Source organism: Patiria miniata, unplaced genomic scaffold (genome assembly GCF_015706575.1).
Source record: "Patiria miniata isolate m_02_andy unplaced genomic scaffold, ASM1570657v1 HiC_scaffold_24, whole genome shotgun sequence".
Taxonomy (NCBI): Eukaryota; Metazoa; Echinodermata; class Asteroidea; order Valvatida; family Asterinidae; genus Patiria; species Patiria miniata.
The window spans coordinates 4,466,105-4,537,391 of NW_024037063.1; the positions used below are offsets into that span (position 1 = coordinate 4,466,105).

Below are 71,287 nucleotides of genomic sequence, written 5' to 3' on the forward strand. Positions count from 1 at the left end.
TGTGCATGCACATGCTCATGTAACATGAAATGCGGCAGCATAGCACAGCACTTGAGTAGAATTCTCAAAGTCGAGCTAGTTTGCTGCCTTGAAAATGCATCAAAACAGCCAGAAAATCGGGTTTGCCAGTAACAGCCTCTGCACTCAGTAAGACAACTGGTAGTTGGCAGCATGGAGCAAGGCATCTTATTCATATAAAACCTGTAGTAAAGGTGAGATTTAGAATTATTTTCCGAATCATGAAAAGCAAAGGAATCATAAGGAAAGGTAAGGCTTAAGTATGGTGAAACTCGTTGCAGTGAAGCCAGGTTCAGACCTTCGTCGACTGTGTTGCTGGACCCCACATCGTTTCAAACTAAGGTGAGTTCATGAGTTTTTTTTATAATTTCTATAAAAAAAAAACTTGGGCCTGCAAATCCCAAATGGCCGGATTCAAACCCTGCTCAACATTTCTCGTACCACGAAATCGAAGACTTCAAAGTTGGGAAGGTCATGTGGGGTGATTCGTGGTGGATGGATAGGCACCACGCATCGTACCCCGCACACAGGCCCACGAGAATAGTCTGAAATACTTGAAGAAGGGATCAACAGATAAGACCACGCTGGACGAGCATGTGAACGGGTATTGGCGGGATGACCGCATGGCTTCACCGCATGCATGCGTGGCACCGAGCAAGGTAGCCCGACTGCGTCTGGCCGTACAGTACTATCGCAAGCTCTGTAGTACGGCCAGACGCTGAATGCTTCCAAAAAGACTGAATTTTTTTGGCCGCTGATGTAGCGAGTTTGCTACATCTTTTGATCGAGATTATCTTTTCATCCAGGACAAACATTTCCACAGTTAAGGTTCTTAGTCGTAGAGCAACTCATACCTTTTCGAAAAAACGTTCTTTGGTCTCAATATTTTCATCCATCTGGCCAAAAGACGACTTTCAGTCATCATCTTCCACAAATATCGTCCCAAAAATGCTCCCCCATGCGATTTCAAAATGGCGGCCGCGCTGTAGCTCATGAATATGCATAAAGAGTCTGTGACGTATGACCTCGTGTTTTTGGACGTGCGTGCGGCGGCGCCGTACGTACATGTACGTACATGTACATTACTTGTAGACAACAGCCCAGTACGTGCATGCACACGTACGTCCGCGCGGCGGTGTGCATGCACGTACTGGGCTGTTGTCTACAAGTAATGTACATGTACATATGTACGTACGGCGCCGCCGCACGCACGTCCAAAAACACGAGGTCATACGTCACAGACTGTGTATGCATATTCATGAGTTACAGCGCGGCCGCCATTTTGAAATCGCATGGGGGAGCATTTTCGGGACGATATTTGTGGAAGATGATGACTGAAAGTCGTCTTTTGGCCAGATGGATGAAAGTATTGAGACCAAAGAACGTTTTTTCGAAAAGGTATGAGTTGCTCTAACGACTAAGAACCTTAACTGTGGAAATGTTTGTCCTGGATGAAAAGATAATCTCGATCAAAAGATGTAGCAAAATCGCTACATCAGCGGCCAAAAAAATTCAGTCTTTTTGGAAGCATTCAGCGTCTGGCCGTACTACAGAGCTTGCGATAGTACTGTACGGCCAGACGCAGTCGGGCTACGAGCAAGGCCGCCCCGGGATCGCCGTGCTCTCCCCGACGACTCGCGACGAGGCTGAACGAGCCAAGCACGGCTCGATCACCAGCAGTACCGGGCCGAATGTGCCGGTGGCCTTGAGCCAGCAAGGAATAGAATCACAATCCCGAAACTGCACAATATGCAGTGCAACAGCAAAATGTGGTCATGTATGACTATGCATATGATTAAATGAAAGGAAATAATGACACTGAACTGAGACGAAGCACAAGTGAAATGTGCCTATTCAACAATGAGGATTGAGGAGCCTATTTTGAGCATTCAGAGCAATATGAAAACCTAACATTGTAAGGTGAGTTTCATGTACATGTGTTGTACAGTGTGCAACATGTACATGGGCGTCGCCGGGATTTTTTCTAGAGTGGGGCAAACAAAATGTTTGCCAAAAAATGCTTGTATTTCTCAATACATTCTCGATTTATCAGTTTTAGAGGGGGGCAGGGACATTTTTGCCCTCCCCCCCCCCAACTCATTAAATTTACACCACTTTGTCTTCGCGCCTTTTTGTTTTGTTTTGTTTTTTTCTTTTCGGGGGGGGGGGCAAGTGCCCCCCCCCCCCCCCCCCTCGCGACGCCCATGATCATGTACATGTAGATGGACATTTTTAAAAGCGCATTTTGGAGTCGAGTGGTGCCTGTGCTGTGCTGGGGTTCTCACAGTCACAGTTCCCATTCAAAAAGAAGGAGCCAGTCCAATTACCATTTATAATTGGGGTGATTAAGAAGGACCATCACTCATATAAAGGAAGCTTCCAAGCTGAGTGATGTTCCTGTAGGAGCTTATCCGCTATGTCAATCAAGATCAAGACCCCAAAGCTGACAATGGTTGCTAGGGAACTCTTTATAAAGCACATATGTAAAGCACTGTTTAATCATTGAGCAATGATGCCCTTATCATGGAGAAATGAACACTCTTTTTCAGTGGGTCGTTAAGTAAACCTATACTACATAACAATACATAAATGAACAATGCAGAGTGGAGCTAAAGCCGGGATGATTGATTCCCCCACCATGAGAGTCTAAATGATCAGGGACCAGAACCTTTCAATAAGCCCAGATGAAGCATCCCCTGATTAGGCTAGGAGGATTTATTTCTGTGGGTGGTGAAGCACAAAAGGTATTGCATCATGCATGAACAAAATGCGGTGCATTGGAGCTGGATTGCCATCACTGTCGAAAAGGTCAGGGACCAAAACTAATTTCTATGTAATTCATTAATTATCACAATCACATAGACAAAGTATTCCCTGATATTATGAGGATTTATTTGTGAGGGGTGGCCAAGCTACAATCCCGGCCATAATGGTTGAGACACTTCTGAGCCTGCCACGGTCACCCGCTCCCCCACTCCCCTGGTCAATGTTGGTCTTTCCAGCTGATGGAGCACACACCGTGCAATGAGAGACAACATTGAAGGGGGGGGGGCAGCGAGATTTGGCCAGGATTGTAGTAAACAGATACATTGTACAGTACATACATTGTACAGTACATGTACATGAGCAATGTGGTGCACTGGAGCTAGACCAGAACCATTCCATGTACATGTACATGTAGGCACTATGCACATGTAGGCACTATGCACATGTAGACATTATGTACATGTACATGTATATAATTAATCATCACAGTGAATGTGCAGCTTTGTGATCTCCATGTATTTACTGGGCACTCTCTGTTGTCGGCCATAATGTATACAGGTACCAGGAGCAATCAATACATGTACATGTACTGGCAACAATGGGACGTACAACAGCAAAAGGTGGCATGAATATTTAACATATACATGTACACTATTTTGTACATAATGTAAAAGTACATGTACACATGTTAAAAAACATTTCATGAAGAGATGTCGTATGGTTTAACTGAAAACATGACAAAAACTCCCCATCAAAACATGAAGGGGGGGGGGAGACAGAATTAACTTGAAACAAGTTGATAAATTGACTCATGTGACATCGGAAGTGTCAGCTCAAAACTGGAAGAGTTAACATTCAACACTTGAAATTCCGGGAATCAACTTGAAACAAGTTGAAAAGTGAACTCATTTGTCACCAGAAGAGTCAGCTCAAAAAGTGAAAGAATTATTGATTAACTGGGAAAACTTTACTCAAAACTAAAAATGTATTGTCAAAAAGAAATGTTAAAAAGGACACACGTAAAAGGCTGCTGGTTAAAATATGTGCACTTGCTATAAAAAAAGGACACTAGTTTTCCAAAAAGGGCACTCTTTACAAATATAGGCCTACATTGGGGATGTTCATGTAAACGCTTGTGTACAAAGGGCGCTTATACAAAAGGGAAGTAATGTTTACAAAATGTTGGGTGGGTAATAACCACCTGGCCTCCCCCCCCCCCCCCCCCCCACACTCGCTTTTTTTTTCAAGATCATACCGTAACTGGCTAGTACGTACATGTACTTGGAAGTTGGGCGCTCAGTTGCAAAAATGTCTTTGTCCCATTTATTAACATTCCTATAGGTCACATTTTTTACCAAACACCTCAGTGCTATAAATACGTTCAGAGCTATATTCTTAGTCCAAGACTGAATAGGAATTTTTATTCCCCTATTTTGCAGCCAGTCCTGTCCGTTGCCAAAGTGCTGGAGGGCTCTATCATCAAGATGAATCAATCAATTTCACTTGCGCTCTGATAGGTACATTTGCATGTAAGGTACATGTATGCTTGGAGCTTCCTGAGTAGCGCTGCCAATATTGCCAAGACTGGGTTTGATTCATCTTGTTGATAGCGACCTCGCTTGTCACTTATCACGGACTGCTGTTAAAGGGGAATGAAATCAAAATCCAGGCTTGTGCCAGGACTAGTTCAGAACCTGTTGCTCCATAGAGCAAGGACCTTGCTCTATGGTTGCTCCAAGCTTGTTTTGTCTGGAAAGGTGACCTCGAGATTGATTTATCACAGTGGTCAACTATGAAATGCAAAAAGAAGCCTACATGTATTAAACAATGTAGGCCAGTACAAAACAATATGTTCATTGGTGGTAATGGTCTTGGAAAAATAAGCTGGAAAGATAAAAGCCTGGGTTGAATAATTTTTCGCCAAAGCATGACGCATGTTTTCAGTTTTCATTATAGTGAATGTTTTGTCTGGATATTTTTATGAGGTTGCACACTCTCATTAAAATGCCATTATGTTGTTTGTACTGCCCTATGTAAAAAAAAAATTGAACTACAATTGTACGTGTACATGGGATGAAATGGATGAAGAAAATTGTACAAATGAGGAATGGAACTACATGGGGGCCCAAGGGAATGTATTGGCTATCTCCCTTCAAAGTGCACATGGAAGTCTGGTTAATTTTGTTTTTACCAATTTGGGACTGTACATTTATAAAAACGTACATGTACATCCCCCTACAAAATAGTGATTGTGTTCTACAATGTGAAAGTCAGAATGCATATAATATACATGTCTTTTGCTCTTTATCTATAGCTGTAAAAAGTCGAGCAAGATGGATCAGAAAACTGGATCCGAGGAACGCTTCAATACATATGCTTCAAGAAGATTCGCCATTCCAAAGGTCCAGAGGTGTCCAAGTCAAGGTATATATTTCCTTTCCGCATTATGGGTACTGTGAAAGCATGTTAATCTAGAAATTCAAAATTGAGCAAGCATTATTTAGCTTGATTTTATCAAATAGTTGCCTGCAATTCTTGCGCTAAGGCTGCTTTTGTCTTTTTTTTCTGGTAGAAAGTGAGGAATCTGCACAAATGAAGTACGTTGATATACATGTATATTTAATTTGTCAATTTTTCCTCCTCAGGATGCAGACATGTTCTAGAACCAGGGTCAAGACAAGCCAAGGACATCCAGAGACTTGTCAACACACAAGTTCTTGATGAACAGTTAAAATTGGAGGAGAGGTGGTGCGTGGATAAGGTCTGCCTTGTCTTGAATGAGAAGCTGCAACAGGGCTTCTTCAGAAAGAAGCAAGAACTCAAACAAGAACTCACTAAGGAACCTTTAGAGTCCTTTGCGTTTGGGCTGACGCAGTGGGAGCATGAAGCTGATGCTGTTTGCGGCAGTGGAGACTTCAGCTGTCAGAGCTTGAATGTACCACTAGGCAGTGTTGACCAAGGGGTCAATGTGTTCTTGTACTCGGACGTTGTACTTCAGTGGGCTGAAAAGAAGGGCTTCAGGCATCCGTGCATGCTTATCTATAAGGTGTGTGAAACTTGATATTTCTTACTCTTCGTGGGAAGGCTCTTGCTGAATATGGGCTACATGTGCTAACGAGAGAGGGCGCTTTTTTAACACTTTTGAGAGACATGAACTTGTCAGATATCTTTCCACGAACAATTTAAATTCCTTCGTACCACACACGCATGCACTAAACAATAAAAGACTGTCCACTGTGAAATCACTCTCCGAAGTTTTCAGGGATGAATCAAGCTCCAGGAAGGTCCCATTTTCAACTATAGCTTGAAACTGAAACGACATGTACATGTATTTTTTGGCTGGAGGATCATCAATTATAAAAAATATATATATGGTACAACCTTTAAAACGTCATTGATAAGACATTCACTGTATTAATCAACCATTTGCAACACCTGTGAAAGCAGTTTTGTTTTGTTCTGCTTATGGTCTAGATACTAAAGGGACGGACTAAGACGGTGACCAAAAGGATGTCAACGAGAGAGCCCGCATTGGAGCCTACGCCTAATGCTGAATGCCATATCTCCAGCAGCAAACCCAGCACCAGTGAGCCAATCTTCAGACAGCTTAGTAAATCACAGGTAAAATGCAAAGGATTATGCACTGCTGGTATTGGACGATCCAGCATGACATTAAAGCTGCAAGAGATTTACCTGGTTGAAAACTTGAAATCATGCAACTTTGATTTTGCACTTGATAATCTATTTGTCCTTGTTTTTTATGGTGTCCATAACATGATGGACAACAGTGTTGTAGTCAAGTGCATCATAGTAGTCCTTTTCGTATGTCCAGTCACAAGTAACAGGATGAACAATAACAAAGGAATATGTCACAGTTCATTTGAATAGTTGGTGACTTGACTGAAAGACTTGTGATGGACCTGCAGGGACATGTTGGAACTTGTGATGGACTCGATTACAACACTGATGGAGAGTGAACTTCCGTTACATTGACAACTGGCCCATCAAGTATTTTCTTTCAATGAAGAATCATTAGATTACAGTTCCGTGTTGCAATCTGAAAGGAAAGTAATGGAATTAAACGTCAAGAAAAGTCATTGAATGAGTGCTTTTATATATTTCAGATTTTCCTGTTTGAGTATGATGAAGAGGCTCTTCCAAGCAAGCGCCCACGGCACTGTCTTCCGTATGCCACCATCACATTTGCATCAAGAGTTTCTGAGACCACCCAACCACTGAATGGAGATGCCTTCTCATGCACACGGACAGCTTCATCCGAAGGCTCATCAGAACAGGAAGGACATGCAGCTGTGCCGTCACATGTGAGAGAGACTGTAGTACCTGAACGACTGGAACGAAAAAGAAAAGCTGATGTGTCTGGATGTTCACCTCTTGCCAGACCACCAAGAACTAAGACTCATCTAGGATCCTTGGCATTGAATTCAGTTGACATTTGTGTCACATCAACAGGGGACAAAGATAAGATGTGCCAATCACATGCAAGGCCATTTGCCAAAAGTGTAGATGTAGGTGAAAAAGAAAACAAAGTTCGGAAAATGTCTGAGAACCCTGAGGAAAAACATAGGACTGAGATCCAGCCAACATGTGGCCGAATGAACTTATCGGATCGGTTTTCAAATTTCAAACCAAGTCAAACCAAATTAGATGACCCAAGGCTAGAGGAGATGAGACAAAAGCATCTCAAGGCCCTTGAGAAACTAAAGGCAGTAAGGACAGATCGGATCAACAATGCCCTGCTTGGATTTGGATCATCATCTGAAGATGAAACATTTGCGACCATTGAAAGTGAACAGTTAACTGACTTGCCTAAAATCACCCCACCGTCTCTCAAGTCCGCTCCTGTCACAAAGGATCCACCCCAAAGAAACGCACCGGAAAGGAACAGTAACGAGAGAAAATCGGTACATTCGGAGTCCAGTCAGAACACAACAGAGTCTAGTTTGGGAAGGTTGAAAATAACTGTCACTAACTCAAAAAAATCAATTGAAACTAGACGTATTGAAAAAACGGGAAATCCAACACCTCCGTCAAAGCAGGAGAAAGGAAAGGACAAATTACAAGGCAAACAGAGACAAAAAGGCCCCATCAGTAAACTATCGGTACCAGTGAGTTTACAAGATGACCGCGGATCAACTGCCAAATGCACCAAGAGTGACGCACATCATGTTCAAAGGGATCAGCGTCACATAAAGGGTTATAGGCCTTTTGATAGTAACCAGTCCAGGACAGGAGGAAGATCTCAATCACCAAAAATACCGGTACATGTACCAGTGTCACGTGAAACCTATGGAGATAATCGAAAATTGAGCAAGGCATCGCCTAGCCAATCAAAGACAGGAGGAAGATCTCAATCACCAAAAATACATGTACCAGTGTCACGTGAAACCTATGGAGATGATCGAAAATTGAGCAAGTCATCACCTAGCCAGGAGTTTGATTGCTGTCATTGTGATAGACGTTCTCCTGCCACTGAAAAGTCTCGAGATGGAGGTTATTTTCGAGAAAGAAAGTATTTCCCACGTGGGGGCTTTTCTCAAGATAAAGGCTATGGAAAAGAAAAAGCTTTTCTCCTGGTACGGCATTTTCTCGAGGTAGAGGATTTTCTGGCGGTAGAGGAGTTTCTCGTGGGAGAGGAGTTTCTCGTGGGAGAGGAGTTTCTCGTGGGAGAGGAGTTTCTCAGGGGAGAGGAGTTTCTCACGAGAGAGAAGTTTCTCACGGGAGAGGGGTTTCTCGTGGGAGAGAAGTTCCTCAAGGCAGAGGATTTCCTCGAGGCAGAGGATTTTCTCGTGGCAGAGGATTTTCCCGAGGCAGAGGATATTCTCGAGGTAGAGGAGTTTCTCGCGGGAGAGGATTTTCTCAAGGAAGAGCTAGAGGCAAGGTTCGATATCACTGTCCCAAATATTTTGAATCTGATGATACCTCTCATGTTTTTGAAGTAGAGGAAGAAATATACAAGGCAGCATCATCTAAGATGGAAGAACCAGGGCAGTTCAGAGATCACTCACCTGCTAAGAAGTATGCAGAAGGTGCTTCATCGTTAGGGAATTCGCCAAGCGGTGAAGGAATCCAAGAGAGTAGCAAATCACAGGAGTGCAGACAAGCACCTTACATACGGCTTCAAAGTAAAGAGTATGACCCCATAAAAGATAGGGACTATACCTCAAGTGCCTCATCTGAACAGACCTTTACAATTCCATCACCAGAGAATCTCATGATTGCTGCTGCACGTGATCCAGTCATTGATTTTGACTTGGCTGCCTTTCAAGAGACTATTAACAGTGATTTGACAGCGTACCGAAGTTCATTGGGTCTGGAAGAAATTTCTTCAAGTGATTCAGGTCCCAGTCCTGTAAAAGAGTCTGAAGTCGCTAGAGATAACTTGGAAGTGCAAGATATGGAAATTGATGAGTCGTCAAGAGAAACCTTGTACAGAGGGTCCTTATCACATTGGGAAGGTTCAGGTGCATGTGTCGGTCAAACCTGCAACATCCCTTTATCAGGAGCTGTAGAACAAACCAACAGGCCTCACAATGTAACAACTTTCGTGGGCATCAGCTCAGGTGGAATTCCTATCACTTACAGACCTCCATTGTATCAAAATGAAGGGATAAATGCTGCACACAACAGTGGAATGACATCAGTAATCACCTCTGCTCCTGTACAAGAAGCTATAAAGATACTCCAACAGCAAATATTGGAGGCATCGACTTCAGATCAAAGGAGAGTTCTTCAACTTGCTTTGGAGAACTTTGTCCAAAAGTGTACTTCTGAGAGAAATGAAAGTAACCCTGTTACTATTTTTGACCACAGAAACAGGGAAACCTTGTTAGTGCCTCAAGGACAGAGAAATGAAATGGTTTCAACATACATGAATGATGAGCACATTCTCGAAGGAGTGGCAGAGTGTCTCGATCACAATGAAGTAGGTCAGGAGCAGGCAACTCAAAGCTCTTGCCTTGCACAGGGATCATCAAATGAAGAAAGAGCTAATGCTACGGTCAAACAGAAAACAAAATCCAAGCAGCTGTTTTATGGTCGACCCCTGATAATGAAAGGAGAGCCGCACGAGATACTCATGGAAAACATGCCTGGTCAAAACAAACCAGTTGATCCAAGAGCTGCTTTGTCGGCCCAGTTTGGTAGGAAGTTTGAAGTAAATTTGAACACACTATCATGGAGTTGTGACTTTGAAAATTCAAAACCGTCTGTTGAGGATCCTGTGAATGTTAAAACTGAAAGTGGTCTGCTCAGAAAGAAAGAGGAAAGCACAGTGAGTAATAACGACCCAAGAGTCAAGAAGCAGAAGCTAGTAAGCCAGACAACAACTTGTTCAACCACCCTACCTCAGCCAGCTTGTTCAGACACCAAAAGGACATCGAAAGAGAATGAGGATGTTGTTAAGTTGAAGCAAGCTGTGAAAGCTGTTCAAGACGGCTCCAACAGTCCTACTACGCAGTTCTTACAAAAGCTGCAACATGTGAGCAACCTAAACATAGCTGCCACAAGACCAGACCCTTCAAGTGACACTTCTGTTTCAAAAGAATCTGCATCTTCCAGTGATGAAGCTTTAACAAAAGGACCGTGCAGCACAGGCCAAAGAGAATCAAAAGTACAAGACAACAAGGCTTTAATGGACACTAACTCAAAGCAAACATCTTTTTCAGGGACACAAGAAAAGTCTAGGAAGCCAAGTGGAGGAACATCCAGATCAAGAAGATACAGTAATAGCAGTAGCTGCAGTGTGAAATCCTCCACGAGTTGGTCCTCCAAGAGTAGCCGTGAATCGGAACCTTACAAAGGGTTATCACCTTTTGGAAGTGGAAGTGATATATCCCCAAATAGAAGTAGATCACAACAGAGAAGCCAGTCACATCGGAGCAGATCTCCACATAGCAGGAGATCCCCACAAAAGAAAACGCGGTCACCGTATAGGACTAGCCATTCACATTACAGTAGATCATCAAGGCACCGGCATAGCTCATCTCAACAGCGGAGTAGATCACGTTCATCAAGCCGTGGTAGAGGCTACCACCAAAAGACGTCCCCTAGAGATGATTATGATCAGCGTAAAAAATCTAACGAGGAATGTCGCTCTAGTTCAAAAATCACCAGTGAACCTTCTCATGGACTTGTTGATGACAATGCTGTTGATGATCTATTTGGTATCTCTTCAAAATTATCTGCTTTGCGTCACTCGGCCAATAAAGCCACGAGGAAAATGTCTCATTTTCAGATAGACAAAAAAACATTCAACCAAAGTTGTTTTTCTTTCCTGGTTCAGTATAACACCGTGTGGCACAAAGCAACAAAGACCTTGGCATTGTTGAGAGATGGCCAAAATTCAGCCCCCGATTCTCAAAAAAATTCATTTCAAAGTATCATCGAGAAATATGAGGACATTACTGCCAATGCTCACCTTCAGATGGAGTCACTGGCGCAACGTTTTTCTTCAGAGGATATTGATAAAGCTGGTATCGAGGACTGGAATTTCAGGCCTTTAAGTGGAGTTCCAGGATTGTCGGAAAGAGACCACTTCAGGGTTCTTCATAGGATCAAGGATATTTACAAGCGGCAAAACCAAACGGCTGACCTTTCCTGTCTCGTCCGCAAGAAGATGGACTTGCTTCAAAGGAAACTGAAGTCTGCCGCTAGCACTCGGCCCCAAACCCATCCTAGTGGTGGCCTCCCCCAACCTCCAGGAATGCACATGACCCAAACTCAAACATTGATTCCACCTGTAGTTCAACAGAGGCATTCGGATAATAATCCCAACAGAGGTCTACGTGATGTGAAGCCTGTACAGACTACGATTGTAGGCCATTCCCAGCAGTACCATTCCTTGCCAGACCAGTCGCCAGACATCAGAAGAGTTGTTCTCAGGAATGTTAAGGCTGAAACTGCTGTACATGTAGGTGTGGACCAACAGGGATTTGGTGCCTCAAACCCTGCTCCTCAAAATTCAGGTAAATACTATGCTTGACGGTATCCACTCTAGGGCTGTCCAGAATATACTGAATATTCAAATATTCGATCATCACTGAATATTCAAATATCTTTTTGCTGGTTTGAATATTCAAAAACAAAAGCACACAAGTGCGATGTTATTTTATCATAAAGTTGTAGCATGTTATTGTCAGGTGCCACGTTTTTGTTGACGGCAACTTTTGAAGACTCAATCAAACTTTTTCTCGATTCAAGCCCCAAAAATGCCCACTTGTTCAGGATTCAAAAGTGAACTCAGTTTAATTTAATGTAGAGTAGCTCATTCGTCATTTGTGCATTTTTATCGCTTGAACAAAAGTGCTCAAAATATACACTGGTGCTTAACGGCCAACCTGATAAAGTTTTAGCTTTGTCAATACTGTGCTGTGTATTCGGAGAATACAATATTCTAGGATCTCGGTTTCAATTCAAAAGTTGGCAAGGCATGTTTTGATTTGCACCCGAAATCAGCACGTTCTCAATCAGTCGATTGCAGCTACGCGATGTCACGCACTGAAATGTCGAATAATAACAACCACGCACTCATGCGCGTTGTGTCAACGTTTGCGCGCACCCATTCACGGATTCGCCGAATTACAAACCAACTACATGTACTAACAGATATTTCAAAAAAAATGTGTCACTTGACACATCTTTAGAAATGGCCTTCTTTTATTATTTTCTTCAAAATGACAGCAGGCGCGTATCCAGGGGGGGGGGGGGGGGGGGTCTAACCCCAGCTCTGACTCAATTTTTTTTCTTCCATAGATATATATTAAAAATAATGTGGCCTACCTTGCAATCCATCAGCAAAGTTCCAATGAATCAATGTTCCCAGCAAATCAGGCTCTCCCTCCCAAAAAATGTTGTATTACTATTATTAAATTGAAAATTTCTTCTTTTGTTAAAGGTACTTGTATCATGCAGCGAAACAGTTGACTAAGGTGAGCAACGCTTGTTCAGGTGGAACTTCTTACAGCAATAGAATGTTGCTGCCTTGACATGGACTAAGATGTCACTCTTCCAAAGCGGTACCTACTCCAAGATTCCAGGAGATCGTCACTCCAGGCTATCGGCAGCATCACATCTGTGACCACAGAAAAATGGCTTCCCTGTTGTCACTAAGAACAACAGTATGACATTTCTCATTCCCGGTCTTCGAACATCCCTCGTCTGCAGGGGGATGTGAACTTTGGACTTCCAATTTATTTCTCCCCATTTTGATTTATTCATTGTGCAGCTGTATTCAAAAACGTGTTTATTTTTTAGAAGATCAGAGATGTTTTATGGGAAAAAACTAAGTTTGAATTTTCAAGGTTTTGGATTTTTCCCCATGACATTCCAATTCAAGACTACAGTTTCTTGATTACAAAAAAAAAAAAATCAGGTTTACTCTTTTCCAAATAAGATTGAAAAAAAAACCCCAGAGTTTTAGCATTTTTTCAGAAAAGTGGGGTAAGTACATGTTTGTAAAAGTGTGTCTAATGTATTGCTGAGTAGAATAATTGGTCTTCCAAATGCTTTTCAGTTTGTTTCATTAGGATGTTTGGTTCAAAAGATACAGCACAATCTCACAACACGGGACTTGAAAAGCCACATAGGCCACTTTTTATTTATCAAAGTTACAGATGGAAGAGAATAAATTCTTTGTGTGTTCTCTTACTGGGCTTTCTCTTTTTCAAGGAAAGTGGCCCAAAACAATTTGTTAACTGCCATAGCATAATGAGGAATAACCCCCATCTTTGACTTTTCAGGTTAAGTACATCATGTTAAAGTACAAATCATGGGCTTTCCAATGATACCAAATTTATTTCTGTAGCTGAATTTATTCCAAAGATACGCCGTAGGAACGTCAACAACGTCTTGCCAACCTCATTTTGAGAAAAACGGCTTTGAAAAAAAAGTTGCACCTTGCGCCACCAACAGCATGGACAAAATGTTCTTCAGGTTTTCCACTTTTGGGGGTATTTTTTCCCCAACAAAAATGCATAGTATGAATCTTGGATACCCTGACTACTCAAAAATACAAAACAACCAATATAAATTTTAACTTGATTTTTCTACTAATGTATATCCGACTTGAGGCGTCGATTACTCAAAACAAGGTTTTGGGGGACATTCCTCATTTTGCCTCATTAGGTCACATTTTCAACCCTTGAGTTCGATAAAGCGTAGTAGCCTTTGTTCCAGTGCATCACTTTGAATGAAATAACGTTTGTATGGTAGATTAGTTATCTGACTTTAGGAGGTAATTTGAAAATATTCCAAGAGTCACATGCATACAAATGTAACTTTATTAATTGGTTTTTGACTGTTAAGAGTTTTTGTGGAACAACCTGTAAAAGCAGCCATGTTAGAATTGTTAGGTGATATTACAGTCCTGGAACAGATTGCTGATTCGACAAAATAAATCTGGCGCAAACACTTTTTTTTTTTCTATTTTGGCAGTAAAAGCAGAACTGCCTTCTGTTTTTCTTTCCACTTTTTAGAGCTAAAATGCATGGAATATCTACCCATGTTTTGTGGAAAAGTTTGCGCTGCACTTAAAAGCCCTTTACATTCAGCTGATTTACTTTCTTTTAAAAGAACCTTTTTTATATTATTTTTTTTTACTGATTTGACAATTTTGTACATGCATATTTTTTTAAGGCATGATGGAGGTACAGCAAAAAGTGATTATAAAACCACATTTCTTAAGGGGAGAACTAAAAGCGATATTTAAAAGACCTTTTTGAGATGTTACAACATGCCCTTTGCATTCGGGCCGTTTGAGGTTTTTATTTTTATTTACACATGTGCATCCGTTTTTGTTATAATCTACATGTTTTCAATTCAGTAATATTGTAGATAAGGTTTACACATGTATAACATGTGCAAACTACACCTCAAATATAACTGTCATGGAAAGAGAACATGTACACGTATACCTATTCTGTAAATAATTTTGTGAACAGGCGGAACAGCAAGTAAAGCTAGTAAACTCAGCTGAAACAGAGTGTAAATACGAAGCAGTTTTGGAAGTCTTGAAACTTTCCGCAGCAGGCATCCCAGACAGAAGTTCAAGCTTGTTCCACTTTAAGTTCACAAAATGGTTACAGTGTACATACTACTTGTACTTGCCGTGGACAAAAATTTTCCTTCATTTATGTTGCAGTACAAATGAGGCCTTCAACTTTAATGTGGAAAAAACACTGTAAGAGTATATTGTTTTGTACTTGTGATTTTAACTAAAAAGAAATGAGATACATGTACATAATTTATCAAGGATTTTAAGATTTGGTCAAATTATGTTGGTGTACTGAAGGTCTTATGTCAACATGTTATACTTAACATTGTACATGTAAAATTCCAAAATGTGATCACTTCAAATCAACACTTTGTAGTTTGTGATGGAAGGTATCTTAATCATTTTAAATAATACTTACGGAATACGCTGTTTCTTTGATTGCTTTGAGCCTACTTTAAGAGATCAAAAAAAAGAAACAATGTCAGACTTCAAGTACTATAAAATACTTTATTTTATTCCAGAAATATCCTCAAGGCTTCCATGTTTATGTGCTGGATAACCTGGTTACCCTTTCCAAACTAAAATGGCATCTGAAAGGGCCAAAAACCCTTAATCATTTTTGTTGAAAAAAAAAGTAATAAAAGGAAGCACTCAAATATTCTTGTTGATAGTAATTTTGTAAAAGACCACAATCTTTTGAATTTGTGTAACTATTTGAATTTAACAAACTCTCTAATGCTACCCCACCCCCAACTGACTGTTAGTTTCAAGCATCCAACTTTTCCTCAGATCAGCTTCACGCTTATTTCAAAAATAAAAGTTGAAAAACACTATACAAACTGTACTGAGACTTGTAAAGCTTTGAATTTCCTCTGATTTGTTTCTTCCCAGTTACACACCTGTGGTTTGGTAAACAAAAATTTCAAAGCTTCACTGCGACCTAATGATCCCAGCCTTAACTAGGGTCATAGCATCTGAATGTGAACTTAAATTTCTCAAGGTGTATTTGGAAGACGGCATTTTAGTTTATAAAATCCCACCCACTGGATGATCACTTTAAAACCTCACAGCTGCCTTTTTTCAGAGATCTGTGCATCTACATGTACAGTGATTCCCAGCTAAAATCCAAACGATAAAATAGTTAATCGGTACTCTGTTTAGTTGGCCTAAAATAAAAATGTTACGCCTAACAGAACATCGGTCAAAAACATTAGTTGGGACTTAAGTTGGACCACTTAAGTTGGGACTATGGTCTAGATTGGGCGTAATACAAATGCTTGAACAGCTGATATGGTGGTAACCTCTTCCCCAGGATAGTTGTACCGGAATTGATAATGTTGGAAACCCCTGAGGTTGAGGTTGCAGTGGCGGCCATATTTTCTACAGTTTTTACTCTGTAGTCATTCACTCTCCATCAAGCCTCTGGGACACAAGCCAGGGAGATTCTTCTGCACTGTGTGGACTAATGTGAGTAGCTTTCACATGTTTTATTACTTCAGTTATCACTTAACAGTTGTACCTTCAAACTAATGTTTCCACAAAACATTACTGGACAGAATCTTGAGTCTCTGGGGTGTGAACATACACTTTGGCCTTGGCACTTCTTAATTTACATGCAGGTCAGCAAACGATTGTCAACCAACTATATGGGCATTAATTTATTTAAACCAGTCTCTATGTATATTTTAAACCAACTAAGTTCTATGTATTCGCAAGGAACACCTCAGAAAAGGTAGCCCCATAAATGTTGCCAATTTACTGGACTTACGGACTACCTCCGTAAATAAAGGCCACACTTCCACCATGTACAAAAACATGTAGAACTTTGTCAAATTTGATTTTCACATTTAGGCTTAGTTTGTAGGGTTTTTTTGCTTTAGAAGCATACTCACCCTCTTTATAGGCTAATCAGAAAGTGCTGCCTTTTTCAGATGTCTATTTTTCGTGAAATTTCCAGATTCGTTTGCACACGTTTGCATATCAAACTTTCAACATGAAATTTCACGAAAATTAGACATCTGAAAAAGGCAGCACTTTCTGATTAGCCTATAAAGAGGGTGAGTATGCTTCTAAAGCAAAAATAAACTACAAACTAAGCCTAAATGTGAAAATCAAAATTTGACAAAGTTCCGTCGACATGTTTTTGTACATGGGGGAAGTGTGGCCTTTATTTACGGAGGTAGTCCGGTAAATTGGCCACATTTATGGGGCTACAGGAAAGGGTGCACATTGTACATGTAGCAGCTATCTTGTAAAATAACCACAAAGATTTAAAACGTCCCATATGTATGCCCTCGGACTCGATGTACATGTATGACATGGCAACACTGCTGGAAATTTGTCTTAAGACTCAAAATACTCTGCATAACCTTAACACTCAGATCAAAACCTCAAAATCTATTTTAGCAAAGATTAGTCATCCACATATGAATACATACATACATGTACTCATTTCTCAGGATGCATACAAGTATGTATTGCTTGAAATTTATCAAACTTTATCAACTTCTGGTGCTCAAAATGTTGGGAGCAATCGGTGGATCTGCACTGACACTCAATCGCGCAGAAAAGCAAGCGCGCAGAAAAGCACTTGCGCGATTGGTCCATTCTGTAGGAAATCTTAAGACTTTACTTCACTCATTCAAAACAATCTTCAAATGGTGATCGACTGCTGGCAGTGCGATAGGGAAACTGGCGGCACGATTGACCGATAATGAAACATGATCAACAGATTGCGTAGATCCACAGACTGCGCCCGATAAAAATTTAAAGACGTGATAAAATGAACTTGGGCACTTCCATAAAAATATACACCACCCATTCACACATCATAACCAAATTCATGTACACGTAGATGAACCTAAGAACTTTCCATTTTTGTTAAATTAAATTCTCAAATTTACAAAACCCCAAGTTAATTAGTCTACATTCTTGAAGCTCTGTACACGTATATAGAATAAGTTACTTCCTTAAATATCTTTATAAAAGTCTGAAAATGCTACTCTTCCGTACACTTTGACCTGTATTACCACCATGCCCTCTAATTACCCCTGCTCAGTATAAAATCAAAATCATATGCAAGGCCAAAAACAAAAAATAGTCGGTCTCTGGTCAGACCGAAGTTCCGGAATTGATGCTTTTTTGTGTCCTCATTATACATTGGTGTCCTCCATAATTTGCCTCGGTGCCCTTTTATCATTTGCCTTGGTGCAATTTCCCCATTCCTTGGTTCTCCTTGGTACAAAAATTTGAGAAGGCGCAGCAATAGAGGGCGCTGTCGTAGCTTCCGTGTTAATTTAAAGAGAAAAAAAAAGGTTGACGCGCATGATTAAAATTGACGCGTGCGCTGACCAGAGACCGAGTATTTTTTTTTTTTGCCTAATGTGGTGTCATTTCAATTGATGCCTGTACGGTAATTGAAATGACAGTAAAAAAAAAACCTAAACACTATTTTCTTTTTGTTGCTGAAAGAGGTCCCTCCTTCATTTTATTTGAAGTGTATCTTATAATAAACATAGGCTGGACTTCATTGTGTTTAAAAGAAATATAGATTGCCTGTGGCCTCAGCAACAGTTTTAACTTCCCAATTTTATTATGAAGCTATCAGCTTTCTTCTTTTTAAGGAAGTCGATGAACCATCAAATTCAGAGTTGTTAATGTAGTCAAGTCTGGATCTCAGCTTGAGGCAAAAAGATTGAAGTCTAGACTTGAATTTGGTTTGGTTTAGACTTCAGAACATGAGTCCTTGGTCAAATAAAGACTTGAATCTGGATTCCAAATCTCTTCTGTACGGACGTCATACACAAGTATAAGCCATTGATAGTGTTGGTCTGTCTTAAATGTCAAATGGAAGAAAATAACAAAATGGCCCTTATAACCCCTACTTGACTATTTGCGATTTTTTTTGAATGGACATATTCTTCAGCCTCAGTGAGGGACTTGTTACTTGGCCTTTTTGCTCTCGCCATCTTGGTCAACCTGTCCGACGTTCTGTTTGGCGCATTGCCTTGGAAACCAACCTCGGATTCTCGGCCCTGGGTTTTCCGCATCCTTATCAAACTGAACAACCTCTCCGTACATCCAGTATCTGAACAGGCACAAAAAACAAAGAATATCACATACAGAAATTTCAACGTGAACTCCTTTTATTAGGTAACTGAAAACTGTGGTGTTGACAGACCTAAGATATAATGGCGTCGCGCTTTGTTTACCTGTGCGCTTTCCTCTGGGAGCCAGGTGGGGATGATTGTCTGGCGCCCCCACCTGACTTCCATAGGAAAGCGCACATGTAAACAAAGCATGACGTCATTGCAGCTTAGGTCTATATTGTCTATACATTGCCCAACAATAATCAACAATATACAATAGCAAATGTTCATTTTTCAAGACGGCTTTAAATCTTGTGTTATCAAAAAAACTGACTACCGCACAATGTTTAGCTCCTCAAACGACTGTCGTTAATACAGAATCAGTAGGAGCTAGCCAAAGTGTTTGTTATATCAGAATTTTGTATTAAGTGGAGTGCTGGTCCCATTCATTGTGCACATAAATGCACAGTCGGGACCAAGGCTTTATGTTTGCTATAACCAAAATTTGTATTAACAGTGTTTGTAATAACGAGAGTCGAGTGTACATGTACAAGAAGTAGTATATGCACATCACAGAATTTCCTGCGTGACTTTTTTGATACCAGACAGCACATTGTTTGAAGTCGTAAATTGATCATGTGATGTATCACAGTGGATGCAGTGTTATGGTGGCATTAAAAAGTGCCGGTTACAGGTCATTTGAACGCGATGCCTCACAGGGTAGTCGAAAAGGTAGCAATTGAAGACTCACTTTTTCCATCTGCTGATCATGATGATGTCACCTTCGTCAATCTCGATACGTGACTCGTCCGTTAGTGGAATGCAGATGCAAGTACGACACCCTTTGGAGAGAGGAAACCACGATCCTTCGTAGTCCTCGGTAGCGATGTACTCGATCTATAACAGACACCAGCAAAAACGAATGTTACCTACAACTAACTACACACAATGGCAAACTGAGGACAATCATTGTTTAAGGATGGAACGGAGGCTGAACTCCTGCAACAAGTACTCCTTCAACGGCCAGAAAAGGAGAGTTGGGGGAGACCTAGACTGGTTCCCGTCCATCCACTGCATATTTCAAATGATCCAACATTATTCAGGACGGGGATTCGTCTGGGAGACCATCGCAAGTTAAATTTGAAAGTATTCGACGCCTGATGCTCAAGCGATCATAGCTTTTGCACATTCAGGAAGTCGTGCGTACTTCGCGCGTGAACCAGTATAGTACAGTACACACACACGCTGTGTGCCCCAAAAGTGGTATATACGCGCCCTCTTTTGTTGGCGCACGGAGCCCATACACCTCTAAAGATCTTGCAAGGAGCCCATAGTGAAGACGTCATGTTGCTTTTCATTGTCTTGATGACCAAAGGTCGAGGTGAAGATTGACGACAGTGATCTCATACTCACCATTCGCTCCTTTTTGAGTCGCTTCTGTAATATCTGCTCCATCTGAAAAATAACAAACAAAAACATACATTTGAACTGAATTTCATCCATACATCGGCGAAGAATAACACCCAATATCGAAATCTCATCCCTGTATTATCGCACATTTTAGGCAGATGTGCTACTCACTGTTAGTGTATACTGTGTGCAGCCGTCCACCACCGTCCATGTAAAGCCGTCTCCTTTCGGCATACCAGCCCATGTGAACACCTGTTGTAGGTTCCTCTTACGTCCTAGGTCGTACGGAAACACAAAGTCCTTCTCCAGGTTTCTGTGTCGATGTACCGCCTTTTTCAGCAAAAACAAACAAGAAAGATACTCCAGATGAAATTCATATGCAGACAAGCCAGTGCATGCATGCAATTTGTCTTGAGCGATCACGAAGTGTCAACTCACTGTTAACCCTTCTACCTGTAACTGTTAAATGTTAACTGTTATGCTTAGCTATTAACTGATGCTGTTAACTGTCAACTGTTAACTGTTAAATTCAGGCATGGAGTTTGTTTATGTTTTTTTCATTCAGTTGACAGACTCTATTGTCCTTTCAGCCATTGTTTATTTGTGCAAATTATTCATTGTTGATACAGTCGACTCTCGTTAGTACAAACTCTGTTAATACACAATTCTGGTTATAACAAACATAAAGCCTTGGTCCCGACTGTGCATTTATGTGCACAATGAATGAGACTGGTGTTCCTCTTGATACAAAATTCTGATATAACAAACAATTTGGCTAGGTCCGAACGAGTTTGTTATAATGAGACTCGACTGTAATTGGACAGTTACAATTTGCAGCATGTGATCTGCTCAATACTCACTTTTGCTACAATCCAGTTTTCTATACCGCTCTCATTTTTCAGTATGGCGCGAATCTGGTGAAAGAAAAGATGATTGAAAATGTAACAACAGCATGTGGGAGGACACAGCATCGCTAAAGGTAAGCGGAATGTTGGTGTGGAATTACAAAAACTTACGTTTACATTTTTAAACGCTCAAGCTTTTTTAATCAAACAAGGTAGTAACCAGACACAACTAAGGATGTGATTTTCCGTTACATTTTGTAAACATGTAGCAAATGTTTTAAATACTGTTTAAACGCAAAGGCTGACAAACGCACAATTATTTCTGCAGACACCGGCGTGATTGACATGATAAATCAACAGTGATTGACATAACAAATAGCGGGCAGTCACTGAAAAAGTTAAATCTTAACTGTGTGTACCCAGAATGTAATCAAGCAATGCGGTGCTTCTAAGGTTTTGTAAATTAAATGGGTTTGAAAACATCATTAAGTATATGGGCTCAAAGGAAGATCGGCCAAACGGAGATTCCTTTTTACATTTCAGGTTTTGTTTAAACGTTTGGGAAAAAGTGTAAACGGATTTAGAATTCGTTTTCGCTTTAACGTTTAAACGTGTACACGTCACATCCCTAGACACCAACTATCAAAATCCTACATCTGCATAATTTGCACTATTTCTGATGCGTTCGGCCATTTTACATGCTGCCTGAACTTTTCATGTAAAAACAGTTGCCACTGGCTTTCTTAACAGTGTTGGATTTTTGGGAATTCATGAAGCTTAAAATAAATCGTAGAGTTAGGAATAAACTGAAGAATTGGAAAAACAATAATATCATTTTACCTGAGTGTAAAATAAGAATGAGACGGCGAGAGCCACACCTAAGGCAAGACCCACCGCGATGAAAGACATGAAGAGCTGAGGCAAACCGTACTCCATGCCTAGGGGTGCCTGGCTGAGCTTACGGTACTGCTTGGGGTCGTACAGTTGCTGTCAACACAGAAATGTGACAATGTTAAGGACGTTATAAATCAAACCGCTACTTATTATATTCTCCTCATATAACTTCAAGTGAGATTTTGCCAATCAATGTCAAATATTTCATGAGAATTCAACAAGATGCAAAACTACTGGAGAATATAGACTGCTGAATCAAACGAGATCCAACAAGAGGAACAAAAGATCCTTGCGGCCCGTCTCAGTTCATATCTGGGACGAGTTCCGGACAAGTCGCTGGTAGAATCATTCACTTTGTCCAGAAGAAGCTCTGCGTTTGTCTCAGACATGTTCTTGGGAAATTTTCGTTAGCAACTGCTCGACTCACCAATAGTAATAACTTCATAGCAGGAAGATTGCGGGGAAGTTGTTCAGAATCCTACAACTTATACCCGATACAATGTCCCCAACTCGTCCACAACTCGTCCCAAATATGAACTGAGACGGGCCCTTACTGGACTCAAGCATGCAACTGGGAAGTCACAAAAACAAGGGGAAAAATTAACTAAAAAGAATCTCTGCAATTTTTCCAAGTTTTTCTGCTATTTAAATAAATGAGGAAATTAGCTGATCCAAGAAAAAGTTGCATGCCTGTCGACAACGCTCATCAACAATTCTGACGAAAATCCTTTGTCAGAATTTTGTAGAGTTAAGGAGCTCTCTGAAATTGATAAAATTCTAAATAGAGTTGGTCACATGAATCATTGCAATCATCCTAACCTTATAAATTTCATTGTAAATAGTCAGACAAATAACCACAGCCCCATGGAAACAGCCGATCGGGGCGAAGATAAGGAAGTAGGTGAAGTGGGCGTGGTTACGATGACCACAACAGGTGTTTATCCAGGGACAATGATGGTCCATCTTCATCACGCACCTAATACAAAATAATGAAAAACAAAATGCATACAAAATTAAATATTTAGAACCTTTACTAATTGCATTACATTGTATTTACTCCTTGATGAAGCGCTAAGACTACAGACACTAGCAGATCCAGGATCATGATTTGAACAATGGTCCCTGGCCAATCATGGTCTGATTTTTTTTTTTTTTTTTTATTTAACTGGCTGTCTCAGACCCATAAACCAATTATTTTGGTTCTTTTACCTCTTGCAGTATTTACAATGGTGAGATCGTGGCGCCTTGTATCCCTTGCAAACGTGACAGTACTGGAGATATTTTTCATCTTCTGGCTTCTCCTATGAAAAAAAGTAACACACACGATAAAACTTTAACGACAAATTACTACTGTATTATATATTTTTCATCTAACGAGTTAAAAGGCTCGACACAGAGGGAAAAGTGTCAGTAAGCATTGGTCAGAAAGACACAACTTGACTGTCCGGTTGTATCTCCCCACCCAGGAGTAAATCGGGTACCCATGAGGGCAGAGATGGTTATTGTGATTGATTTAAGCTGCTTTGCGCCAAAATGGCAGCTTCGATGAGCTGAGATGGCATTTGGAATATTTCATTAGCCCAATGAGCAGGGTAATAATGATGTAGCCCCTTCAGCACCAGTACTGATGGATATATGCACTTTATAAATACACACTATTATTATTTTCTATTATAGCAAATTCAAAGTGCCCTAATTCTTGAATCATGCATAGGAGGGTTATAATACTGTGATACTGAAAGTTGAACCATTTTATTAGTGTGGTAGTAATGTTTAAAAGCAATGTTTTGAAATAGAGCCTAGGTAATGAGTGTTTCTTTTAACACATTTCGCTTGAGTGGTGCCCACAAAGTTTTATGCACCAGTTTCTTTTCTTATTCTCCATGTTGTTTGGGGGACCCTCAATACAAAGTTTTGAAAGCCCAGAGTTTTCCAAGGGAATCTAAACTTACAGGTCTCCAACCGAGTGGTACAAAGCCAGGTCCGTAGAATACAGCATGGAAGTAATTGTACAAAATGAAGAAAATCCAGGACGACAGCACTACAAAATGCACAATGCTGGAAACGCTCTGCTTATGTGGTGGCCAGTAGAACAGGTCGCACATGACCGCAGTTCCCGTGATGTCGAACACCAGGAATAGCGTGATGTAGGGCCCCCAATGGCAGAGGCGCCGCAGTGGTCCAAAACACATGTTTGAGCAAAATTGGGGTCGGTCTCAGAACAGTGAGTAGACAGGTAGGGTTTGGTGAGAAATAGGAAATCTGTGCACGTTATTCCATGGAGAAACTGGTATCCTGTTGGCTTCGGCTCACCATTCAGTTCTGTATGTAATAGACGAAAATCACAAACTGCATTTTGTTATTACGGTACAACATATCAATCAATATGGGGAAGGCCTAATAAAAATTCATGCATAAAATGTGTAAAAGGGTTCACAAATCACGTTTTAAGTAGGTATAATCTAGCCGGCTTAATATAATAATATTATTTACTGAAAGAAAGCTGGCTAATGATATAGCCGGTTAAGTTACACTTCTCAATCTCATAATGAAAAAAAAGTGGCGTCATGATGCAATATTCTTTCCAAGGATTTAATTTTGATATTTTACAGTCCGATTAGGATTAGCATGATTATTTGGCCTACAATTCTGCATTTGGAGTGGTAATTCACGTGGTGTCACGGGGCTGACATTTAAAGTAACTAAATGTAACAATATTCAATAACATGTCATGCCATGGTGATTTTGGAAACTGGTCACTCATATTCCATCGTCGATTTGCAGCTCCAAAAATGATCGTGAATACCAGAGTTCTAGCGTCCCGGCTACTGGGAGTAAAGTCTATGTTAAATTCCTACGTTTTTTAGAAAATCATTCACTCGACTAGCCCCACTAGTGTGGCCGTCGGTATGCTGCGCTGAACCTAAGCGCAGCATACCGACGGCCACACTAGTGAGTGGGGCTATCACTCGACCATCCACTCGAGATCGACTGACGACTCTCCTTGCAAATTCCGTAATGTAGCAGGTTAGAATTGTACACAACCAAAGAAGTGGCGACTGGATACTACATTGTTAATGATGATCGCTCAATTTGTATGTAATTTTCAATTTTAACAAAAAATAAATAGTCATTTTTGGAAAACTTTGGGAAGGTTTACTTACCAGCTTACTGCACGATCGCTTTCACATGCACACGGTCGGATATGGGATAAACCCAGACGTCTTGCTGCGTGTACGTTACTATACGAACTGGGGTAGAGTGGTTCCCCAAAAGTCGTACAAAATACGATATTAATTTCTTTGGAGACGACTGGGTATCTGACAATCTGTTTTCGTCGAGGTGCCTGTCTAATTTTTTTTTGCGGGATGGGCGTGGCACCTGAGCCCCGCCTTATTATAGTCTCGAGACGCCACGCCTTTGGTTTTGTACAAAGTCTACGGAGAGTCGAGTGCATTTTCAAAAGAAATGTATTTCTAAGAAAATTGGAAATGGTTTCTCAGTCCCAGATTCATGTTATTTCAACATATCATTGAATTAAAGGGAATGTACATCATTGGCTTTTGTTGCAATTTTCAAAAATGAACTATTTGAGGGGTTTGTATAATAGATCAAATATTGTTACACTGACATTTTTGAAGTTTTGTGTTCGAAAATGCTGGAAAAGCAAAGAAAAAAGAAAATGTTCAAGTAGTATGGTTCCCTGACTCCACTAAATATAAAATGGATCAATTTACAGATGCAGGAAACTTGTAAGGTAATGGAACCAGTCTAGCCGGCCTGCACCCGTTCATGAACATGTAACCAATAGCAAACAAAATTTGGACTGAAAGAAATATGGTTAATTTGGAGCAGTAGTTGAAAAATAGTTAAGTTTTTCCAACGGTGGTCGGCCGACCACCGTTGGAAATTTTTTACAAAAATACCATTTCCTTGAAAATGACTTCACACCAGGTGCCATAATTTTACAGGATGCTTTAGACTGTCATTAACCAACATCCTAGTAAGATATTTCGTAAAAAATTGGTAGTTTTATTTGTTGATGTTTGCAAATGTTGTATATTCCCTTTAAATACGATTATAAAAGTGGCGTCAGGATGCAACGTTTTTTCCCCCTCCCCCCCCCCCCCCCCCAATTCTTGATTCTTTCTTACCTCTATTAACGGTATTTTATTGTTCTTTGCGTCGTCATGTCTGAGCGGAGTTTTGATCAGTATTGATCAGTGTTGTGTTAACTTGCACGGGGGGGGGGGGGGGGGTCATCGTATCCCCCCCCCCCCAACCGCATTGCTAAAAAAAAAGGGGGGAAGTCCCCCCCCCCCCCCATCCAATTCGCCTTGCGTTGTCCGTTGATGCTGTAACTTCATTCATTTGTAAACTTTCGATGTTTCAGCGCAAACGTGTTGGGATGCCGTAGAGGGCGCTTTGTGACACACGCGAGTGCGCACCACGTACGCACGTGCTCGAAAAATACCTTCCCCTTGCACGCGGGATTGTAGCTTTAAGTTAGTCCCAAATGAAACCGCAATTAGGTTCCGATTGTATTCTTCGGCTCTCGGTTTCAACCGATACACTGAAACACTTGCGAAGTGTTTCAGTGTATCGGTTGAAACCGGGGGTGATGGTTAATCGGAAACAATTACCACTTTTTTAATGATCAATTAGGTGACAGTACAGGAGAATGACGTAGATGGATGATGCACAAACCTATGCCGTGGGGATATGCAGATATGTAATGACGAACTTTTTGCGCTAGAACAAAGGGATCGTGCATCTCCATACCCGGCCCCTACAATATCATCGTTGCAGGGCTAGGGAAGGATCCAGGAATGTTTGCAGGGGGAAGGGTCAGGCCCATGATTTGTTAGTCTGATATTGTTGCGGACAGGCGGACATATACCTAGTATGGGTAATTGATTGCAGGGGGTTAGGAACACCCCCCCCCCCCTCGCCAGATCATGTCCCAGAAAGTATAGCGTATACTTCATGTCAACACTCGAAGTGTTTAGTGACACTCGAAGTGCTTAGCTAATGCTAATAATGTAACTGCAATAGTCTGAAAGAGCGACCTTATGATTTAATATATATTTTTAGCAATACACAAATATTTACCCCTTTTGCTTTTGGCAACACTGTCGCCTTGTTTTTTCGAACGGATTAATGTTCTGTCGTCTCATCAACCTTATTAGACGCGGATTTTCAATTCTAGAGTGCAGCTGCGCCTAGCTTATAATTACGCTCAGCATTAATGACAAAGAAGGCCGTCGTCGCGATCATGCTTCCTATAATTATAGCTGTATACGGTATGAACATGGTAGCGTTTTTCCGATGCTTCGAGTACGGAAAGGGACACATTATTATTATTATTATCATTATTTATTCGACCCAAACGACATTTCAAACTTACAACATAACACAATGGGAAAATACAAAGCCATAAACAATCAAATGAGAGGGAAAAAAAGTATGACCAGAAAGCCAAAAAATTAAACTAAATTAAACAAACGAGATAAAACAAATAACAGGATGGGGGCCATAAACACATACAAGACATAAGCAAAATCAAGTATAATAAAAAACACACAAATTACACAAACAAAAATATGTGGGTCGGGGAAAGCAAAAGTAACTTAATTACATCCACATTTCAGTCGTATAACATGTGACAGTAAGCTTTCGAATGGTTCGCAATTATGGCATAACGGTAAGGCACAAACAATTATTTCAAATCTCCAAGGATGCAGGCGGAAACCGTGTCGTCCTACAAAGCCACCTTGCAAGACCACCGCAACTTCCCTTATATATTGTCGTCGTCACTAATGAGTCACTAACGCGTCCTCGATGATTAATTAAGGGAGTTCTCCCTCCGGTAGCTACTCGTTATAGTTTTTCATTATTGCAAATGAGATCACTGAGACAATAGTTGTTTGAAAAAGAGGTGATATGACTTCTTCTGTCACGTTTTTCAGACGCGTATAGAAACCAATCGTTTTTGTAGACTGGGTTTATTTTGCTGATAGGCCTATGCTGAGCAGTTTCGCCTCTATAAGACCGGGTCCGGCCAAACAACGAAAAAAAATATGGTTGAGGGTACCTCATTCCCAAACGGTATCGATGGGAATGGTTGCATACCCGATCAGTTTAACGACACACTCCTTGATGATTTGGACAGACCTACTTTCCTTCGTCTTGCCAGTTTCAGCGTTTCGGCACTGGGCTGTCTGGCCAATGTAAGCCTTCTTTTGGTGCTGATCCGCCACAAATCAATGCACACTGCTGTCAATATCTACCTGGCTAATCTGGCCGTCGCTGATGTGGTGCTGCTGGCGCTTGGGTCTTTTGGCGTCTTGACTGACGTTCTCGAGTATCTGCCCAGAGACTTCCTCGGCTGTGTCTACATCGTGCTGACGGCGGTTCCATTTATCACGTCCTTACTGACAGTGTCTCTTTTGACTTTGGAGAGGTACTATGCTGTGTGTCAGCCGCTGAAGCACAGGACCGTGTCCAGTTCGACCAAACGAAGCATCAGACGGGTTGGCTTCGTTTGGTGCTGCAGTTTGCTCTACAGCTCCCTGACGCATCTAGAGAATGGTCTTTCTGGCAACGGGTGTCGAGCAGCTCTCCAAAGTGCACAGAAGGACTCATGTGATCAAACAGATGAGCCCCATCCCCTTTTCTACAGCGACATCTGCAGACCTCTGCTAGCAATTCTGTTGCTTTTCATCAACTGTCTTCTGTACTTCAGAATCATCAGAAGGCTTAAAAAGAGTCTGCTTTTCCGCAACACTTTCGCCTCCTCGATGCCTGTCTGGTTCAAGAACATTCGCCAATCGCGAATCCGGATGACCAGGATGCTGGCGGTGAACACTTTCATCTTTTTCACGTGCAACACCCCTCGGATCGTGCTCGTAGTGATCAACTTCGCCTGCGCCGTTGTCGAATGGCCGCCGTTCGCGAATGAAACGGCAACTGTCACCTCCAATTCCCTGCTTCTGCTAAACTCTTGTGTCAATCCGCTTATTTACGTGCTTACAAACGAAAAATACAGACGGGCATTTCGGGAGGTGTTTCTACCAGCCTGCTGCAAGCCATCGCCAGCCGGCAAATCAAGAAAAGCAGTGATTCATCTCCAAGCACTGGATGGCAGTAATCCTCAATCGGCCACCACAAAATCCATCGCCTGCAAATGACTTTATGACTGCACGCGCTTTGCCTGCAGTTGTTTTAATCACGGAGCTGTAAAGCTCCTTTTAAATTCAAAACAAACTGTGGAACATTACGCCTCGTTAGCCGAAGAGTGCCGGCTTTTTTGTCTCGTAACCGAATGTGGTGTTTTATCTGCGTTTAAAAATAAATGTTTCATTCAAAAGTCGCATTTTGCACTTGTCTTGGTGTATGGCCTATCGTGTGTGTAATCCGTTTTCACGGAGATTATGTCCAAAACCAAGTCGTCATTATAAATATGATCATTCTTACCGTGTTACCATGAAAACCCCAGTAATGATATCCCAATCATGTAAATTAATTGTTGTGTTTTGTGTTATAATCTGAATCTGAATAGTGTAGCGCGATAGCCATTTACAGAGCAAGCACGTGTACCAACTAATGTTATTTGTCCTAAAACAAGCGATATATTTTTGACATTATTAATTTCAAGGTCATTGTTTGTCCTAGCTGGCCTCATTTATCAACATATCGATATTTATTTATCTATTACATTTAAGATTTGAGGCTTTGCATGGTGGAGTATCGGTATCGTTTCGGTTTGCGGTAACACCATTTGGTAATAAATACTGCTTAGAAGATATTTAGTTCTGAAAAGAACTTGTCCTGCTTATTATCAACTTTCGCTGAGTAGTTTTTGTTGTTCTAAGAACAGTCCTGCTTTATGTTCTAACAGAACTTGTCTTTGGTCTCCAAAGACATTTATTTACCCAGGGTATGCCCACACAGTTCAAAACTGGTTTCCATTGGGGCCCTGCATACAATAACTAATGACTACAAACATTGTATATACAATACATTACAAATTCAATACACTACAATTCAATACAATGGGATAAAACATTATTAATTTTGATTAATGCATGTAGTTGTTAAGCAAATAATCTTGTAAATTAAAACTATTATAAAAATGTACTGTGTGAAGGCTATGCCTACATCTTTTGAAAAAAAATGTCCCTTCAAAACTGGGTGCGATCCCCCCCCCCCCTCCCCCCCCCTCCACCCAATAATAACAACTCAAAAACATCAAAAACAAAAGACCAACCCTTATTTTATTTTTACCGGTCGGGGAAAATCCCTGATGTGCATCGATCATGCATAAAATTATAGACCTCCGTGACTGGACTTGCGCCCTCTGTTGATGAAGGTTGGTCAGCACTGCACTCACATCATCACACATGTCACACAGACGGTTGTACAACTTCGCGCTACATTTCCATTTCGCATTCGTCTACGTCTTGTCTGAGAAAACAGCTGAGGTAGTAAACACGTTTGACAGTTAGGCTAGCGACTGCCGAAACATTTTTAACACTATTAAAGCTGTTTGTGAACCTTGTCATCATGTCTAATCCTTGTGCTGGATGTAACAAAACAGTGTACTTTGGTAAGTAGGCCCCCCATTTAATTTCTACGCACTCACCTTCATTTGTGATTGTGACAGACAATGCGCGCGCGTAATGAAAGCGTTTAATACCGGAAAGAAAGCAACCTGATGCTACTTCGGCGGTTGGATACAACTACAACTACAAAGCCATGGAGAGTCAAGAAAATTTTTGTATTTTTTTCCTAACAAAATTGGAAATGTTTCTCAGTCCCAGGTTAATGTCTTATCGTCATTTTTGCAATGACTGACCTTCATTAAGAATGAAAAAGCAGGGTCAGGTTGCAACTAGACCCGTGAACGTGGCGTTGTACATTGTATGTATCGTTCACGGGTCTAGGTTGCAACATTCTTTCCGCGTTACCTGCGCAGATTATGGAGGGTCGAGGATGCTTTAGCTTGGCTATCGTTACGCGACGACAGCCATGTCATGCATGTCATGACAGCCGTAATGCTTAAATGCTATCGTTACAGCAATGCAAAAACACCATTTACATTACAACTACCCTTCTGAATTCCAGCCAGAGCACTTTTGTAGCTCGATTGGTTATACATGTTATACGCTTGAACTTGGGTGTTGGGACCGAATCTGCGCTGTGGTTGTGCCAAAACATTTTTCTTTTTTTCTTTTTTTGTTAAAACTAGGCCCGGCCTACTAACAATAACATGCTAAGCCTTACATGTAGTTATAATAATAAATAATAGTTATTTAATATCATATATTTACTTTTATTGAAGTAGGGGTCCTAGGCCTAGATTTCATTTGACAGGCGGCGCATTAAAAACACTTGTCTGCAACTTGTGCAAGCGGCTATTCCATAGACTAGGATTGTTTTTTGGTTTGGTTTGAATATCTGAACCCCCCCCCCTCCCACCCCTCCCACCCCCACGGCCCCACCCCCAACCCTCCCCCTTGGTGTACCACTGAACTTTCGCTGTTTTTGTTTCGTTTGTTCCAACCTTGAATCCATAGCCAAAAGACTGTTCAAATATAATGAACTTGATAAATGTTTTGTGTTTTTGTATACGTTCTCACGTTGGAATATGGGGGTAAATTGTACATTGAAATTAAATGTGAAATTGGATTGATACTGCACATCAGAGTGTAGCCATGTAAATCTACACCTGTAGGCTGTTCTCGAGATGTCTGGTAAAGTTTACCGTATGTGCTTGCCTAGTGTGCTAGCTGCCTTCTCAGCACTAGTAGTAGTAGTATTAAGGCCAAAAAAACAATTTGTTCTACTTCTGATTACATGGCATTCGGAAATAGGGTTGGTAGGTAGGGAATTTTTTTTGGCCAATTTTTTTGTGTACGATCATATGGAGGCGTCTGCTTGTAGTCAAGGGTAAAAGGTAGAAATTGATGGTTTTGGATGTTTTTTCCTCATTTTTCCCATAAAAAAATTTAGGGTAGGGGCTCTTAGAATAGAGTAGGTAGGGAAACCGGAAGCAGAACTGTTTTTTTTTTGGCCTAAGCAAGTCAACTGCATTATGTTATTTCACGAATCTCAGTGGGGATAATTGGGATTGTCCATAACCACACTGTCCCACCTAGCGTAATATGTCTGGGTGTCACAACGCACATACCTCTCCCCGTTATAATGAGGCCTGCACACAAAACCATCTGAGCCCTTGCCACAATTGCCACAGTCTGTTATTGTACATGTTTGGTTTACATTCTACACCAAAACAGGAAGCTTATTACCATAATAAGACATAAGCCTATTTTCTAAATTATTAAACTCACCTTTGAAGCTGATATTCAGTTGCATTACAAAAAAAATATTTAGGCCAAAAACAACAATTGTTCTGCTTCCAATTAGGCATTCAAAAATAGGGCAGGTACATTGTAGGTAGGGGAAAAAAATGTCGCCAATTTTTTTTGTGTACGATCATGAAGGCGTCTGCGTTTAGTCAAGGGTAAAAGGTAAAAATTGATGGTTTTGGGTGTTTTTTTCCCCCCCTCATTTTTCCCATAAAATAAAGTACGGTAGGGCTCTCACTAGTCTCAGAATAGGGTAGGTAGAGAAACTGGACCCTTTTTTTTTGTTTTTTTTTTGGTCTTACACTAGTATTAGAGGGCAGGGCTTTGATTTTGAGAGAACTTTTGGAGTAAAATGAGTATGAAATTTGATGAATCTTTCCATTATTATAACCCTCCATAGCCCCTTTAACCATAGACCCTTACTACGGTGTTCTCAAGTGCAACATGACAACTGAACTTGCCATCCAGCTGAGCTGACACTCTTGGCCTCGATGATCCCCCCCCCCCCCCCCCCCCCCCCCCCCCCGGCTCTCTGACAATTCCTGCATGCAGGATTCAGGATTAAATTTGGTTTCAGTTTCTGTTGCTCAAACCTCAAGACTTGTCACAAAAGATTTTCTTGTGATTTATGAGTCACAGCCTTTGCTGAACCTTGACATTAATTTTTGGGGCGGAGGGAGTTTCATAATGTGTACACCCTTAACTTGTTGAAATATCTTTTTACAGATGTTGAGGGGTTTCTTTTGTGGGGTGGGGTGGGGATGTGGCTTGTTAAACCGCTGAATTCTGACAAATCTTCAACTTTTGATGAGTTAAAGAGACAGTTATCTGTACATCGTCACCACCCAATAATTAAACCAAACTGTCTTTTCACTAATTTTGAGCATTTTAGCCAAAAAAACATGATCCTCAAACTTGGAATTTCAACCAAACATTTGCAAACATCAAAAAATAAAACTACCAAATCATTTTGAAATACCTTGCTGGACTGTTAGTGAATGACAGCGTAAAGCATCCTGTAAAATCATGGCACCTGGAATACTGTCATTTTCAAGAAAAGTGGTATTTTTGTATCAATTTCCAATGCTGGTCAGCCGACCAGCATTGGAAAAAACTTGGTTTTTTTCAAATACTGGCCCCAATTGACCATCGCACTTGTTTGCAATCGATTACACACCTATGAACGGGTACAAGCCAGCTAGACTGGTTCCCTGACCTTACAATTCCCCAATGTATGTAAACTGCTCTGTTTCTTTTATGGAGTCAGGGAACCAGACTACAGGAAAATGATTGTTTTTCTTGGTTTTTATAGCATGTTCGAACCCAAAACCTCAAAAAAGTCAGTGCAACCATATTTTCTATATACATATTTCCAAGCCCCCAATTCCATCCATTTCTGAAACTTACAGCAAAAGCAAATGATGTATATTCCCTTTAACTACTACTTTGTTTAATGTTACCGATATGTAACTAACAATAAACATTGTATCGTATTACCTCATGTATTAACACATTGTACAAAGTCTATATGTGCACATGCTGCTTGCAAAACACAATGTATGTCATTCACAGAGTGGTTTTAGTCGCAATTGTCCAAAGTGTAAATAGATCAAAATACCAAAAAACTCTGATGTTGATTTAACAAAAGATGCAGGTACAATGTACATCATACTGTGTACACATTGTAATGGTATTTGAACGGGAAACATATTTTATGTGTATGCATACATGTACATCTACTGGTACCTGCTGTTGTGTAGACATACAGGCATGAATTAATAATGTCTCTGCAACATCAAAATTTACAATGTACCCTGAACATTCAGTAAGGTGTAGATTTCTTTTTTTGCAAGTTTCACAGTAGTAACAATTTTGCAAATTTTTTTTTTTTTAATATCAAAATTGGAATAAAGTTTTCACAAAAAGGGGTATTATTAACGTCCTTTGATAACATGAATTCCTAAATTGTTTAATTTCACTTTTAAAACACAGTGGGTACAGACATGTATTCTTTACTTCTGTACCTCAAACTTCTGGCAAAAAAAGGTCAAACCCACTTACAAACAAAATCATGTCATAATTAACCTCCTAGAAAGAATTAGAAACATTCCAGAAAGTTGACTTCCATCACAGGTGTTAGGAACCATTGATGTTGTTTAATTCAACCATTATAATTGAACATTTTGCAGCGTAACACCTGTAGGCCTATAATGGTTCGTCACGGCTTAACCTATTTTCAGCTTTAAGCTCTTTCAAGCTTTGAAAATAGTTTGATCAAGCTTTGCAAACTGTCTTATTTGTCTCCCGTTTTACTAACGCTTAGCTTCAGATCATTACATACACAAGACTTGTTCTCCCATACAATACCATAAATGCCATTCTTTATCTCAGTGGAACCATAAAGGGACCTTTTGTTGGGATTTTTCTATAAACTATTCCAGTACCAGACATGCTTGGGGCGTATTATGCTTGCCCGGTTACCAAGTATGTCGAGTTGGCAGGCATTGTCGAACTTGTTGGTCTAAGGCAGGATAAACAATCTTTGACCTTATTCCAATAAAACAAAATGTAAAATGTCATGTTGCCTGTGTGTGAAAATTTGGGTGTGTTCAGTGAGTTGTGGAAACTCACAAAATGTTACTGTGCATTGTCAAGGCAATGCTTTGTGTTTATTTCAGGATGTACAGTTATTATTTGCAATAAATTATAAAATTTTGCCAAAATTGGGGGGGGGGGGTTTAGAACATTTTGCAGAAGTTTAATGGCCAAGCTACTAAAAGAGTAAGAATGTTAATGCATGTGCTTGTGTATACACACACATACTGGAATTTGTATCCTTGTGGAGACATTTTTTTGTTCTCGTGTACTAAAGTTTTTGAGTTTGAAAGTATAGTTTCAAAATGCTCAGGACTATTTTAACCAGGATTAATTTCCTGGACTGAAATTCGGACTTAATATCCCTTTTTAAAATATAACATACTTCAATTTGCGACATATATCAACCTAGCTTGGAAATTCCTAGTTTTTGAGTAAAATCCATACATGTACATGTATCTATTTAGTGATAACCTTGTGGAGACGTATTCATCTATAGAAATTGCCCTGTGGACTATACAATCTTATGTTCCCTATTATACACATGTCTGCAGAGGGTGCCGTGTATCAGATCAGCACAGCATTCCATCCACACATTGCATATTATGTACAAACATGTGTACATGTACATAATTTTAGTTGCCTAATGTATTGATTTATTCAGTTAGTGATAATTACATTCAGAACTGCACACCGCATCATTTATACACAACAATATCATTATCACTGTCACACATTAAAGGTAACTCCATCATTTGTAATTTGTGCATTTTGTACGTTTGAAGTAACAAAAGTGCTCAAAATCTAAAGAAGGGTGCTGAACAACTAACATGATGAAGTTTCAGCTCAGCTTTGGCTGTATATTTGGAGAAAAACAGCATTCTAGGATCTCAATTTCAAATCAAAAATACATAAAACAGTCACAGATTTGTGCTATAAATACGCCTACGACACGTCACACGTACAATGTATTTTGTCGCAGCTGTGACACATCGTGGGAATACGACGTGTCTAGCGCTGCGATGCATCGTAAGCTAAGATGAGTTCCATGAATTCAGGTGCTGGTCCCACATACACTCATCCTTATCTACATGTATGTAAATGTAACATGTATGCATTGTAAATTCCTTGGGATTATAAAGATTGTGTTGTTTATACATACGGCCATTAAAACTGGGTGTGGTTACATGTAGTGCCTACCATATCTTGTATCGTTTCCTTCCTCCATGGTATCACCAACATTGTTATCAATCAGTAATGGCAGCTGAAATACTATCCAAGCGAGCTTTTAAGACTTTTAAGCGTTTTTTTTGTTGTTGCTCACTTTCCCCCGATTCCATCCCAGGGTCAAGTTCCTGTTCAGAATTATTGATATTCCCCAGCAACAAAACAAAATTTGAAAATCTTAAACGTCAGTCAGTTAGTCAAACTTTGGAACCGTCAGATGCTGTCTAGAATCAGCTGTCGCAATCTCCTGAAGACGGTCAGAGCTCACTGACCAGAACGTCTGGTTCTTTTCAGAACCATTCTCTTAGTTTGAGAAACTATTGAGAAAGTCTCTGTAAACCTTTCATTCATTTTCATTCAATGCAAAGCCTCAAATCTTCCTCAACTGTCAAGAGTTTCAGTTGGCTGTAATGGGGAGTAAATTGCTCACAAGCCCCAGAAAGATTAATTCCATCTAATTCTGATGGAGTCACCCAAGCCTGTTTTGACACCCATTTTTTTCCACGTTTTGCTTTAGGTACAGTCTCTGAGAAAATCTGCCTCTCATTCTACAGGGCAGTTGTACAATGTATGCCCCAACAACAATATTTGATTTTCAAAAAGTAAACTTACACTTACATTGTATATGCAGGTTCCTCTTTCAACTCTATTATTGACTTGATGAAGCTTTAAAATGCTGCTAAAAGGTTATTCACACTAGTCTTTCAAACACTTCAAATCAAAGAGTCAGTAAACACCGTTAACCAGAGCCCCAAGGTACGTTATGATTTGCAGTGTATTCATAAGTTAGGACATGGCTGGAGGCAGCAGCTTGTTTACGTGTCTAGCTTACAAGAAAAGAAATGTTAATATCATGAGAACCTTTAACAGAATAATCTCCACCTTTAGCCTTACCAGAATATATTTTGTCCAAGGAGTAATTCATTTTAGCTGTTAAAACATTTACAGTGTATGTTGCCCATAGATGTTGCCGGTTTAGACGGCGACGCATTCCTTTCAGAAACAAACTGCTCCTGAAAACAAAATTAAATTCAGTCCATCAGTTTTGTAAACTGGTGTACAAAATGTAGCAACACAGGATGGCACCAATTTATAATTATCAGTGTTGTCACATCATGGTGCTTCAGGTAACCGGACTAATATGACGGCTTTTAAAATAAGGGTGTGTCACAAATTTCTGCAAATCTTAAAGTCTGATCTTTTTTTCTCTCATTTACTTCTCAGCTGAGCGGTTAGTTGCTATGAACAAAGACTGGCATAAAGTATGCTTCAAGTGTGCTGATTGCAAGCAAACACTGACACCAGGAAAACAAAGTGTGGTAAGAAGTCAACTCATCTAACCTCACCAATGCTATCAGACTATAACATCACCTCACTAGCTCTTAACCTCATCCAACCCTACCTCACTCAGTAAGTCAGGTGTAGTGATTGTCAGCATACCCCGACACCATGAAAAGTGTGGTAAGAAATCAACTTACTTGACCTCACCCATGCTATCAGACCATAACATCACCTCACTAGCTCTTAACCTCATCCAACCCTACCTCACTCAGTAAGTCAGGTGTAGTGATTGTGAACAAACCGTGACACCTGCGAAACAGAGTGTACAATGTACCTGTGTAAGAAATCAACTTAGTTAACCTCACCCATGCTATCAGACCATAACATCACCTCACTAGCTCTTAACCTCATCCAACCCTATCACCCAGTATGTCAGGGTTAGGGCAAAAAGAAAATGTCAATGGGAAAACAGAGTGCATTTAAACTTCACCTTTTCAACCTCACATGCCTCAGCAAACCTCACCTCTTACTCCAATTTTAAAGGATTAATTGCAAACACCCCACCAGATCTCATGTTCGTTTTTCATCATGTATAGCAAACCAGTTGAACAGAATTAATTTTTGTGCTTCAATTTCAGCATGAGAATAAACCCTACTGCAAAACGTGCTACGGACGGAACTTTGGACCAAAGGGTGAGTACGAAACCAGTTACTAATAACTATGGATAAACATTGGATTATGTTGGATGATTGGTCTGAATTATTTCCCCAATCTGAATAATGCTGCATTTCAGAAGTTTAATTTCCTGCAAAACTACCCAGATAAGGAATACAAATATTAACAGTAAACCTTATTTTGTAAGATTTATCACTGAAAACATTGTCTAATATGTAGGTCTCTCTCAAATGACGACATTTCCTACTGACCATCCATGTGCATCGGCATTTTGAGCGTCAACTTGCATAACGCGCATTTGCTGCGTTGTATTTCAAACACATTTCGAGCAACAAGCGCTTTGGAACATGTTTTACACTGCACAGTGCGTGCTTGATTGCCCAAAATACGCAGTTGCAGTTCTCCTACAGAGATGGCGGTCTTTGAGAGAGACCTATTGTACTTGAACAAGTTCAAGCAAGATTTATACAAGATGTATCTCATTAATTCTGATGTGTGGCCCATTATGAATTGAATTGCAGGCTACAGCTCTGGCAATCCATCTGCCGTCAATAGTTACGTGAGCAAGTAAGAGCGGGAACCAGTGATGAACAACAAGGGAACCAGTGCTGTATCTCAAAACCTGCGCTCCATTCTTTAATCTCTTGTACTGCGCTATAATCTCCCATGATGCACTATGATCTCCCATAATGCACTTTAATTTCCCGTAATGCACTATTGTAGATATAGACACTGCTTCAAACTGCTTAGAACGATTTGAAAAAAAAAATCAGTTTCAAAGACTAGAGATATTCATTCCATTAAAATCTTTTTCAAAGGCATTACTTTCAGCCTTTATTTTTTTATAATTTGGGAAATGATACAGCATTCCCTTGCAGTTTTGCACCCAAAAATCTTTTTGGGAGCAAACAATTTTGGAAGTTAGTTGTTTATTAGAGGACTCGGACTCGGAAGTTCTTAATTTATCGAGAAAAAACAAAACTCGTAAAATGTGAGTTGGGGTTTAATTTTCTTTGTTTTTTGGGGCTTATAGCTGCATTTTTTCCCCAAAGAACAACTTTCTAATCTTATTCTTCCATTTACGAACCCATTATACATCCAAAAGTGTTTCCAAAAGTGTTTGACCTGCACTTCTGCAAAATGCACTTCAACTGTGAACTTCATATCTTTGCTTTCGTCAATTGTTGAGCTTTTACAGTAAATCATTCCACTCATTCATTTTTCTCATTCATTGTTTTTCATGTTATTCCTAGTATGTTTTAACGTAATTGTAAGGTAGGCCAGTAAAATATTGTATTCGCTTTAAAGAGCAAAGTACTGCATGTATGTATGTACCGGTACCTGTATATATGTGTAGCTTACAATGAAGTGATTCTGAAGTTTTGAAATTCTGTGGTAAAGTGAAAAAATTGATCAAGATCCATGCCAAGTCATTTTTGATTATTACCAGAATTTTCTTAATTTTGAAAAGAGATCCCATTTTGTGATATGGATCCCATTGAGTGACATCAGACGTTAATTCCTAGCTCCTTCTTTGCGATCAAGTACTACACCCCATCATCCCTGACCAATCCACGCCCATTAATTACTGGCAATCAATTTGGCCATGGTCTTTATAGCAGGTGTTGCTATCACTCTGTGACATTCACAAGTCCATCAGGGAATTGCCTACAGGCAAATTAATATGTTTTGGCTCATGTGCCGTACATGTGTTCCCCATCAACAGCAGATCGCCTCTTGGAATAAAATTATAATTTTTAAACATAGGGACCAATTAAACCACTGTACGATTATTTCCTGATTCCAATTAGTAACAGAAACAAATTTCTCCTCTCAGGGTCTGAATCACATTTTATTTTCATGACATTTTTTGTAAAGATTATTTTTTATCTTAGGAATGCATACACCAGAGGCTGTGTTTACCAGTGAACCATGATATCACTGGCTTGTTTTATTATAATTTTTCTGTCTGGCTAATGTCTGTTGATTGATATGTGGAGCATTGGAGACCAGCCCCTGCCCGTATTGCAGAGTTTATGTAGCTCATATCATGTCGCAAAGATCAGTGGAGTGTTTCATGCTAGGGTTTCTTTTTCTATTCTCCATTTATTTTGTTTAAATTTGCTGCGGGATAGCAGCTCAACAAATCATTAAAGGGAAGATACAACATTTGCAAACACCAAAAAACCAAATGATCAAATTATCATGGAATATCTTACTGAATTGATAGGGAATGACAGTCTTAAAGCATCCTGTAAAATCATGGCTCCTGGTGTGCTGACATTTTCAAGAAAAATTGTATTTTTCCAATGCTGGTCGGCCGACCAGCGTTGGAAAAAAAATGGCTTAAGTCTCTCTGTTAGTCTGTAGTCCGTAACAAATGTGGACATTGTCTATTGTTCACCATGTTCACTACAAACACGCATTTTAACTGATTTCAACCAAACTTTGTCAAAAGTATCAATAGCCAATCCCCAACATGTTACATGACCAAACTGGGGTCAAAGGTCATCATATGCATTTGGGTCAAAAATCTGTACTAAAAAAACACTACTCCCAAAAATAAGGCACAATCACGTGACTCATGCATGAACACGAATTTGTTGGCCCGCAGCTTCCGAGATATTTCTGGTTTGAGCTTATTGGTTAGTCAGTCGAGTAGTCACTTGATTGATTTTGGTTGGTTTGGAAGATGTTTGGTCTCAAAAGTAACCAATCAAGAGACAGAATTTTCTTAAATGTCAGGAAGGTAAATGAAGAAAACTGACGAGTCCTTGTTAATCAGTCTCACATTATCTCGATGTATTCACTAATATTTTATGTGTGTATTCTAGCTAGTATTTCACTTTTGTGAAACATTACAATTGAATGAAGAATTATATAAGTGTTGAAATTATATATACTGAAATAATCATATAGATTCAAATAATTACTCTCCTGAATTTGCTTGCAATAAGCCATTCCAAATGAATAGATAAATTCTAAATTGTATTTTGCCAATATGTAATTGTTGCTGTACATTAGTGTAATCATTGTGTGTTGTTATAACTTTTAATGCATGCCATTATTTGCATTTTCACATGACCAAAGAATTGGGAAACTTTCATGGTAATTATTTCCTAATATTGAAACAGTTATACATGCAAATGTTGTTTTTTCATCTCTGAATATCTCAAATCATTCTGTCCACAAACTTTTATTTTTAATTTTCAGCAAGATCTGAAATGTTAGAGATTTTTCTTTATAAACTGACATTTTCAGTTTTGAAAAGTACTTTCATAACTCATTTTGTGGGCCGGAACAAGTTCCAATTCCTAGTTTTTGTAGTATAATTTCTAAGATTATTTTTAACTGTAAATTACTGGTTCTTGTGAACTTTCATTGAAATATATATGTTTCTTTTTTATCTGACTATTCAGTGATATTCAGTGATATAGTTTGTGAATACAATATGTAGAATTATGTATAGAAAGCTAATAATCTTGTGTCTGTGCCTTTGTTTGTTTGTTCTACCCCATTCAAATATATTATTCCTAAAACTTCATTCCCCTAAGTCGCCGAATGGACTGAAATTGTTTTCAAAATACTTTACGACAATTTCAGGTAAAATCACTCAAAATACTGAATTTCGTTTTCTCCAAAAATGGATGATTTTTGCCGCAATCTTCCATATTGTGTGTATTAGAGTATTGATTGATGTTCATCTTGCATCCAGATGAATTTCTGCCTTGTTTTGAGAAAACTCAATTTTTGGCCAATTTTGACTAAAAATGTAAGGCTAACCCCTTGCATTTTTTTCAATTTTGGCCAAAAAATGAAATTGCTTGAAAGTTGCTAGAAAGATGCCTGAAGGGCCCTAGGACACATTCCAAATCGATTTCTGGACAATTGTGTTATTAAAGGGGAAATTCCATCAACAATTTCAGGTAATATCACTCAAAAAATGTATTTCTCTTTCTCCAAAAATGGATGATTTTTGCCGCAATCTTCCAAATTGTGCGTATTAGAGTATTGATTGATGTTCATCTTGCATTCAGATGAATTTATGCCTTGTTTTGAGAAAACTCAATTTCTGGCCAATTTTGACTAAAAATGTAAGGCTAACCCCTTGCATTTTTTTTCAATTTTGGCTAAAAAATGAAATTGCTTGAAAGTTGCTAGAAAGATGCCTGAAATGCCCTAGATCACATTCCCAATTGATTTCTGGACAATTGTGTTATTAAAGGGGAAATTCCATCGACAATTTCTGGTAAAATCACTCCAGAAATGTATTTCTTTTTCTCCAAAAATGGATGATTTTTGTCCCAATCCTCCCAATTGTGCGTATTAGAGTATTGATTGATGTTCATCTTGCATCCAGATGCATTTCTGCCTTGTTTTGAGAAAACTCAATTTTTGGCCAATTTTGACTAAAAATGTAAGGCTAACCCCTTGCATTTTTTTCAATTTTGGCCAAAAAATGAAATTGCTTGAAAGTACAAAAGTAGCTAGAAAGATGCCTGAAGGGCCCTAGAACACATTCCAACTCGATTTCTGGACAATTGTGTTATTAAAGTCCGTCGACAATATTAGGGTAAAATCACTCAAAAAATGTATTTCTTTTCCTCCATAAAATGGATGATTTTTGCCCAAATCTTCCAAATTGTGTGTATTAGAGTATTGATTGATGTTCATCTTGCATCCAGATGAATTTTTGCCTTTTTTTGAGAAAACTCAATATTTGGCTAATTGTGACTAAAAATGTAAGGCTAACCCCTTGCATTTTTTTCAATTTTGACCAAAAAATGAAATTTCTTGAAAGTTACTAGAAAGATGCCTGAAGGGCCCTAGAACACATTCCAAATTGATTTCTGGACAATTGTGTTATTAAAGGGGAAATTCCATCGACAATTTCTGGTAAAATCACTCAAGAAATGTATTTCTTTTTCTCCAAAAATTAAAGATTTTGGCCCAATCCTCCCAATTGTGCGTATTATTTGATTGATGTTCATCTTGCATCCAGATGAATTTCTGCCTTGTGTTGAGAAAACTCAATTTTTGGCCAATTTTGACTAAAAATGTAAGGCTAACCCCTTGCATTTTTTTAAATTTTGGCCAAAAAATGAAATTGCTTGAAAGTTGCTAGAAAGATGCCTGAAGGGCCCTAGAACACATTCCAACTCGATTTCTGGACAATTGTGTTATTAAAGGGGAAATTCCATCGACAATTTCAGGTAAAATCACTCAAAAAATTTATTTGTTTTTCTCAAAAAATGGATGAATTTTTGCCGCAATCTTCCAAATTGTGTGTATTAGAGTATTGATTGATGTTCATCTTGCATCCAGATGAATTTCTGCCTTGTTTTGAGAAAACTCAATTTTTGGCCAATTTTGACTAAAAATGTAAGGCTTACTTACCCCTTGCATTTTTTTCAATTTTGGCCAAAACATGAAATTTCTTGAAAGTTGCTTAAAAGATGCCTGAAGGGCCCTAGAACACATTCCAACTCGATTTCTGGACAATTGTGTTATTAAAGGGGAAATTCCATCGACAATTTCAGGTAAAATCACTCAAAAAATTAATTTCTTTTTCTCAAAAAATTGATGATTTTTGTCCCAATCCTCCCAATTGTGCGTATTAGAGTATTGATTGATGTTCATCTTGCATCCAGATGCATTCCTGCCTTGTTTTGAGAAAACTCAATTTTTGGCCAATTTTGACTAAAAATGTAAGGCTAACCCCTTGCATTTTTTTCAATTTTGGCCAAAAAATGAAATTGCTTGAAAGTTGCTAGAAAGATGCCTGAAGGGCTCTAGAACACATTCCAAATTGATTTCTGGACAATTGTGTTATTAAAGTCCGTCGACAATTTCGGGTAAAATCACTCAAAAAATGTATTTCTTTTTCTCCATAAAATGGATGATTTTTGCCCAAATCTTCCAAATTGTGTGTATTAGAGTATTGATTGATGTTCATCTTGCATCCAGATGAATTTTTGCCTTTTTTTGAGAAAACTCAATATTTGGCTAATTTTGACTAAAAATGTAAGGCTAACCCCTTGCATTTTTTTCAATTTTGACCAAAAAATGAAATTTCTTGAAAGTTACTAGAGAGATGCCTGAGGGGCCCTAGAACACATTCCAAATTGATTTCTGGACAATTGTGTTATTAAAGGGGAAATCCATCGACAATTTCACGTAAAATCACTCAAAAAATTAATTTCTTTTTCTCCAAAAAATGATGATTTTTGTCCCAATCCTCCCAATTGTGCGTATTAGAGTATTGATTGATGTTCATCTTGCATTCAGATGAATTTCTGCCTTGTTTTGAGAAAACTCAATTTTTGGCCAATTTTGACTAAAAATGTAAGGCTAACCCCTTGCATTTTTTTCAATTTTGGCCAAAAAATGAAATTGCTTGAAAGTTACTAGAAAGATGCCTGAAGGGCCCTAGAACACATTCCCAATTGATTTCTGGACAATTGTGTTATTAAAGGGGAAATTCAATCGACAATTTCACGTAAAATCACTCAAAAAATTAATTTCTTTTTCTCCAAAAATTGATGATTTTTGTCCCAATCCTCACAATTGTGCGTATTAGAGTATTGATTGATGTTCATCTTGCATCCAGATGAATTTCTGCCTTGTTTTGAGAAAACTCAATTTTTGGCCAATTTTGACTAAAAATGTAAGGCTAACCCCTTGCATTTTTTTTCAATTTTGGCTAAAAAATGAAATTGCTTGAAAGATGCTAGAAAGATGCCTGAAATGCCCTAGAACACATTCCAAATTGATTTCTGGACAATTGTGTTATTAAAGGGGAAATTCCATCGACAATTTCACGTAAAATCACTCAAAAAATTTATTTGTTTTTCTCAAAAAAATGATGATTTTTGCCGCAATCTTCCAAATTGTGCGTATTAGAGTATTGATTGATGTTCATCTTGCATCCAGATGAATTGCTGCCTTGTTTTGAGAAAACTCAATTTTTGGCCAATTTTGACTAAAAATGTAAGGCTAACCCGTTGCATTTTTTTCAATTTTGGCCAAAAAATGAAATTTCTTGAAAGTTGCTAGAAAGATGCCTGAAGGGCCCTAGAACACATTCCAACTCGATTTCTGGACAATTGTGTTATTAAAGTCCGTCGACAATATTAGGGTAAAATCACTCAAAAAATGTATTTCTTTTCCTCCATAAAATGGATGATTTTTGCCCAAATCTTCCAAATTGTGTGTATTAGAGTATTGATTGATGTTCATCTTGCATCCAGATGAATTTTTGCCTTTTTTTGAGAAAACTCAATATTTGGCTAATTTTGACTAAAAATGTAAGGCTAACCCCTTGCATTTTTTTCAATTTTGACCAAAAAATGAAATTTCTTGAAAGTTACTAGAAAGATGCCTGAAGGGCCCTAGAACACATTCCAAATTGATTTCTGGACAATTGTGTTATTAAAGGGGAAATTCCATCGACAATTTCTGGTAAAATCACTCAAGAAATGTATTTCTTTTTCTCAAAAAATGGATGATTTTTGCCGCAATCTTCCAAATTGTGTGTATTAGAGTATTGATTGATGTTCATCTTGCATCCAGATGAATTTCTGCCTTGTTTTGAGAAAACTCAATTTTTGGCCAATTTTGACTAAAAATGTAAGGCTAACCCCTTGCATTTTTTTCTATTATGGCCTAAAAAATGAAATTGCTTGAAAGTTGCTAAAAAGATGCCTGAAGGGCCATAGAACACATTCCAACTCGATTTCTGGACAATTGTGTTATTAAAGGGGAAATTCCGTCGACAATTTCAGGTAAAATCACTCAAAAAATTTATTTCTTTTTCTCCAAAAATGGATGATTTTTGCCCAAATCTTCCAAATTGTGCGTATTAGAGTATTAATTGATGTTCATCTTGCATCCAGATGAATTTCTGCCTTGTTTTGAGAAAACTCAATTTTTGGCCAATTTTGACTAAAAATGTAAGGCTAACCCCTTGCATTTTTTTCTATTTTGGCCTAAAAAATGAAATTGCTTGAAAGTTGCTAAAAAGATGCCTGAAGGGCCCTAGAACACATTCCAACTCGATTTCTGGACAATTGTGTTATTAAAGGGGAAATTCCGTCGACAATTTCAGGTAAAATCACTCAAAAAATTAATTTCTTTTTCTCCAAAAATGGATGATTTTTGCCCAAATCTTCCGAATTGTGCGTATTAGAGTATTGATTGATGTTCATCTTGCATCCAGATGAATTGCTGCCTTGTTTTGAGAAAACTCAATTTTTGGCCAATTTTGACTAAAAATGTAAGGCTAACCCCTTGCATTTTTTTCAATTTTGACTAAAAAATGAAATTGCTTGAAAGTTGCTAAAAAGATGCCTGAAGGGCCCTAGAACACATTCCAAATTGATTTCTGGACAATTATGTTATTAAAGGGGAAATTCCGTCGACAATTTCAGGTAAAATCACTCAACAAATTTATTTCTTTTTCTCCAAAAATGGATGATTTTTGCCGCAATCTTCCAAATTGTGTGTATTAGAGTATTGATTGATGTTCATCTTGCATCCAGATGAATTTCTGCCTTGTTTTGAGAAAACTCAATTTTTGGCCAATTTTGACTAAAAATGTAAGGCTAACCCCTTGTATTTTTTTCAATTTTGGCCAAAAAATGAAATTGCTTGAAAGTTGCTAGAAAGATGCCTGAAGGGCCCTAGAACACATTCCCAATCGATTTCTGGACAATTGTGTTATTAAAGGGGAAATTCCGTCGACAATTTCTGGTAAAATCACTCAAAAAATTAATTTCTTTTTCTCCAAAAACGGATGATTTTTGCCCCAATCTTCCAAATTGCGCGTATTAGAGTATTAATTGATGTTCATCTTGCATCCAGATGAAGTTCTGCCTTTTTTTGGGAAAACTCAATTTTTGGCCAATTTTGACTAAAAATGTAAGGCTAACCCCTTGCATTTTTTTCAATTTTGGCCAAAAAATGAAATTGCTTGAAAGTTTCTAGAAAGATGCCTGAAGGGCCCTAGAACACATTCCAAATTGATTTCTGGACAATTATGTTATTAAAGGGTAAATTCCGTCGACAATTTCAGGTAAAATCACTCAACAAATTTATTTCTTTTTCTCCAAAAATGGATGATTTTTGCCGCAATCTTCCAAATTGTGTGTATTAGAGTATTGATTGATGTTCATCTTGCATCCAGATGAATTTCTGCCTTGTTTTGAGAAAACTCAATTTTTGGCCAATTTTGATTAAAAATGTAAGGCTAACCCCTTGCATTTTTTTCAATTTTGGCCAAAAAATGAAATTGCTTGAAAAATGCTAGAAAGATGCCTGAAGGGCCGTAGAACACATTCCCAATCGATTTCTGGACAATTGTGTTATTAAAGGGGAAATTCCGTCGACAATTTCAGGTAAAATCACTCAAAAAATTAATTTCTTTTTCTCCAAAAACGGATGATTTTTGCCGCAATCTTCCAAATTGCGCGTATTAGAGTATTAATTGATGTTCATCTTGCATCCAGATGAAGTTCTGCCTTTTTTTGGGAAAACTCAATTTTTGGCCAATTTTGACTAAAAATATAAGGCTAACCCCTTGCATTTTTTTCAATTTTGGCCAAAAAATGAAATTGCTTGAAAGTTGCTAGAAAGATGCCTGAAGGGCCCTAGAACACATTCCAAATTGATTTCTGGACAATTGTGTTATTAAAGGGGAAATTCCGTCGACAATTTCAGGTAAAATCACTCAAAAAATTAATATCTTTTTCTCCAAAAATGGATGATTTTTGCCCAAATCTTCCAAATTGTGCGTATTAGAGTATTAATTGATGTTCATCTTGCATCCAGATGAATTTCTGCCTTGTTTTGAGAAAACTCAATTTTTGGCCAATTTTGACTAAAAATGTAAGGCTAACCCCTTGCATTTTTTTCTATTTTGGCCTAAAAAATGAAATTGCTTGAAAGTTGCTAAAAAGATGCCTGAAGGGCCCTAGAACACATTCCAACTCGATTTCTGGACAATTGTGTTATTAAAGGGGAAATTCCGTCGACAATTTCAGGTAAAATCACTCAAAAAATTTATTTCTTTTTCTCCAAAAATGGATGATTTTTGCCCAAATCTTCCGAATTGTGCGTATTAGAGTATTGATTGATATTCATCTTGCATCCAGATGAATTTCTGCCTTGTTTTGAGAAAACTCAATTTTTGGCCAATTTTGACTAAAAATGCAAGGCTAACCCCTTGAATTTTTTTCAATTTTGGCCAAAAAATGAAATTGCTTGAAAGTTGCTAGAAAGATGCCTGAAGGGCCCTAGAACACATTCCAAATTGATTTCTGGACAATTATGTTATTAAAGGGGAAATTCCGTCGACAATTTCAGGTAAAATCACTCAACAAATTTATTTCTTTTTCTCCAAAAATGGATGATTTTTGCCGCAATCTTCCAAATTGTGTGTATTAGAGTATTGATTGATGTTCATCTTGCATCCAGATGAATTTCTGCCTTGTTTTGAGAAAACTCAATTTTTGGCCAATTTTGATTAAAAATGTAAGGCTAACCCCTTGCATTTTTTTCAAGTTTGGCCAAAAAATGAAATTGCTTGAAAGTTGCTAAAAAGATGCCTGAAGGGCCCTAGAACACATTCCAAATTGATTTCTGGACAATTATGTTATTAAAGGGGAAATTCCGTCGACAATTTCAGGTAAAATCACTCAAAAAATTAATATCTTTTTCTCCAAAAATGGATGATTTTTGCCCAAATCTTCCCAATTGTGCGTATTAGAGTATTGATTGATGTTCATCTTGCATCCAGATGAATTTCTGCCTTGTTTTGAGAAAACTCAATTTTTGGCCAATTTTGACTAAAAATGTAAGGCTAACCCCTTGCATTTTTTTCAATTTTGGCTAAAAAATGAAATTGCTTGAAAGTTGCTAAAAAGATGCCTGAAGGGCCCTAGAACACATTCCAACTCGATTTCTGGACAATTGTGTTATTAAAGGGGAAATTCAATCGACAATTTCACGTAAAATCACTCAAAAAATGTATTTGTTTTTCTCAAAAAATGGATGATTTTTGCCGCAATCTTCCAAATTGTGCGTATTAGAGTATTGATTGATGTTCATCTTGCATCCAGATGAATTTCTGCCTTGTTTTGAGAAAACTCAATTTTTGGCCAATTTTGACTAAAAATGTAAGGCTAACCCCTTGTATTTTTTTCAATTTTGGCCAAAAAATGAAATTGCTTGAAAGTTGCTAGAAAGATGCCTGAAGGGCCCTAGAACACATTCCCAATCGATTTCTGGACAATTGTGTTATTAAAGGGGAAATTCCGTCGACAATTTCTGGTAAAATCACTCAAAAAATTAATTTCTTTTTCTCCAAAAACGGATGATTTTTGCCCCAATCTTCCAAATTGCGCGTATTAGAGTATTAATTGATGTTCATCTTGCATCCAGATGAAGTTCTGCCTTTTTTTGGGAAAACTCAATTTTTGGCCAATTTTGACTAAAAATGTAAGGCTAACCCCTTGCATTTTTTTCAATTTTGGCCAAAAAATGAAATTGCTTGAAAGTTTCTAGAAAGATGCCTGAAGGGCCCTAGAACACATTCCAAATTGATTTCTGGACAATTATGTTATTAAAGGGTAAATTCCGTCGACAATTTCAGGTAAAATCACTCAACAAATTTATTTCTTTTTCTCCAAAAATGGATGATTTTTGCCGCAATCTTCCAAATTGTGTGTATTAGAGTATTGATTGATGTTCATCTTGCATCCAGATGAATTTCTGCCTTGTTTTGAGAAAACTCAATTTTTGGCCAATTTTGATTAAAAATGTAAGGCTAACCCCTTGCATTTTTTTCAATTTTGGCCAAAAAATGAAATTGCTTGAAAAATGCTAGAAAGATGCCTGAAGGGCCCTAGAACACATTCCCAATCGATTTCTGGACAATTGTGTTATTAAAGGGGAAATTCCGTCGACAATTTCAGGTAAAATCACTCAAAAAATTTATTTCTTTTTCTCCAAAAACGGATGATTTTTGCCGCAATCTTCCGAATTGCGCGTATTAGAGTATTAATTGATGTTCATCTTGCATCCAGATGAATTTCTGCCTTGTTTTGGGAAAACTCAATTTTTGGCCAATTTTGACTAAAAATGTAAGGCTAACCCCTTGCATTTTTTTCAATTTTGGCTAAAAAATGAAATTGCTTGAAAGTTGCTAAAAAGATGCCTGAAGGGCCCTAGAACACATTCCAACTCGATTTCTGGACAATTGTGTTATTAAAGGGGAAATTCCGTCGACAATTTCAGGTAAAATCACTCAAAAAATTAATATCTTTTTCTCCAAAAATGGATGATTTTTGCCCAAATCTTCCAAATTGTGCGTATTAGAGTATTAATTGATGTTCATCTTGCATCCAGATGAATTTCTGCCTTGTTTTGAGAAAACTAATTTTTTTGCCAATTTTGACTAAAAATGTAAGGCTAACCCCTTGCATTTTTTTCTATTTTGGCTAAAAAATGAAATTGCTTGAAAGTTGCTAAAAAGATGCCTGAAGGGCCCTAGAACACATTCCAACTCGATTTCTGGACAATTGTGTTATTAAAGGGGAAATTCCGTCGACAATTTCAGGTAAAATCACTCAAAAAATTTATTTCTTTTTCTCCAAAAATGGATGATTTTTGCCCAAATCTTCCGAATTGTGCGTATTAGAGTATTGATTGATGTTCATCTTCCATCCAGATGAATTTCTGCCTTGTTTTGAGAAAACTCAATTTTTGGCCAATTTTGACTAAAAATGTAAGGCTAACCCCTTGCATTTTTTTCAATTTTGACTAAAAAATGAAATTGCTTGAAAGTTGCTAAAAAGATGCCTGAAGGGCCCTAGAACACATTCCAAATTGATTTCTGGACAATTGTGTTATTAAAGGGGAAATTCCGTCGACAATTTCAGGTAAAATCACTCAAAAAATGTATTTCTTTTTCTCCATAAATGGATGATTTTTGCCGCAATCTTCCAAATTGTGTGTATTAGAGTATTGATTGATGTTCATCTTGCATCCAGATGAATTTCTGCCTTGTTTTGAGAAAACTCAATTTTTGGCCAATTTTGACTAAAAATGCAAGGCTAACCCCTTGTATTTTTTCAATTTTGGCTAAAAAATGAAATTGCTTGAAAGTTGCTAAAAAGATGCCTGAAGGGCCCTAGAACACATTCCAACTCGATTTCTGGACAATTGTGTTATTAAAGGGGAAATTCAATCGACAATTTCACGTAAAATCACTCAAAAAATGTATTTGTTTTTCTCAAAAAATGGATGATTTTTGCCGCAATCTTCCAAATTGTGCGTATTAGAGTATTGATTGATGTTCATCTTGCATCCAGATGAATTTCTGCCTTGTTTTGAGAAAACTCAATTTTTGGCCAATTTTGACTAAAAATGTAAGGCTAACCCCTTGAATTTTTTTCAAATTTGGCCAAAAAATGAAATTGCTTGAAAGTTTCTAGAAAGATGCCTGAAGGGCCCTAGAACACATTCCAAATTGATTTCTGGACAATTATGTTATTAAAGGGGAAATTCCGTCGACAATTTCAGGTAAAATCACTCAAAAAATTAATATCTTTTTCTCCAAAAATGGATGATTTTTGCCCAAATCTTTCAAATTGTGCGTATTAGAGTATTAATTGATGTTCATCTTGCATCCAGATGAATTTCTGCCTTGTTTTGAGAAAACTCAATTTTTGGCCAATTTTGACTAAAAATGTAAGGCTAACCCCTTGCATTTTTTTCTATTTTGGCCTAAAAAATGAAATTGCTTGAAAGTTGCTAAAAAGATGCCTGAAGGGCCCTAGAACACATTCCAACTCGATTTCTGGACAATTGTGTTATTAAAGGGGAAATTCCGTCGACAATTTCAGGTAAAATCACTCAAAAAATTTATTTCTTTTTCTCCAAAAATGGATGATTTTTGCCCAAATCTTCCGAATTGTGCGTATTAGAGTATTGATTGATGTTCATCTTGCATCCAGATGAATTTCTGCCTTGTTTTGAGAAAACTAAATTTTTGGCCAATTTTGACTAAAAATGTAAGGCTAACCCCTTGCATTTTTTTCTATTTTGGCTAAAAAATGAAATTGCTTGAAAGTTGCTAAAAAGATGCCTGAAGGGCCCTAGAACACATTCCAAATTGATTTCTGGACAATTGTGTTATTAAAGGGGAAATTCCGTCGACAATTTCAGGTAAAATCACTCAACAAATTTATTTCTTTTTCTCCAAAAATTGATGATTTTTGCCCAAATCTTCCGAATTGTGCGTATTAGAGTATTGATTGATGTTCATCTTGCATCCAGATGAATTTCTGCCTTGTTTTGAGAAAACTCAATTTTTGGCCAATATTGACTAAAAATGTAAGGCTAACCCCTTGTATTTTTTTCAATTTTGGCCAAAAAATGAAATTGCTTGAAAGTTACTAGAAAGACGCCTGAATGGCCGTAGAACACATTCCCAATCGATTTCTGGACAATTGTGTTATTAAAGGGGAAATTCCGTCGACAATTTCAGGTAAAATCACTCAAAAAATTAATTTCTTTTTCTCCAAAAATGGATGATTTTTGCCCAAATCTTCCGAATTGTGCGTATTAGAGTATTGATTGATGTTCATCTTGCATCCAGATGAATTTCTGCCTTGTTTTGAGAAAACTAAATTTTTGGCCAATTTTGACTAAAAATGTAAGGCTAACCCCTTACATTTTTTTTCAATTTTGACTAAAAAAGGAAATTGCTTGAAAGTTGCTAGAAAGATGCCTGAAGGGCCCTAGAACACATTCCAACTCGATTTCTGGACAATTGTGTTATTAAAGGGGAAATTCAATCGACAATTTCACGTAAAATCACTCAAAAAATGTATTTGTTTTTCTCAAAAATGGATGATTTTTGCCGCAATCTTCCAAATTGTGCGTATTAGAGTATTGATTGATGTTCATCTTGCATCCAGATGAATTTCTGCCTTGTTTTGAGAAAACTCAATTTTTGGCCAATTTTGACTAAAAATGTAAGGCTAACCCCTTGTATTTTTTTCAATTTTGGCCAAAAAATGAAATTGCTTGAAAGTTGCTAGAAAGATGCCTGAAGGGCCCTAGAACACATTCCCAATCGATTTCTGGACAATTGTGTTATTAAAGGGGAAATTCCGTCGACAATTTCAGGTAAAATCACTCAAAAAATTAATTTCTTTTTCCTCCAAAAACGGATGATTTTTGCCCCAATCTTCCAAATTGCGCGTATTAGAGTATTAATTGATGTTCATCTTGCATCCAGATGAAGTTCTGCCCTTTTTTGGGAAAACTCAATTTTTGGCCAATTTTGACTAAAAATGTAAGGCTAACCCCTTGCATTTTTTTCAATTTTGGCCAAAAAATGAAATTGCTTGAAAGTTGCTAGAAAGATGCCTGAAGGGCCCTAGAACACATTCCAAATTGATTTCTGGACAATTATGTTATTAAAGGGGAAATTCCGTCGACAATTTCAGGTAAAATCACTCAACAAATTTATTTCTTTTTCTCCAAAAATGGATGATTTTTGCCGCAATCTTCCAAATTGTGTGTATTAGAGTATTGATTGATGTTCATCTTGCATCCAGATGAATTTCTGCCTTGTTTTGAGAAAACTCAATTTTTGGCCAATTTTGATTAAAAATGTAAGGCTAACCCCTTGCATTTTTTTCAATTTTGGCCAAAAAATGAAATTGCTTGAAAAATGCTAGAAAGATGCCTGAAGGGCCCTAGAACACATTCCCAATCGATTTCTGGACAATTGTGTTATTAAAGGGGAAATTCCGTCGACAATTTCAGGTAAAATCACTCAAAAAATTTATTTCTTTTTCTCCAAAAACGGATGATTTTTGCCGCAATCTTCCAAATTGCGCGTATTAGAGTATTAATTGATGTTCATCTTGCATCCAGATGAATTTCTGCCTTGTTTTGGGAAAACTCAATTTTTGGCCAATTTTGACTAAAAATGTAAGGCTAACCCCTTGCATTTTTTTCAATTTTGGCCAAAAAATGAAATTGCTTGAAAGTTGCTAAAAAGATGCCTGAAGGGCCCTAGAACACATTCCAACTCGATTTCTGGACAATTGTGTTATTAAAGGGGAAATTCCGTCGACAATTTCAGGTAAAATCACTCAAAAAATTAATATCTTTTTCTCCAAATATGGATGATTTTTGCCCAAATCTTCCAAATTGTGCGTATTAGAGTATTAATTGATGTTCATCTTGCATCCAGATGAATTTCTGCCTTGTTTTGAGAAAACTCAATTTTTGGCCAATTTTGACAAAAAATGTAAGGCTAACCCCTTGCATTTTTTTCGATTTTGGCTAAAAAATGAAATTGCTTGAAAGTTGCTAAAAAGATGCCTGAAGGGCCCTAGAACACATTCCAACTCGATTTCTGGACAATTGTGTTATTAAAGGGGAAATTCCGTCGACAATTTCAGGTAAAATCACTCAAAAAATTTATTTCTTTTTCTCCAAAAATTGATGATTTTTGCCCAAATCTTCCGAATTGTGCGTATTAGAGTATTGATTGATGTTCATCTTGCATCCAGATGAATTTCTGCCTTGTTTTGAGAAAGCTCAATTTTTGGCCAATTTTGACTAAAAATGTAAGGCTAACCCCTTGCATTTTTTTCAATTTTGGCCAAAAAATGAAATTGCTTGAAAAATGCTAGAAAGATGCCTGAAGGGCCCTAGAACACATTCCCAATCGATTTCTGGACAATTGTGTTATTAAAGGGGAAATTCCGTCGACAATTTCAGGTAAAATCACTCAAAAAATTAATATCTTTTTCTCCAAAAATGGATGATTTTTGCCCAAATCTTCCAAATTGTGTGTATTAGAGTATTGATTGATGTTCATCTTGCATCCAGATGAATTTCTGCCTTGTTTTGAGAAAACTCAATTTTTGGCCAATTTTGACTAAAAATGTAAGGCTAACCCCTTGTATTTTTTTCAATTTTGGCTAAAAAATGAAATTGCTTGAAAGTTGCTAAAAAGATGCCTGAAGGGCCCTAGAACACATTCCAACTCGATTTCTGGACAATTGTGTTATTAAAGGGGAAATTCCGTTGACAATTTCAGGAAAAAATCACTCAAAAAATTTATTTGTTTTTCTCAAAAAATGGATGATTTTTGCCGCAATCTTCCAAATTGTGTGTATTAGAGTATTGATTGATGTTCATCTTGCATTCAGATGAATTTTGCCTTTTTTTGAGAAAACTCAATATTTGGCCAATTTTGACTAAAAATGTAAGGCTAACCCCTTGCATTTTTTTCAATTTTGACCAAAAAATGAAATTTCTTGAAAGTTGCTAAAAAGATGCCTGAGGGGCCCTAGAACACATTCCACATTGATTTCTGGACAATTGTGTTATTAAAGGGGAAATTCAATCGACAATTTCACGTAAAATCACTCAAAAAATGTATTTCCTTTTCTCCAAAAATTGATGATTTTTGTCCCAATCCTCACAATTTTGCGTATTAGAGTATTGATTGATGTTCATCTTGCATCCAGATGAATTTCTGCCTTGTTTTGAGAAAACTCAATTTTTGGCCAATTTTGACTAAAAATGTAAGGCTAACCCCTTGCATTTTTTTTCAATTTTGGCTAAAAAATGAAATTGCTTGAAAGTTGCTAAAAAGATGCCTGAAGGGCCCTAGAACACATTCCAAATTGATTTCTGGACAATTGTGTTATTAAAGGGGAAATTCCGTCGACAATTTCAGGTAAAATCACTCAAAAAAATAATTTCTTTTTCTCCAAAAATGGATGATTTTTGCCGCAATCTTCCAAATTGTGTGTATTAGAGTAATGATTGATGTTCATCTTGCATCCAGATGAATTTCTGCCTTGTTTTGAGAAAACTCAATTTTTGGCCAATTTTGACTAAAAATGTAAGGCTAACCCCTTGCATTTTTTTTCAATTTTGGCCAAAAAATGAGATTGCTTGAAAGTTGCGCCCTCTACTGACATGACTGAAATACATTACCAAATTGCAAATTTGATTCCGCAATTGCCTTATGTTAAATGTCCGAGGAAATTATATTTAGGAAAACTAGTACCAACAAAAACGTGGATAAATAATCAATTCCAGTTGCTACAATTTGTTGTGTTGTTTTTGCAATATGATATTTAATACAATATCTGATAAATTTTTCTACATGGAACATTCGTTGCAAAGGCAAACCATTCATTAACTGATGCTTATGTGTCCAAGTTAAAAACAGAGCCAAAGAAAAGAAAATTAAAGCATTCGTTTAAATCCTGCATGCCAGTTTCTCTTGGAAAAAATTCACATTCCTTACTTGGCATCCTGTTAAAAACAACTAGTGTTTTCCTTCATTTATGTGGCATGTGATCACAATCGACCAATGAACAAAAAGGATGTGAAGTATTTGCATATTCATGTATCACCAAAAGGCAGATGGACCAATCAAATTGTCGCATCATATACTCGCAGTTTACATTAATTTAAATATTTACCCCAAATTTGCATTATAGAAAATAATTTCAGACACAAAAAAAGAAAACAGTTTTAGAATGGGAAAGGTTATGAAAATTATGCATTTTTAAATGCACAGTGTTGGATCACACTGACACATTCATGAATTGCATTCACTATAAGACCCTGGGTTGTTTGCTGTCCAACAGAAATCCAAAATTAAACATATTGTCAAACACCGAAAATAAATTGACAAAAAAACAAAATTAGAAGCACTACTATGGGGAACTGAAGGCACATATCTATCAACAAAACAGTCTTTAGTACAGTCCACCTTTTTGAACCCCAGCGCAAAATTTTATGGGGGAAAAAATCAAATAAAGCTGAACAAAATTAAAATAGACCCTTTGCAACATAACTGTTAAACAATGTTATATAATATTAAGTAACGCATCTTTCACCTTCATCTTTCTTATGTACATAGTTGTTTTTTTTAATTTTAAACATAGCAAGAGACCAGTATGCCCCCAAGAGGGCGCTGTTTATATGCAATGGTTGCACAGTTCTTGTTTCTGCTGAAATTCTTTTTCAACTTGTAAATTGTTTTTATTCATTAACCTTTTTACTTCAGACTTTTTTTAAACATGTCATCAGAAAATTTAGATTTACTAACCAAATCAAATTCCAATGTTGAATAATATGATATAATTACATTAGAAATATGAGCCAAAATCTGGTTTTATACATGCTCCAATATTATTTTAATCCCCCTATATGTGTCCTTCCTCCCAAATTGATCAACTTGAAGTTACTTGCTGACATGAAATTATTCGCATACTTTTATCAAAAATAGTCACCCTCAAAAGAACAAGGGCATGTTGCATGTACACGGTGTCATACCTGTTTTCAGCTTTATGCAAGGCCAATAAAAAAGATTTTCCTCTAAATCACTTTCATACTTGGTGTTTGGATTCCCCTGCCCACTCCCCACTACCCCCAGAACAATTAAAAAAGAAGACAAAATCCAGAAGCCCTTCGATTAAAAATAAAACTTTGGTAGTCATCTTCCAATGTTGTTTTTCGAAGCCCATACCCTCAATTTTCTTTCCTTTTCCTTCTAATGATCCAAAAAAGAGTCAGTAAAACCCAAGGGTACTTGAAATACTAATTTCAAAGTATCTTTAAGAAACTGAAATTATCAATAAGGCTGGAAAGCTAGGTAGGTAGAGCACTGGAGTTGCTCTCATCAGGGCTTGGGTTCAACTCCAAAATCAAATTCCCGTTTGTATCAAGTACCTTCTTGAGTAAGATTTGAGGCTTTGCATGGTGGAGATACTAATGAATAAAAGGTTTGCGGAAACACCATGTGCGAATAATTTCTCAACTAAAAGAATGGCTCCGACCATCTTCACTCTCTCCTGAAGACGGTCAGAGCATACTGACAGGAACGTCAAGTTTATACCTCTGGTTCTTTTCAGAACCATTCTCTTAGTTGAGAAATTATTCACACATGGTGTTTCCGCAAACCTTTCATTCATAAGTACCTTCTTGAGTCACCGACACATTTAAAAAAAAGAAATTCTAACTTCTCTTTTGGTTGATTTGTTCTAATCATGTTATGTTTTAGTTTTCTTACTTTGTGTCTTCCGATCTTTGTGTTATCACAAGACTACAGCACATTATAACTCAACTTTAACAAAAACTAAAGGTGGAGATGAGATGAGAAACACTACATGACTGGAACCCAGCAAAGCAAAAGGTTAAAGGTCCAAGTATGTTCACACAAAGCTGGTAGCTTCCCAGCTTGCAACACTGAGATGTCTCTGACAAATTTGGCCACTTACAAAACTTTCCGAAGGATCTCAAGAAGCATTTCTTCAGCCCTCTGAGGTGAGGATGAGAGAGAGACCCAGCCCCTTTAGTTGAGAAGATTCCTGATTTCTTTGTGCATGTGGACGAGGAAGTCCACGTATGAGGCCGAGGCGTTGGAACCTTTGTCTTCCACCAGGAAGTGACGGAACCAGGCTTCAAGGGTGTCACGCTGTCGGACAAAAGTCAGCTGCGGGTGGTGGGGGGGGGGGAGACAAAAGACTTTAATATTGAGTTTTGCCACTCGCAATGTAAAATATACTAAGGGCTGTCCGAAAAAATTCACACGCTTTCTTGGGTGGGACTCAAAACCCTGCTCCTGCTTATTAGGCCAAAAAAAAAAAGTCTCCGGTTTCTGGTATGCGCGCGCGTCGCCATAGCCATGCGTGTCGGCAAAATGAAACAGTTTTTTTCAATGAAAGATGATGTCTCAAAACCGCCAAACTCACTGGTTTGACTAGAATCCTGCTGCTGCACATTTTTAACGTGTTTTTAGATTGGGTTATGGTCGAGAATAAGCTTTATGTGGCCTCTCTGTACTCCCATATATTTGCACTAAGTTTAGTCGGGCACCATTTGCAGTCATCAGCCGAAATTTTGAAGGAAAAAAATCAGGTAAAAAAAAAAAAAAGCCGCGTCGCCGCACCACTTTTTGGGCAAGCTCCATACCAGAATTCGGAGACTTTTTTTTTTTTGGTCTTAGCTTTGACTGAGTTTTGCAAAGGGGATTTTTCTTCCTTCATAAACATATTTACAAAAAGGAGGGGGGCTAGCAATGTGTGGATATTGTACAGAATAACTGTCTTTACTTTTGGGTAGGTCGTGAGTGTAAGGTGATTTTGTACCCAGAGTGGGTTCTGCACTATGTAGCCTACCCACGGCCACCAAGGAAGGACACGTGGTGTGTATGTGGTCCATCAATGATTGTGAATATGTTCCTGAGTTTATGAAAATGGCAGGAAGTTTCTACTTGAGCAGCCTACCTTCATGTACCGTGGTCGAGTCTTCCGAACCCTCTCCACCAAGTTACGGACTCCCTGGGATGTTGGGTTGTCCATGTGCAGCAGCTTGCTGGAGTCGATGTCAATCTGGGCCGGGGAGTGGACCCCAAAGACGTCCTGGACCCAATCGTTGCTGACGTGTAAGCCAATCCACAGGAACATGACGTTGCCGTTCTCTAGGAGGTAGACGCCATTGTCACGGAGACGTTCCACAGAGCAACGGAGAGCCGTCGGCAACGATGGAGAGTTGGGGTTCAAGTCATGCTAAGAAAGAAAAGAAAAAAGAAAATCAAAATCACAAGTGTCATCAACTACTGATTTTTTCATTTGGGTTCCTCAATGATAAAGAGTGTTGTAGTCTTTTTTTGAGACAATAAGGTAGTGCAAAGCCTGAACCTAAGCACCAAAAGTATGAGCAGGTGCAATTGAGGACCACTGGTTGACAGGTGGTTGAATCTTGACATATGTTGCTTTTTGCGAGCAAATATTTAAGTGCAAATATCTCTAGTTTAAAGGTGCTCAAATGTCATCTTGAAACTTCTTAGTCCTGGTTCCTTGCTGTGCATTATGACGTGTGCAGCTACTGGTGCTGCTACTGGGGATTCTACGGGCTTGAGAAAAACAGAGCACTTAGCAATATAAGCCATATCCGAACGCTTGGCTACCGCCAGCAACAGCACGCAAGTCTATGGGAAGAGGCTGGAGTGGCTAGCCAGTGGCTTCAATAGGCACGTGTGTTATTTCCGGCCGTAGACAAGTGATTCGCACACGGCCTAATACTTTATATGGTTCTTGATGTGTCTTGCAACTGAAGTGCAAAAAAATGTGCCATTTGTTTCCTATACGGAGGAGGAATTCGGAAGATTCAAAACAAGGAGAAGACAACCAAGTTGGCGTTGAGACTTACCAGTGGTGTGAGTCTTGGGTAGAAGTAGACGGCCGTTGAGGCCACATCCATGGAGCGGACTGTATCCATGAGCCAGCTGCGATCGTCCGTTGTGATGTCCGTGCTGCCCGACAGCGCGTCACTCTTCAGTACGCAGTTGATGTACAGAGGCAGTAGCTTCATGCACTCTGGTAGAATCAACTGTTGTGAAACCACGCAGAAAACAAGGAAATAATGGTAATCCGAAGCTTATATGGGCTCTGTGCGCCAACAAAAGAGGGCGCCTTTTTACCTAGCAATGACTTCCCATGGGCGGGACACATACATTTCGCTGAATGACGCGCACGCACTGTTGCTTGTGTGTGACGCATGTACACCAGGGGAGGGTACTATGTACACGTAGTGGCCGCGCATCGCGGCAAACTATTGCTGTCAGGCAAGATGGCGTCGATTGGTCACCCCAACTGTACTTTCTTTGCCGGTGAGGAGGTACTTGTGAACGGAGCAGATAGCATCTCATAGTGCTTCACAATTCTTACCCCTGCTCATCAAATAAATGATACTAGTTTTCTTCTTTGTTAGCTTGAGATGCATGCAATCTGGGCCCAATTCCATGGCTCTGCTTACCGTTAGCAAAACATCCCTGCTTAGGCCAAAAAAAAAAAATACTCAGTCTCTGGTCAGACCAAAGTTCCGGAATTGATGCGGCGACGCGGCTTTTTTTTTTCTTTTCCCAAGCTTGGATTGTACAGACAAGGTGGGGTACTGTTTTGCTTTTTTTTGGTGTCCTCATATACATTGGTGTCCTCCATAATTTGCCTTAGTGCCCTCAATCATTTGCCTTGGTGTAATTTCCCATTCCTTGGTGCTCTTTGGTAAAAAAATTGAGGAGGTGGGGCATTAGAGGGCGCTGTTGGAGCTACCGCGGAACATTTTTGGAAAAAAAAAAAATTGACGGGTATGATTAAAATCGCCGCGCGCGCTGACCAGAGACCGACTTATTTTTTTGTTTGGCCTTACGGGTAAGTTTATTTCACAGAGTAGCAAGGAAGTGTGGCTTCTGCACATGCGTACATCCCGTCACTAAGGATTCTGTGCTTACAGGGTTAGCACAGAATTTTTATGCTAGAGCAGTTAGCACAAAATGGTGATGGTAAGCGCGGAATTCTGTGGTAAGCACAGCCATGAAATTGGGCCCTGGTCTCTATCCATACACTAGCCATTCTACAGACGCAATAGAGGCAATTGTAAAAGTGTCTTGCCAAGAACATAAAATCCATGTTCCCTATCACGGTTCCAACCACGTACCATCGCACTTATGTTGAACACTGTAATCACTGGACCACGGCGTGCCATCTTGAAATGTGCATTACATTGATGGTATAATCAGCGAATATAGTTACAGCAATATTTTTTTTTCTTTTCTTGATGTTACAAGATAGATCCAAATTTTTCGTGTTCACTGAATCAACTGTATAGTAAAGCATTCACACTGTACATGTAGTTATAATAGTTTTAAAATATATTGTATTTATAATATTTGCTTAACACCTATGCATTATTCAAATAATGTTTTATCTCACTGTATTGAATTTTATTGTATTTGTAATGTATTGTATAATTATACATGTTTGTAGTCATTATTTATTGTATGCAGGGCCCCAATGGAAACCAGTTTTAAACTGTTTGGGCATAAATAAATAAATAAATAGCAATGCAATAAGAACAGATTTTGAGAGATATTTCAAACATCTTCTGATCTTAGACAAGCGTAGTTGTTAATGAAGGGTAAATTTTTGTGACGTCCCTCAAAATATTTCAACAGCAGGTGACTTACTTGGCCCTGTGATGATGGAGTAGCACAGTTTCGTCGATAGCAAGCGAGGGTGGCGGCACATCGATTGGTCAGACCCTCTCTGATAGCCTTAGGGTTGGAGGTCAGAACAGAATTCACAGCTGATACGAGAAAAATAAATAATTCTCCTGAGTTATTGTCATTCTTTCTTTGGAATGAAACACAAAGTACTGTAGCTTGGAAGCATGAAGGGAACCCAAAAGCAATGATGACGAAATGTTCAATAATGGACTGTTCTCGATTTGTACATAAGCCCCGCCCATCAGCCCCGCCCATCAGCCCTGCCCATTTTTGCTTTGTGTACACTCCTCACAGTGCATGTGACCAAGTTTGACCAAGCTACTGTGAGCACCTGACCACAAGTCCTGATCTGATTAGTCGATGCAAACTGTTTGATTAACAGACACGAAGGGTCCATAGAGCTACGAAGACCACCTGCCTTAATATGCTGGGAAATCCCCAACAAACAGGAAGGAACTGAAACGTTTAACTTCAGGTTTGGATTCCAACTGACCTTGCTTGGACAGAAAGTTGATGATCGCGTCCATCTCACAATTGCGGTACATGTCGGCCATCTGCTGGCAGCAGTTGTAGGATTGGTTGATAACACGCAGTCGTCTTTGACCCGATACGCTGGTGTACAACACAGCGACCTGTGAAACGGCCAAAAAGAGTAACGTCTTACTCGTGTTCAATATACTAAACATTGAAAGACATAATTCAAGAAAGTGCCAACTTTTTATGCTACCCCTTATCAGTTTCGCTTTGTGGTTTATTTGGAAATTTCCATTGGTGGTTATTTTGAAAATCAAGAAATTTTTATAGAATGGAAGAAACAAATGGGAAATGTGTATGTCACACGGTGGCAGAAAAATATCATACTTTCTTCACATTGAGTGCCTTGGAGGATGTAAACCCAAATGAAACGATTTGGAGGATGCTCCTTTGCTTATCAAAAGGATTAGCATTTCTTGGAGTGTGTGATTACACGTACCTCAAGTAATGTCGATATGGTAAACATACGGACTTTGAAGTCGGAAAAATGTTTTAGAGGGTCTGGAGCAAGTGTTTAACCAGTTCGAGCCGGGTTTATTTTGACAGCGACCGGACTAGTGGGATTATTTTCCACGAACCTCGATGCCACACAGGTTCAGGCCTTGATCTGCGGGTAGCACACCCTGATTTTTCCCGCCTCACTCGCTGAGAGCGGGTCACTGACAGATATTTCCGGCCTGGCTTGTTGCGGGTTTATCAGTCGTCCAATCAGAATTTCGGAAAACTTTTGCATGTATACACGTCCTCCGACGCGAACTGGTTAAAAGTGGACTTTGAAAAAAATCTGTTGACGTCCCGTTACTGAACAAACGAGCATGTGATACCTGTACGAAGGCTCCTGCATCCTCAGACAGTTTATCGTCATGTTTGATCTCCACGGTGATGGCTTTGTCACTATCTATGGCCGCCAGCTCCACGTCTGTGGTGTTGGCCATGTAGAAATTACCAAAGAAGTCCGTGGGTCGGATACCGGTGCTGGTACGGACACGGAGGACTGCATCAAAGCCGATCGGACGCTGGATGTTGTTGGTCAGGTCCTGGATGAAACGTTCGCCATCGTTGGCCGCCTGAAATGAAAATCAACCAAATATTTAATTTGAAAAATAAATTTGTCTTTTCTGAAATGAGAATGGTAAGTTTTGTCTGTTTTCCTTTGCTAGTTTTCGTTTATTGTATTTAAAGGGTATTCCTCAATATGTATCAATAAATGATCAGTGGTGGACAGCCGAATTTTGTGGTATTTCTATTAAAATAGAAATAAATTGTGAATAGAGTTTGCAAATTACGTGAAAATTTCAGTTATAATAACTATGCTATTTTTTATTAAATGGAGCGAACCACGCCTTTTTAATATATTTTTCTAACTAGGTAACTTTCTTTTTGACTCACACTGTGCAGGCAGATATGAAAATTATGAATTTTAGATGGTTAAAGGGAATATACATCATTTGCTTTTGCTGTAATTTTCAGAAATGGAGGGAATTGGGGGGTTGGAAATATAAAGCAGATATAGTTACACTGACTTTTTGGAGGTTTTGGGTTCGAAAATGCTATAAAAACCAAGAAAAACGATCATTTTCCTGTAGTCTGGTTCCCTGACTCCATATAAGAAGAAATGGAGCAGTTTACATACATTGGGGAATTGTAAGGTCAGGGAACCAGTCTAGCTGGCTCGTACCCGTTCATAGGTTTGTAATCGATTGCAAACAAGCGCAATGGTCAATTGGGGCCAGTATTTGAAAAAAAAGCCAGTTGTTTCCAACGCTGATCGGCCGATCAGCGTTGGAAATTGATACAAAAATACCACTTTTCTTGAAAATGACAGTATACCAGGTGCCATAATTTTACAGGATGCTTTAGACTGTCATTTACCAACATCCTATTAAGGTATTTCGCAAAAACTTGGTAGTTTTATTTTTCGATGTTTGCAAATGTTGTGTATTCCCTTTAATAATAATAAACTGCATCTCATATAAATAAACTTGATTAGGCAATTCTCTATCAAGATTTAGAAAAGGATTTTATTGAGCATTTTCGTTTGTTTGTTGTGCAAAGTTAGTGTCAATTATGTAAAGAATCATGCCTCCTGCATGGAACCAAAACGGATTCCAAGAAGGTTGCAGTCGCCAAAGCATTGAAACCATGTTAGGAAATCCCAGGTAGTATTGGTCAGTTGATATACCCACCTGGAAGTAGTTGTACTTGTAGCATTGCCCACCGGTCTGTGAGGATACCTGACCGATAGTGGCAACGTCTACGTAGGAGTTGGGGAAGAGAAAGAGATCCACGCTACAGCCGGCCGCTACGCAGTCCTGACCGAGCTTGGTGTAAAAGTTGGTCTGTGGCGACAACAATGTCTGAACAGAGAAAGTCAAAGAGAAAAGGTGCGTTAACAATATCAATGTACAATATAGTCCCATAGTGTACACTGAAAACAACCTCTGATTTTTTTTTTTTTATGTGGCCCAAAATATCACCACGTGATTGTGTTTGCAAGTACGTTTTGGAAACACCCTCTTGCAGATGTTGTTTCAGCAGCATGTACAGATGCAGTTAGTCTTGAGATCCAACATAACCCTGACCCTGCCAGATGCAACGCAGTGCAGCAGGTGTATTCCCACAGACCTTTACACCTGTTGTTTCAATTATGAACCAATGAGAACTTGTCCTGTTGAACAATGCCACAGTTGTGTCCTGTAGTTGGTGACCACAGACTCTGCGGCATTGTGGCCTTGGGATTTTTTACCTGATGGATCTTGCTACACTGAGCAGGCTTGTCATTTTGCCAAGTGCTGTATGTTGCTGTGTTTAACAGTGTTTTTACCGTAGAGGATTAGGGATAATAATCATAAAATTTAGATTCAAAAAGTTAATTTTGCACCTTTTCTTTTTCAGTTCCCAGGAGCTTTCGGTCGTCTCTGTTCTTGAGTTTGCCCGGGGCGTCCGCAATGGGGAGGGACGCATGGAAGACAAAGAGCTTGCCGACACGATCGGATGACTGCAACAAGAAAGAGGAAAAGCTGACTTAGTTTGATTAACCCAATTGTTCCTGTATTGCCCACACTACCCTGTCCGTTACTCAATATACAACCCAAAATTGGTAAACACATGAAAAATCATATTATGTACACTTACAAATTCATGGTCCAATCAAACAATAAGTCATCCTGCAGTGAATGTTATCTTGTTACACTGCCAAACGCTTTTATTTTTTATTTTTTACACATTGTCCTGGAATCTTTCACACTTACTTTTATGGCTTCCAGACCCGCCTGTACCACAGGCCCCAGCATTGTCTCCGTTTCTCTTGTCTCAGCAAACATCTGAGGGATCTGCTCCAACAAGCTGAAGGGAAAACAACAAAATCTTTGATTAACACTGTCCTCTGGGGTAAGCAAAGTTTCTGCATGCAATGCAAAGTGCAGTACGCTCCATGTAAACATTTAGCAGAGCAGCACAGTGGGCAAAACTTGTGATACTGACTTCCAAAGGCACAAATTCTTGCAAGTACAGAGGACACTTGGAAAAAAAACAGCGTATTTTTTTTTTAAGATTTACATTTGCATTTACACCTCTCTGTGGCAGTGAAAGAAATTTTCTGTGGTGCGACCATTGGACTTGAGAATGCCAACAGACGAAAAACTGGCCAACATCTGCACTCGATCTTAAATCTGCCATTTCTGAAGAAGCAAAAGACACAAGGGAAATGTTCCCAAAGTCCAAGTGGATTTTCGATCACATACCTCTCAATGACAGCCTTGGATTCCGACAGGTTGACCAAGAACCCATCCAACAGAGGGAGGAACACGTCGTGCACATCCGACACCACCAGCATCTGGGGCTGAGCGAGGGCGCTATTCAGGTTGTAGAAGTGCAACGAGGAGTCGTAGGTGACAAAGCCGACACGGATGACTGACTCCTTCATGCCGTGCTCACTGAAAAATCCAAAGGGAAGAATTGAACAATTATTAACAAAACTGTTTCCAAACTGGTGCCAATCTCAAGCTGCATAACACAGAATGTACCCTAACACAGAATTAATAATATTCTCTGTCAAAAATCATGTCTAGAATGTCAACTACCATGGCAACTTCTCCAGCAAAGAGTGGAGTTCTTTGCAGAGTAGATGCACCATCCCAGTCTTGATGCTCTGATAGGTCACATCGATCATGAAGATGAAGGCCGGTGGTTTGGGGAGCGTGTTGTTCTTGCAGTAATCGGCCGTGGCCAGGTACTCAAACGTCCCACGGCTCAGCTCCGCTCTCTCGTACGCGTCCACTCGGCGGCTGTTGTGATCCAGGGGTTGGAAATACTCCGGCGGAACTGTTGGGATATACAGAAAGGATGGATTATTACGTGAAAGGTTGTCTTCAAAGTTTGTGTGAATTTGTGCGTTCATTATTTTCTGTACCTCCAATGGCATTTTTTTTTAAAAACCCACATTCCCTTACTGTGCAATGAATAAAACTACATACATGTACTACAAAAAGTAGAGGGAGAATTCAAACTGCGTGTTTCAAGTTGATTTCATTTGATTCTAATGCAGAATTGCCAATGCCATCCCTATCATGGTGTGCAAATATGGATTCATAGGCGTATATACTGACACATACCTTGGAGAGATTTCCATATACGAAGTTCACTCAACACCCTGTGTACAAACCCTATGAGATTGGACTGAAAAATTCTAAGTGTTTTCTAAGAAAATGCTTGTATTTTCTCACTGCTCAAATTGACTTTGATGACATGAAATTGCTATCTGGGGGCTTGTTAGTCAATACAGAGGAAAATTAGTGAACTTCTTATATGGAAATCTTTCCCATACCTTCAGTGATACATGTACAGAAGGCACAGGAGAATCGCCGACCGCCGTCCACAAACTGCATGAAGGAGCACATGTAGGCCTTGCAGCGATTGCAGCGCACTGGGCCATTGGGGCCGTGGTCTACGATAGGCGGTGGTGGCTAGACAAAATAAACAAGTACATTTCACAGTAAGAGACTTATTGCGGGGATTGCTGCACAAATTTACATACTGTCATCAAAAGTTGCCATGATCACAAAATATCTAACAAAAGAACTTCAATTTCACATCAGAAGCGAAAAGATTAAATTCTGAATTCAGAATTAAAATTGGGACTCCACATTTTTAAGGGATCAAGTCCCTTAGAAGTCAATTCTATTTCATCTGAAGTTATATTGCAAACACTTCCAAGCAAATTTTATGTACTTAACTTAAATGTTTAAGCTGCAGATTAAACCATTTTAGAAGTAACTGTCGATTTTGTGATTCATGTACATATTATGGTTTCCTCAATTTTTTCGCCAGGCAAATTTGAAGACGAATCTGAAATAAGTCAGGATCATTTCCAAAAATGTTGAAGTCATCAAAACCTAATCGGAATTTGGCATAATTTTTAGCACTTCAAAAAAAGTTTTCCAGTTCATTTGTCAATTCAGTGGAGTTGGCCTCAAAATGAATAATTGTTTGGGAGTACCTCGTTATCTGGTAGCTTAGCGAAGGGTGAGATGACCAGTCCTATGGGCGCCTGTGATTGCTTGATCATGTCTTGGGTACAGGGAATGTTGTACATAGTGGAGCGCATAAACCGCGGACTGCAATTGCCTAGATCGAGACAAAGCAAAAGAATATTATTTATTTTCTGCTGACAAATCCAAAGATTCTTCATCAGCACCAAAGGCAATACACAGCTCGCTAGCCTGACCAAAATAATGTGGTGTAATGTCACAACAATGAAGAAAATTTCAGACAGTACTGAAGTTGCAATGGCATTTAGATAATGCCCAGTATTAAAATGTTGAAGAGGTTTGTTTATGAAAGCATATATTCCAAAGTCAAAGAGAAGCAATGCATGCCTGGATTGCTAACCTGTCCGCACAAGTGCGATGATGTAGATAATTGTAATAATTTACTGTTGAACAACAAACAACCGTCGAAATATGAATCATATCTGTTCTGTGTCAAAATGAAGTACAATGGTATTATCCATAAGGTATAAAACTGAATATTATGATATAAATCACATACCTTGATCAATAACCTGGAACTCTGTTGTGACAAGTGGCGGGACAAGGCCTCTGACGTTGGTTATAAACTGCTGATTGCCGCGATTCTTCTTATCGTCTTCAATCACTTGAATCTGTTGGGGAATTCATTAGTGGACGTCAACTCAAAACATGTCCATCCTGAACACCAATGTGTCAAATTCTTTATGAAGTGGGAAAAGTTTTCTAAAATAAAAAGCTAACTTTTCTGTATGCAGTCTTTCTAAAGTAATCGATGGCGCAAGGACACACTTTCAGTGTTTAAGCCACTTACCACGCTAGGCATTTGGTCTGGATCCAATCTCTTCTGTTGAGGCTGGCCCATTCCTGGTTGGGCCATTCCAGGCTGGGCCATTCCAGGTTGGGCCATTCCCGGTTGGCCCATTCCTGGTTGGGCCATCCCAGGCTGGCCCATTCCAGGTTGGGCCATTCCCGGTTGGCCCATTCCAGGTTGGGCCATCCCCGGTTGGGCCATTCCAGGCTGGCCCATTCCTGGCTGGCCCATTCCTGGCTGGCCCATTCCTGGCTGGCCCATTCCAGGTTGGGCCATTCCTGGCTGGCCCATTCCAGGTGGGGCCATTCCTGACTGTCGCATTCCTGGTTGACCCATTCCCGGTTGTCCGACATTTCCATAGGGTGGAGCACCCCCAGGTCTCAGAGGACCCCCAGCCGGAGACATTGGGGGCATAGGACCACTAGCTGGTCCTGGCTGCTGGTATCCCATAGTTGGCCCACTGACAGAGTACGGGGGACCAGTTGGGGGTGGGGCACCAGACTGGGTTTGGTACATTGCTGGCGGGGCTGAACTGGCTGGCATGCTCGACGGGGGCATTCCTCTATGCTGGGGGGCATTCATACTAGAAGGGGGGCCAGGCATGCCTGGACCAGGGGGACCAGCCATGCTTGGAGGAGGCTGGCTATGGGCCATGCTTGTTGGTGGAGGACCCTAAAAATAAAGACAATATTTAGAAGTTATGCTGTCCAGAAGGAAGTGATAATTGATGTAAGTAAAAAATTGGAGGTTTGACAATGTGATAGACTTGCTTCAAGTGAGTTTACACACACAAAATTTCCCATTTAAAAAAAAAAATTGGTGGTGAAAAAAGACATTAACCTCCTACAAGGGCTTCCAAGAAAAACTAGTGAAAGTACAATGCATAAAAAAGGAAGGACCAAGAATGGCATCCTTATGCCACTTTTTTCTATATTATCTCAATAAAGGTCAGTCTTTGCAAAAACGTTTAAAAGACATGGATCTGGGACTGAGAAACATTTCCAATTTTGTTCAGAAAGACATGACTCTCCGTTCCATATACTTTGTACACAACCGCTGAAGTGGCGTCTGGATATCACATTTTTTTCAAAAGGACATTTTTCCTAACTCACCATCCCTCGTTGTGGACCACTAAGGTTCATTCCAGCCATCTGATTGGACAGTTGGCCTGGTGCGGAGCCATACTGCTGCTGCTGTGGTTGGTAGTAACCTGCTTGACTGGCTGGGGGCTGTGTTTGGGGTCCTGGTTGGGCGGGTACTCTGAAAATATATTGTAAAGAATTACTTAACCTTAATTAACAGCTACATTTTATATATGATTTTATCATTATTAGATTTGAGTACCATCATACATGTATAAGATTTTCTTTACTCAACTGGATATCAAAAGGCGGCATTTGATTGAGATAACTGACAACAAAGGAGGAACACCAAAGCAAAAACACTAACCTATTCTGTTGTCCTCCGTATCCCGTCTGGCCTGGACCAGTTGGCGGTCCACCGAGAGGGGGCGCCCCACTGCTCGCTGGAGGTGGACCACCGTAACCGTTATTCTGTGGAGGTTGCCCATAAGCTGGCTGCTGATTGGAGGAAGTGGGTGGAACTCCTTGGCTGGAAGGGCCGTTCATTGCAGGCACACCGGGGCCGTAACCCTGCTGTGGATAGTTGCCCCGCCCCTCACCAAAAGCCCCCATGGGCTGTTTGGCCCCCTGGGCTGGGGGTCCCATGGGTGGAGGGCCTGTAGTGGGCGGGGGCTGTGTATTCACCCCACCGTAGTAATTGTTTGTGGGTTGCGCACCGTACTGGCCTGGACCCCTACCCTGGGGTGGGGGCGCTCCATAGTTCTGCTGCTGGTTGTACCCTCCTTGTTGCTGTGGGGGCCCCTGATTCATATACTGTGACATTTTCGTCGTAACCAGTTGTCAAAAAACAGAAAAATATTGACGCCTGACGAGTGACGGCCTTGCTCAAACTCCCAACTTGCCGAAGATGTGAATGCCTAAAATTGCAAATAACCTTTTCATTTATCAGATATCTACGTATAATACGCTGTCCCCTGTGACGAATGCGTAAACACGTAGACTTAAATAATGTCATTAACAACACATCACCATTC

At 39.1% G+C, this 71,287-nt stretch overlaps 5 protein-coding genes across 6 annotated transcripts in view; 3 read left to right on the forward strand and 2 right to left on the reverse strand.

Moving 5' to 3' along the window:
• The first annotated feature begins 221 nt into the window (after nt 1-221).
• On the forward strand, nt 222-15,638 carry LOC119732155. The gene is given in 7 exon segments (XM_038205563.1): nt 222-360; nt 5,099-5,208; nt 5,430-5,830; nt 6,259-6,405; nt 6,909-8,612; nt 8,615-11,768; nt 12,698-15,638. Coding segments are annotated over 7 exon segments (5,625 nt in total). The 5' UTR covers nt 222-280; the 3' UTR covers nt 12,727-15,638.
• Nucleotides 15,639-18,170: 2,532 nt separating this feature from the next.
• LOC119732156 (palmitoyltransferase ZDHHC6-like) lies at nt 18,171-25,289 on the reverse strand. The gene is made up of 10 exons (XM_038205565.1): nt 25,196-25,289; nt 23,984-24,353; nt 23,241-23,332; nt 22,851-23,007; nt 21,978-22,124; nt 21,153-21,206; nt 20,464-20,622; nt 20,296-20,337; nt 19,634-19,779; nt 18,171-18,881 (listed from the first exon to the last, which is right to left on the reverse strand). Exons 2-10 carry the CDS (start codon nt 24,221-24,223, stop codon nt 18,737-18,739), a joined length of 1,182 nt encoding a protein of 393 aa, XP_038061493.1. The 5' UTR covers nt 24,224-24,353; nt 25,196-25,289; the 3' UTR covers nt 18,171-18,736.
• A 2,822-nt stretch (nt 25,290-28,111) lies between these two features.
• LOC119731812 (neuromedin-U receptor 2-like) lies at nt 28,112-29,221 on the forward strand. The gene has a single exon (XM_038205085.1). The coding sequence runs from the start codon at nt 28,112-28,114 to the stop codon at nt 29,219-29,221; it is 1,110 nt and encodes a 369-aa protein (XP_038061013.1).
• A 1,210-nt stretch (nt 29,222-30,431) lies between these two features.
• Nucleotides 30,432-41,187, forward strand: LOC119732157 (cysteine-rich protein 2-like). The gene is made up of 4 exons (XM_038205566.1): nt 30,432-30,639; nt 37,448-37,542; nt 38,143-38,197; nt 38,702-41,187. Exons 1-4 carry the CDS (start codon nt 30,597-30,599, stop codon nt 38,749-38,751), a joined length of 243 nt encoding a protein of 80 aa, XP_038061494.1. The 5' UTR covers nt 30,432-30,596; the 3' UTR covers nt 38,752-41,187.
• A 15,140-nt stretch (nt 41,188-56,327) lies between these two features.
• LOC119731786 (protein transport protein Sec24C-like) overlaps nt 56,328-71,287 on the reverse strand; it is a 15,233-nt gene continuing 273 nt past the window's right edge. The window contains exons 2-18 of one of the 2 annotated variants that reach the window (XM_038205055.1): nt 70,621-71,170; nt 70,284-70,431; nt 69,172-69,843; nt 68,881-68,992; nt 68,330-68,457; nt 67,658-67,796; nt 66,915-67,155; nt 66,576-66,767; nt 66,084-66,177; nt 65,714-65,830; nt 65,019-65,189; nt 63,657-63,899; nt 62,792-62,930; nt 62,260-62,378; nt 60,444-60,623; nt 59,519-59,800; nt 56,328-58,725 (exon numbers count right to left, since the gene is read on the reverse strand). In XM_038205055.1, the coding sequence (XP_038060983.1) occupies nt 58,585-58,725; nt 59,519-59,800; nt 60,444-60,623; nt 62,260-62,378; nt 62,792-62,930; nt 63,657-63,899; nt 65,019-65,189; nt 65,714-65,830; nt 66,084-66,177; nt 66,576-66,767; nt 66,915-67,155; nt 67,658-67,796; nt 68,330-68,457; nt 68,881-68,992; nt 69,172-69,843; nt 70,284-70,431; nt 70,621-71,075 (3,573 nt within the window). In that variant the 5' untranslated portion in view covers nt 71,076-71,170 and the 3' untranslated portion in view covers nt 56,328-58,584. Of the gene's footprint in view, nt 58,726-59,518; nt 59,801-60,443; nt 60,624-62,259; nt 62,379-62,791; nt 62,931-63,656; nt 63,900-65,018; nt 65,190-65,713; nt 65,831-66,083; nt 66,178-66,575; nt 66,768-66,914; nt 67,156-67,657; nt 67,797-68,329; nt 68,458-68,880; nt 68,993-69,171; nt 69,844-70,283; nt 70,432-70,620 lie in introns of both variants that reach the window. The other variant, XM_038205054.1, reaches the window with a different exon arrangement.

Excerpts from the sequence above, each read along its gene's own strand:
- LOC119732156 (XM_038205565.1), bottom strand. The coding sequence starts at position 24,223 with ATGTGTTTTGGACCACTGCGGCGCCTCTGCCATTGGGGGCCCTACATC. Across the intron at positions 23,333-23,983 it reads TACCACTCGGTTGGAGACCT|GAGAAGCCAGAAGATGAAAA; the intron begins GTAAGTTTAGAT and ends TTTTTTTCATAG. Across the intron at positions 19,780-20,295 it reads GACTCAAAAAGGAGCGAATG|ATCGAGTACATCGCTACCGA; the intron begins GTGAGTATGAGA and ends TGTCTGTTATAG.
- LOC119731812 (XM_038205085.1), top strand. The coding sequence starts at position 28,112 with ATGGTTGAGGGTACCTCATTCCCAAACGGTATCGATGGGAATGGTTGC.
- LOC119732157 (XM_038205566.1), top strand. The coding sequence starts at position 30,597 with ATGTCTAATCCTTGTGCTGGATGTAACAAAACAGTGTACTTTG. Across the intron at positions 30,640-37,447 it reads TAACAAAACAGTGTACTTTG|CTGAGCGGTTAGTTGCTATG; the intron begins GTAAGTAGGCCC and ends TTTACTTCTCAG. Across the intron at positions 38,198-38,701 it reads ACGGAACTTTGGACCAAAGG|GCTACAGCTCTGGCAATCCA; the intron begins GTGAGTACGAAA and ends ATTGAATTGCAG.